Source organism: Lathamus discolor, chromosome 1 (genome assembly GCF_037157495.1).
Source record: "Lathamus discolor isolate bLatDis1 chromosome 1, bLatDis1.hap1, whole genome shotgun sequence".
Lineage (NCBI taxonomy): Eukaryota > Metazoa > Chordata > Aves > Psittaciformes > Psittacidae > Lathamus > Lathamus discolor.
The window spans coordinates 154,419,749-154,491,191 of NC_088884.1; the positions used below are offsets into that span (position 1 = coordinate 154,419,749).

The window sequence follows — 71,443 nt, forward strand, 5'->3', positions numbered from 1 at the left end:
AACTGCATATGATCATGACATCTTGTGGTAGTGGTTGAATTATTGCCCTATGATTTAGTAGATAATTGGATGCCAAATTTCATGACATCTTTCTTCCTCCATGCTGCAGCTCTGCAAGTTCACACAATTCCATCTGCTCTAAGCTGGATGGAGAAAACCTCTAGAACTTTGGCTTATTGTTGACTTCAGAGGCAGGGGATACTTTTCTTCTTTAATTACACAGGTCTGGCTTAACATACAGGTCAGAAATTCATAGTCATAACTGATTAAAGAACGGTTGTCCAGATATTCATACAGAAAATAGTAGAGTTTTGTGAATAGAGTACAGCATGGCTCTAGCCCATAGAATGAGCCAGGTTTTGCTGTGCTGTGGCTTTGTACTGGGTGTGAGAGTAAATGGAGATAGCCTTTGCTGGCAGCATATAAAGCCCAACAGCTGCTGAACACCTGCATTAGCTTGCAAACTGTCATGGTGAGGAGCCACCGGCACCCACAGCTGGGGTACAGAGACGTGTAGTTTTATACAGAGCAAATCCCCAAGGCCTCACACGCCTGCTTTGCTTTTACTTATTTCAGCTTTGGTGTGCAGCCTTCTAACTTTTGCCATTAACTGTGTGGATATCCAAGGACGCCATAAATCTTAAGCTTAGCACAAGCTGTGTGACAGCTCATATTAGTGTCTAGAATTGTGACATTTTACTGAGTTGCCCATTTTGCCTACCCATAATCATGTTCTTGCTGATGCACTGCTTGCCCTAGTTGAAGTCAGAAGCTCTTCAGGACAAACAGCACACTTCCATAATCGTTTGCACAGTCCTTATCAGCATGTAGGGCCTCAGCTTTTATCAGGGAATTTGGATATTGACTAGTCATAATAAATAAGATTAGCAGGAACAGCTCAGGGATGTATTTCCACAGGGTGTCTGTTTATCCTGTCATGTGTTTGGTGGGTATCCTTGGGGCTTCCTGGGTCTTCAGTTCTGTTTTACTGTGAAAGCGCTGATTTCTCAGGGTTTATTTTTGATAAAGGTGGCTTCAGCTACATGTCAAACACCTTTGTTTTTTCCTCTAGGCCACAAATGCCTCATAAATAAGACTTACAGTTTATATGCAAGACTTACATACAGTAAATCTGTTTCCCAGCCACAAGGAAAGAGGCAGGATAAGACCATATCACTTATGAAGAGGCCAGAGGTGATGGCAAAATCATACACATGTAAGACAGTAAAATAATGCTGCTGATTGATTTATAGCACAAAATGTGGAGTGAAAGATCAATGCTAGTGGTCTCTGTGTTTTATGTAGAGGGGCATCTCCTCCCCATTTGCCCTTCACACTGTCAGAGATACTGGTGTTCACACTGGGTATTGCGCATAATGTTCTCTGACTACTTCTTTCAAGTCTGCACAAATGCAAGCAGGAGACAGTTCCTGGATTGTCTGTTGATACAGAAAATAAATAAAGATAATCACGAGACTCCATGATTCCATGATACCTAATGATAGGTATTTAGCTGTATGGATCTATTTTTAACTTTTTCCCATGGGATGATGCCACCTATTGGTCATCATTAAAAGAGGCAAAACAGTTCAAATCGAAGGCTAAACTTTTGACTGTTTTCCACAGTTCAGTAAGTAGACATCCCGAATTATGGTACCTCATTAGAAAAGAAGAAAGAATAAAGGCAGGAGGAACACAGGCAACACTGGCTATCTCCGGCAAAGAAAAAAGTTCATTAAAAACAGAGAGGTAAGGTTTAACAAGATCATTTTTATTAATTTTTCCAACATAATCAACAGTTTCATCAGTTTGAGGCTTTTCTTTGCTTGTTATTTTTACTGCAGTGTTTTGAGGGTGCTCTTCTTTAACTGACCTTGAACTTCTGGCGGTAAAATTATCAACATTTAAGACCAAGATGTCTGGCTATGAAATTATCTTTATTGAAAGCCAGCAGTCTATGATAGCTTCCAACTTCCCACTTCTGAGCTAAGATAAAATGGGCTGTGTCACTAATACAGGCTCCACTAAGAGCCATCTCATCATATTGTCATGTTATTTAGTGTGTGATTCCCTGGAATTGTGGCAGTTAGCAAGCTACCTAAGGAGTACCCTCTAGGGATGGATATCTGGCTTTGTTAACATTGAAATGATTGCTCTTCCTCAACCTTTTCTTCCTTTTTTTCCTGAAATAGTATTTAGGTTGGGCCTCTGCAATCAGTTGGCTGACAACAGGGGAGCAGAGGGGGAGATATCTTTGTGTTCTCCCAGTATGATCATAATAAAGCTTCTGTACAGCCTGTCCTAAATTGTTTTTTGCTTTTGTTCAGCTTATTCATAATCCCTGGTGGGAAATGTTTTTTAATCACTCAACTTCTGCAATATGACAGTAAAGTCAAGAGACTGGTTGGAACATTTCTTTTATGGAAACCTTGCAAAGCAGTGATCATAATAAATCATCATATTTTTTGTATTTGATTTTGTATTTAATTAAGTGTGCAGATGCTTTGAGCAACCTGGTCTAGTGGAAGGTATCCCTGCCCATGGCAGGGGCTTGGAACCAGATGCTCTTTAAGGCCCCTTCCAACTCAAATCATTCTATGATTCATTCTGTGACTGTATGTTCTGCTCTTGCTCCTGTCATTATTATGTTAACAGTGCCTGAGACCAAGTTGGAATTGATTTCAAAGTTACTTTAAAACTTGGCATTTGTCTATGAAAATCTCCTTCATTTTCAGTGTTCGACATATGGTCTCATTTCCTCCTGATGTTTGAAATAAGTATCCATCTTGGGACCATCCAGCCTCTTGCAATCTGTTTGGTTTACAATTTTGACCTCAGCCTGCCTATAACAGGTTTATTAATACATAATTCTGCCCACCATGAAGGTCTGTTCAGAGTTTTGCTGCCTTGAAGGATCTCTGCCCACATACTTTTATATATCTGCAAAAGAATAATAAAAAAGGATTAATTCATATGGAAAATAAACCAAAGAAAAATTCTGTAAGAGAAATTATCTAACTTATTGGTTAAAAATGGCATTTTGATTGAATTTCTAGATAACAAATGTGAGCAATTATGTACAGGAAAGAATAAACACAAAATTTGTAAGTACAGTAATCAGGTATCTGTGAAAATCATTTAGACCATCCTTGGCATGAGAGCAGGAAAACAGTAACCTTTACAATTTCTTGTTTCCAACTCGACATAAGTTGTGTTATCAAAGGTAGGAATTTGGAAACCAGGTTCTATTAAGCTAATCTTTGTTCTGTCCAAACCCGAAGACTGTGTCTGAAAGTAGTCGTGCATGTCTGGTTTTACCTTTATTTCAACACATTTCTGGAAAGTAACATAACTTCTCTCCCAGATGTGACCTGTTCAATTTGAGCCTAAGAAATTCTTCTCTCATAAGCAGATTGTTAATTCATCATCTTCATCAATTTGCAATTTTATGTGGAACAGTTTAAAAAAAACACATGGGAAGTAAATTCTGCAAAAGTATAATTTTAGCAATATTTGGCAGTTCCTAATTAACTGAAGCTTAAAACTTTAAATAACATCATAGAAATATAAGGAAAGAAAGGCCTTATATTCAGCAGTAAGCTGCAGTACAGTATATCATATTAAGGTAGTACAAAAGCAGTTGGTGAAATGAAGTGAAAAGCCTTTCTTCAACAGCAAAAGATGCCTTGGCCCTGTATCACAGAATCATAGAATAGTAAGGGTTGGAAAGGACCTTAAGGTCATCTAGCTCCAACCTCCCCTTGCCAGGTGCAGGGAAGCCCTACTCTGTCCATCCCAGCCCTGAACACCATCAGGGATGGAGCATTCACAACTTCCTTGGGCATCCCATTCCAGTGCCTCACCACCCTTACAGTAAAGAATTTCTTCCTTATATCCAATCTAAACTTCCCTTGTTTAAGTTTTAACCCACTACCCCTTGTCCTGTCACTATAGTACCTAATGAAAAGTCCCTCCCCAGAATCCTTATAAGCCCCCTTCAGATACTGGAAGGTCTCCACGCAGCCTTCTCTTCTCCAGGCTGAACAGCCCCAACTTTCTCAGCCTGTCTTCATACAGGAGGTGCTCCAGTCCCTGATCATCCTCGTGGCCCTCCTCTGGACTTGTTCCAGCAGTTCCATGTCCTTTTTATGTTGAGGACACCAGAACTGCACACAGTACTCCAAATGAGGTCTCACAAGAGCAGAGGGGCAGGATCACCTCCTTCGACCTGCTGGTCACGCTCATTTTGATGCAGCCCATGTAATGAATATAAAATACATTTTTACCTTGACTACATGGACTAGTGTTAACTATTTATTCCATTCCAAGTTTGATTTAATATTATCTAACAATTTAGAATTAATCTTGAAATAAATATGGCAAGAACTTCACATACTTAAGCTGAAATTGTCAAAGCTTCTATGGGGAAACGCTGTCCACACCATCAAAGTTTCTTTAAAAGAGACTGAATTCTTATTTAGTGCTTAAATTTTCCCATAACAAATTTGCAAGCTTTTCTTCTTTTCTGATCTTGATCTGTGGCTTTTGGTGCAAGGCACTGCACTGCAGTACAACATAGGTTACCCTGAATTAAACTAATTTCCCTGTTATGCTTGGATAATCTATTCTTTATCATACCGTAATTTTAACTAAAACGTTTGCATTGGGGTTTAGAAGTTGCAAAGGTGGCAATGAATTAAATATAGACAGCCAGGAGACAAGGAGCTTCATTATTTTCTTTGAGTGAGGGATTGGCAGCCTTTTTCAAACTTCAGTTGGAAATATTTACACCAGTTGAAAACCACAGGCTTAAAGGCAGTTCAGAAAACCTTCCTGAATTCTGCAGAACATGCTTTGGATACCACTGCTTAAATTATTTTCTCAATATGATTCAATGAATTTAAAGAAACTTTACCAAATATTTGTACACAAGGAAGTCAGTATTTTTTAGAGTCCTATCTGCATGTGTCTCATATTATATTCCTAATAGTAATCTCTAAAATTAATCTCTAATATTAGTAAGCCTCCTGTGGCTTCCTTGTTTATGTGAGTTAAGAGCGAGCCAAAGAGTAGATAGCCAAATCCATTACATGACAGCTTTACCAGCTGATGATAAGAAATCTCCAGCTGACTGTTAGAAAGACAGTAGTATTCTAGGAACAGATCTCTGTGTACTTGCACCATATTTTATATTCCTGCTTATAGCATCTGCTCAGAGCTTCTGTTAAAGACAGAGCAATGGTAAAAATGGGCTTTTGGCCAATGCAGATAGCCTTAACATTCTTAGAGATGATGTCCCTTCTCTTAGAGCTTGCCTCTTGACCTCTTTCACTAAGTTAATCCTCAAAAATCTACAGAAACGGAAACAAAGTTTTCAGTGATGATCACTGTCCTCTTGTTGAGATGGCTGGGTACCTAGAGCTAGCCTTTCCTCCTTTATTTGTAGAGACTGTGTTACCAAAGTAATCATTCTGTTAGGTCAGCGTCTCATTAGAAACATCTGGGCTGCCTTTTGTATCGCTCGATCACCATGGGAACGATGGACAACTTTAGATGTGAAGACACAGAGAATATTGAAGAGCACTGAGTACACTTGACTCAGCAACCCCGTCAAACATCCTGGCAGTCTCCCCAGGCTCTAGTGATTCTCTACAGGGTCTATCCACACTAAACCAAACTACTGTACTATGACACTAGTCTCTGCATAACAGTAATCCCACGGCTTGGCCCTGCTGAGTAGGGTTGGCCAGCAAGCAAGAATTTTGGTTTGCTGAGACTTTGGAATGAAATACAAATCTTTGAGTATGTCAAGGAAAGAAAAGCAGAGAGGGACCATGACTGAGTATAGCCAAATCCATGGTGCAACCACATCCTGAATCCTGCTTGTAGGTCTGGTTATGACACCTCAGAAAGGATATGGCAGAACCAGGCAAGACAGAAGTAAAGTAAGGCCTGTCAGAGGAATTAAAAGGCCTCCACAGATAATAAACATATATGGCCTGGGACTAGGATGTATTTTTTCACAATGTTCATAGTTAAATTATGGAAATTATGGTGTCTTGGAAGCCAAAAGACAGCTGAATTTGGAAATGGATGGGAAAAACGAATGGAGGATAGACACATGTGTGGCTATTAAACAGAGTGATTCAAGTACAACCATGAGGTACAAGCATGAGGTATCTCTTAAACCACCAACTGCCAACAGCTGAGACACCAGGGAAAGAACACCTCAATATTTCATCTGTTTCATACAGTGTTCTCCTTGGCCATCCTTCTCTGTCAGTTACAGAGTATTCTGTGAACTGGATCCAGTATGGTCATTCTTATGCTCCTAATTCAACTCTTTTTTTGTGTAATTTAGACTATAAAAAAAAAAATTATCTCTCAGGCTTAGCAAGGACGGATTGTATCTTCATTAAAGCAAGGACAGGCGCTAACAAAACCACATCCTTCCAGTTTGTATTAAGATTACTGAGGTCCCTTGGATAATCTTGTCCCTGGTTAGTACAAGATACTCTCTATATCTTAGAATTCCCACTGGATAAACAGAATTCTCAAAGAATTGTGCAATTTCTGACATAATTTTTAGCTGGAACAAGTTTTAAGTTTTTTCTTTCTCTTATTAAAATACACATTTTATGAAGAATTAAAAGAAAGAAGTAATTTCTACACCATTTACATGCACATCACACAAACTGGGTGTAATGTGAATACCAATAAGGTCAACAAAAGTCCTAGGCAGAGAAGAAATACACCTTACTACATCTCCAAGTTATTAAGCTGTATACTAAAGACATGCTACTACTTAAGGAATCTTAGGAGGTGGTATAATTTTGTTGTTGTTCAGCAGCACAGATGCCCACAAGAGCAAATTAAAGAAATGCTGCATGAATTTCCCATCGAAGACTACCTCCAGCAAATGCAAAATGTTATTTTCTGATGACATCAATTTAACTCTAGTACTTTCCACTGAAAAAGTGTCTTTCTTATCTTTTGTAGCTGTTAAGTGTTATGGCTATTTAAAGGCAATACTCTTCTTAATGATTAAACTTACAATTTACAAAATGGATTTTCTTACCTCTCCACTAGCTTTAGCAATGGGAGAGTTGAGGATGAAGTCTGGAGGAGCAAAGACATCAACCAGGGCAACTGCATCATCTTTCAGCTGTTTAAAAAGAGAAAACATGCATTTGGCAACTTCTGTAGTTGTCTGAGGTTACCTGTGAACTAGAGAGTGGCATAAAGATTATTTTCATAAAGAATCCATGCAAGAAGTCTGGATTTATTTTGCTTTTTTATCTCCTTTTGACAGGGTAACTGCCAAGAGACCCATTTATAAATGTTTTCCTCCCTCCTAAAATATGGTTTAAAACCACATTTTAATCAAGATGGTACTCTTTACATACATAAAACCCCATATTTTTGAACTTTAAAAACAATGACCAGATTCTTTGAAATTTGGTTACCCGTGAAGAATACAAACCATTGTTAAGAAAAAGAATTCATGAGTTAACATAAAATAAATAGAAAAAAATTATAGAACTGGACTGCAGTATTTCACTGGCTTTCCAATTAAGATTGTAAGGCCACAAATGATTATGTTATATATAAAATAACACAAATGAGTGCTATTTTGTAAGCTATATATTCTTTTCAGTTTTGGATAAATAAACTAGGACTAGATTCAGGGCCAATGAGTTACTAAATTTTACAGGAAGTTATTCAGAAACTACTGATGTAATATATTGCTAATTTACCCTTGAAGTACAGAATAATCGATATATCCCTTTTTCATCATTCATATACTGTATCATTATTTAATCACAACAAACAATAATCAGGGCTTACCCTGTAGCAGAGCTCTAGAATGGCATTCTGAATAAATTTACCAGCTTGTTCACCTGAAGCATAGCCACCTGCAAATACATTCACAAAGCTTATGCCAGTTACAGTTACTCTGATACAGTCCTTTTACAAAGAAGTTTATTAGTTCAGTTTCCATGCAACTAAATAGATGCTGCTGTGTAACTGGAGTTGGCTGCAAAATCATTGATCTAAGACATTTGGAGCCTTTTCCACTAACAAGCTACACTACAGCATCTTGGTGCCTATCCCTTATACTGTCCCCCAAGCACTAAATCACAGCAAAACCTGTGAGCCCTCCATCATCTCTGAGGTAAGAGTCTTCTCGGTTATTTTGTGACTCCAGATTCCTGCTTCTGAAAATTTTACCCTGAATAATTGTTTCTTATTACACAGGCAAAAAGAAAATGCTCTAATCTAAATCCTAATTAGGATTCTTTCCCCTGCCAAAAGACTTTTATAAATTGACATACACAGTACATTCAGGGAGCTGATCTCACCTTGGTACAGCACAGCCAGATGTTTACTTAAAGACCAGAGTCCATAGAGAGCACTGAGTTTCTTAAGCACTGGCTGTAGAGTAGATGGTATGCTGGGATCATGAGTGTAGTCATGGTATCTTTGTAAGACTGCTTGCTCAATAAAAGCAATGGCTAATGATCGACAGTAGTACACCTTAGGAAACAGAAAAGATCACTGAGTGACAAAATACAAGAAACCAATCCTCAGCTGGTACAAAACTGCATTGCTCTTTTGAAGTTAGTGGAGATTTGTTGATTTAGATCTGGTGATCTATCTTGAGACTAAAGAAAGTCTAAGAAGAAACTCTAGGAGAAAACCATCTACAATGTCTTTGCAAAGGCTAGTCATGAAACTCATCATGAAATGCCTTCCAGAAATCAGATCCAAATTTTCTACTGTGTTCCAGTTTGAGTACTGACTTATACCAAAGGCAGCACAAATTGTACACGCATTACTAGTGCAATTTGGCAGCTACACCCAGACAGGGATCTCTTCATCAGAGAGAAGACCATGACAAATCAGGTTTGTTGAAGAAGACCAGTGTAAACCATTGCAGGTTTACATTCATTTAATATTATACACAGCTTTATGAAGAAGATAAAATCTGCAAAGTGGTTCAGTAACCTATTGAAAACATATTACAGTCCCTTCAAATAATAAACAATCTGATCATGTTAGCATGAGTGGATTCTGTTTATGGATCACAATAGATTGCAATATGTTTTGAAAGAACTATCCAACTAATCCTTGCCAACTCTCTGATCAGAAAGGCAAACCACCAGTTACTGTCAATATAGAATCATAGAATAGTTAGGGTTGGAAAGGACCTCAAGATCATCTAGTTCCAATGAAGTATAAAACCTTAAGGAACTGTACTCGCATGGGAATACGTGTCCACTTTTATATATTCCACCTTTGCAGGATCATGGCATATGTCCTATCACAAAAGACTGCTGACTGAAAACATTCTAGTCAGTGAACAGAAGGGAATAAGAAACTGCTACTGTTGTGGCCAATATGTTCCAATTCTGTAACCTGGTGTTTGGTTTTAGCCTATATGTTTAGGTGTGGGGTTGTTTGTTTGGGGTTTTTCACTTGTTTTGTTTTATTTAGAATTAGTTGATTAGTTTTCCTTTCTTTATTTTAAATATTGGTATCATCTTTGCACTTAAATCCACTGTGGCATTTAAAAAAGGCATATTTCAAAGATCACCATCTCTCTCGACAGATGTTCAGTGACATACTTATGTTCAAGCTCAGATACAAGCATGAACTTCAAAATGCACAGCTATCCCCTGCAGGTTTACGAAGGACTTCCCCCTTGCTAGATGGACTTTTTTAGATATGAATGTCAACTGCCTAGTCAGAATGAAATAAATCTTAACATCCCAAATGAAGCATTAAGTGCCTATTCTTCTGTGCTATAATTCTACTCCCTTCTTTACCTTTGTTTGCACTTCTGTATTGTTTCTATCAAGCCATCCCCAAACCAAAATAACCTTGGGATAAGCTATGAATCTCTTCCAGATCTCCCACAGCAGGAACAAATATTATATACTAGTCAGCCACTGGGCTGACAGAAAAGTGCTCCTTCATGCCCAGAAAGTTTTAAATCAAATATGCATACATATTTAAAGCAAAGTTTGCAAATCATTTTCAGATGTTTTTGAGGCATGCCATTTAAAACAAAAATTCCCACTGTCCTGAAGATGAATTGTAGGAAGAAAAGCTAATGACCTAAGGTAGATCAATGCCTATCACAAAAGCAATTGTGTGCCTAAGTAAATTTTAGCACATCTGAACATAAAAGAGAACCTTCATACTTCTGTGCAAAGCGTTCTCTAACACACTGGCCCTGGCACCAGCCTCCCAAGAGCTGGCCAACTGTCAGGCAATCAGACTTGAATTCCTGGCAATTCACATTCTGAATTTGACCCCGAGGAGTTTCTCTAATAATCTGCTTCTAGGGTAAAAACCAGGAAAGGTTTCTTCCACTCTAAGCAGTGGTTTCACACAGACCATCCCCTAGCTGAAGCTAAGCTGGCTCTTTCTAGGTGCAGAGTGGAATATTCCTTCCTGTTTTTAATGAGCTTTGCAGATAAGGCGAATGACACTGGCCATCTTCAGGGAACAGATCTCTCTCCTCGGTGACAAATGACAAGTGTTCTTTCCTTGGATGTGAGACAGATTTTCTCATGGAATTAATGGAAGAATTTGGGGAGCATGGCGATATACACTGAAATTTGGAGTTAAGCCATCCTAGCTGTTAAAACTCCCTGGTGAGAGAGTGGATCTGCTATATGTAGATTGTCAATGTTTCCTTTTCAGGTTCCAACACTGTCAGTTTGGTATCTTTCATGAGTACTTTGCACTATAGAAATTAGAGATGGAAAAGACCTATTAGGTCATCTAGTTTACCTACCTGCCAGAGCAAGATTCTTTCCTACAGTATGTATTTGGCCACAAGAGCATATGGAGATGTAATAATCACATGCTGCAGTAGATTTAATAGTAGTAGATTTAGTCTTCAGAAGTTGCTACCAAAATTACAGACACAACACAGCACATGCCTGCAACTTTTCTGAATGGGAATATGTCCTGGAAGACTTCTGCTAATGGTTACCGTCCTCCTGCTATCATGTTCTATACAATGGATAGGTATTACATTTTACTAGTTAGTTAGTTGACTTTATGCTTGAAGAAATGACACTTGACACAAGAATGTAAAATTAAGAGGATCTGACAAGCTTGGATGAAAACAAGTAAATAAAATAAGAAAGCTGAACAAGTATTACCTGACAGTTGTTTTTTGCCTCAAAATCACTTCGCCCAGACTGCTTCTCCTTCCTGAGCTTTAGGTCACTTTCTTTGAGCAGGTAGCAAACCAGCCATTTATATGCTGCTAAAGGAACTGTGAAAAAGAGATAACCAAAATCCTTAACCTTCACATTTATAATGCAAGAACTCACATGAGGATTCTACTGCAGTCTCAGTTTTTGTTATCCAAGATGAAAGTGTACATTAACCAACATGACACATTGCGCATTACTGTATATGCAATAAATAACACCTGGGTAAACTAATCAGATTGTAACTGCGGAGTGAAGACATACCATGCCTGACCATACACTAGCTCAAACTGACTCCAAGCTAAAAGACAAGGTAAATCCACAGCCCAATTTAGATTTCAGGCTCGATCAAATATTTTCAGGTTATTATTTTCTTCCCATATTAAGAGTTAGGTCTGCAAGGCACTAAGTTGCTTTGGAGAATACAAGAACAGAAAGTAGTCCACATTTAGTGGAAGCCCAGGACTGCTAGCCTTGCAAAAGTGGCTAAATGTAATCACATTTAAATGACCTGCTTTGTAACACATAAATGTGTTACATTTTTAGATTAGCCTGGAACTCTTAAGCAAAACAACTACTACAGCATAAAGTCCTTTCATGAATTCTGCTTGTTTGTGTCTTACCTTAAGATTTAATGTAGTATATTATTTAGGCAAATGTGAGTGTTCACATGCTGCCTAAATTTAGGCACCGAAATTAACAGTCCAGTTTCTAACAGAATGGAAAAATAAACAGATTTAGATAATTTTAAAACTATAGTCTTGTACAGTAAGTATTACAAGACAAGAGAGAACATGTGCTTAGGTATCAGCTTGTGCTCTCCTGGATTTCACAAGTTGGAGACATACAACAACAAAGAAAACAAGCATTTGTTTTGAGCTAGTCTTTGTCTTATAAGCTTTTGTAATTTGAAGTTATTTAGATTTTACCCCATAGCTATTATGATACTCTCACTTGGTACTATGCATCATTATCCAAGGTTCAGCTTTTATTTGCAATTACTTGAGCACTGAAGTGGTTACTGAATTCTAGAAATCAGCTAGATTGCCCCTTATACATTATGACTGGAGTTTCTTCCCCTAGTATGTTCTCAGCTTCACAGACTCACTTTTGCCCAATGCCCTGTCACTATCTCATTATCTGCTCACTACTTTGTTAATTTTTGCCTCCAAGGGCCAATCTGGGCTCACAGTGATATAAAAGTGGGAACAGTATCTAATGTCATACTTGATTTGATTATAGCAGAGTAAGCCAGGAAAACTGCAGGGAATTTTCTTTCACCATTACTCATTTCTCTCTATGCAACCAAAAGCAACTGTCAAAAGCAGGTATGCTTAAAGCCCTTTCAACATATTTCTAAATTGCATGTATGGTATTTTAATGATACAAGGTAGGGGCAATCAATGCTCCTTACAACAGTTTCACTTGACAACAACAATAGAGTGGCAAACAAACCTAGATCACAAATGCTATTTTAGAGGAACAAAAATGGAAGAAAAATATCTGATACTATCCCCCATTTTAGAATTGAGGCTGGGGGCAATAGGACATACTTTGAAATGCAAATTATCTTCTTAGTAAACTGAAATGTATGCAACACAAAGATATACAGCAAACAGTAACAGGACAAATATCTAACATATAGCAGAGGCTGAATCTCAAATCTATGGATCCTTTACTCTGGAAAGGAATTTAAGATTATAGAATCAGTTTAACAACAGCAGAAGGCTACCTGAGGAGTCCATGCAATCTTCAACACTATTGGCTGTGAATTTCCAGCCAAGGATATGATGGTAGTCTTGCAAAATATTTATTGTTCCCAAAGGGGATTCGAAAGGAGCTTCATCTGAAATACCAAAGAAAATTATCTATGAGAAAAGAAATCAGAGCCTTTGGAACTAAAAGCCTATTACAAAGCCATGCATACATTTGATAGGCCAGATGCAATTTGATCCTAATATTTATTTTATTCTGGCCTAGTCCAGCCAAATGAGGACTGGTGGACAAGTGCTGGAAGACCTGACATCACTACCTACCGGTAGTGATGGGTAGCCCCATAAGATTCAACTCCTATTGCTGAGTTTTCCGGTTCTGTAAGATGCTCGTAAAATGCACTACTAGAAAGTGAAAACAAGATCTAGAGAACTACAAAATGGATATTGCTACCAAGTTGGGCAATACAAACAGTTTTAAGTACAATAAGGAGAGGGTACCCAGACTTACAATAACTGAACTAGGTTCATTGAACTAAACCACACTTTTCAAGGAGTAAGATACTACTTAGCCTAACTAGGGATAGCAAAACTAGAGATAGCTAGCTTCTGCAAGACTTAGGAGAAAGAATATTTCTTGCAGCAAATATCTTTGTATTGTGAATGTATCATATGATGGAGTCTGTAGCACATTATTTATGCTCTAAAAAATGATTAAATTACTGCCAATTGCTTTCAGTATGAAATTGCCTCCTAATTCCATTAGGTACACACTGTTGGGTCCAGCACAGGATTCAACAACGAAAACTTACCTCTTATGCAATTCATCCAGCCCATTAAGTAGTTGCTGGTTTGCTGAAGTAGGACGTTGTTATCTCCTTCATATGTGCAGTTTGGGTCATTGTCATTTCGGATATCACCCAGACGGTTCACTTAATAAGAACAAGTGCACAATTCTATATATTGCAGTGTATTAATGGAAGCTAAAGAGCTGTTAAATAATTATTCTGTGACAAAATGCAAGACAGTTGTCTATTCCTATATGTATAGTTATTGATACCAATAGATGAGCTTGAAAGCTCACTGTTCAGCTTGCGAAAATGGATATATTGGAAAGATTTTAGTAAAGTGTGCCATTCATCTTACAAGAGGAGTTTTCATTTATTAAGTCTGTATCATTACTTTTGGAAGACTGAATCACACATACAGTCTGTCCAAATGCTGGTGCAGATGCTGCACGGGTTTAGTGGTTTTTTTTTTGTGGTATCAGGTATGAAAACAGCTTTAAAAACATGGACATGAGGAAAAAAACCTTTCTAAACATATTCCCAACACTCAGACACCATGACACAACAACATTCAAAGAACATATGAACATAACCATTCTCCTTCTGATCAGTGTATGCAGTAGTCTGCAACTTACTGGCAAGGTAACCATGTCCTCCACAAGCTTCTCGGCATTCCTGGACTGCATGCTGAGCAGTCCAAGAAGCCAGTGGTTTGCTGGCTGAACATAAGGCATGAATCTCACGTCCCAAATCAACCTGTGTGAAAAATAAGTTACAAATCAGTAATAACTTTTACACAAATTAAGTTTATGCCCAATTAAGGCCATAGGTATGTGTACTGCTTTATAATGAAGAGTTACTGGCAATACATACATAAAGTTTTTTGAGATCTATGTGAGAGTAGAGTATAGATATATATTGCTGCCACCAAAAAAACCTTGCCACAATTGAAAAATCTTTAGCAATAACTTTCTTATATAGGACAGCAATAATTTGTGCCACACGGGTGTATCTTAGCTCAAATGTGCCAGCTGACGTGCACTGCATGGGATAGTTCACTGCTTGCCAACCTTTTTCTCCCAAAGATGGGAAGTGGTTGAAGGTGGCATGTCCAGAGAAAGCTTCCATCCCCTCTTTGACATAAGCAATCCCTCTCTCCCCAGTCAGCAAGGGGATATTTATAATATTTACTGCTTTAGATAGTTTTCTATAGCAATTTTTGCAGCAATTATACAGCAATTTTTGCAGGGTAGGAAAACTTACATGCACCCCCCAAAGTTCCAAAGAATCACAGTAGCCTCCATTTACACTAACTCTGTTAGCCCTCCTACGAAAATGTGTTTGGAACTCCAGTTTCTGGAGATATTGGTTTGATACTGCCAATGCTTGTTTTTAGTTTTGTTTGTTTGAGGTCTCCTGTACAACAAAGGAATTCATAAGGATTACATTCTTAACATTGTGAACAACCGGATTTTTTTCCATTATGATTTCTTTTGTGATAGCCACAGTTTTGCCTAAGATTAGTGACTGCAATGGAGACCTCCAGAGGTAAAATATCAAATTAAAAACATCAAACAGATTCTTCTGAGGTTTGTGCAAAAAGAAGAAATCAGAATACCCAGGCATTAGTAGACAAATCTTTCATTAGCTGTATTTTAGCTCAAAAAAAGCCTGAGTGTTTAAGTGAGATCTTAGCAATACAGAGGCAGTACCAAGGCCCTAAGGATTAATACTGTTGAACATTTAAGAAATAAATCAAATTTATATTCCATAAAAAAGCACACTGTGGTTATTTTGGTTGAGAATCAGTCCTTGCAGAGACAGATAGATCAAACTATTTCCTCTGTAAAGGGGTGACATTTACTTCGAATGGTATGATTGTGGATGAAAAATTCAGCATTGAGACTCAACAGTCTTAACCTTTTTCTCCAAAAATATTTATCCTAATACAGGAATATGAATTGTGAACTCGAGTAAGACTCCTAGTCTGTGCAGAAATTAAGAACAGTATCATTTCAGAGAGTCTCTGATATATGCCCTCTGAGGTATCATTTATAAGTTATATAGTTGAATTTGCATTACCATCACACATTTACGATAAACACAACCTTGAATGTCACAGAAATTAATAAAACTTTAACCATTCCATCAAAACTGATCTGGATGCTTTCCTGAATGCAACTTTAACTACTACTTTGTATTTCCCACATTTCTGAGATACCGTGAAATCTTGATTTTAAGATGGCCTAGGATGTCTAAGTAGGTCCTTCATTTAACAATTTCAAGTTTATTTTAGCAAGAACTCAGCGAAGAAGAAGTATGTAAATATCTCACCTGTCTCTGACTCCTCTGCTTTGCCAATAAGCCTGCGTAAAATTCTATGAAGTTCTCAAACAAGGACTTGCAGAAATAATCTAAGGCATATGCAGCAGCCAGATAAGGAAGAAGACGCCATTGCTAGAATAGAAATTAAACAGATTTGATTGCAAATCAATATACATTTTTTAGTTATATATAGGTAAGTATCTTGTAATATTGAACTGACCTATTTGTTTTTACTTTGTTCAAATTGGAAATCTGTTTTATGGAGATAAGATAAATATAACCATCTATAAACATAATGAAGTGTAACCATACACAAGTCACAGTTACGTTACTGTAATTTATGCATTTTATGGATTTGTGATAACCATCCCGTTAAACCAGTGAAAAAGTTCACTGAAGGTTTGGGGACCTACAATGTATTTTGCCCTGTGTTTATACAATGTCTGGCATGCTGGGGCCAGTCATGATTTATGTGTTTCTTCAGTACTAGCATGACAGAGGTTGTAACTGCTTCATTTGCCTGTTCAGTGCTGAATGTGTATTAGTTGGTTGCATTCTGTGGAAAAAAAACCCAAGTCTGGGAAGCAGAGAAAAAAGCATCTTTGCTGCTCCATGCAACTCAAAGCCCTTCATGGGAAAAGACAAACTGCTTGAGGAAGCTTTTGTGGTAGAGCAATAAGGGAATTAGGTATTCAGCAAGTAGAGCTCATGGAACAAGCCAAAACAGAAAAACAGAGACTCGGAGAACAGTAGGAAGCAGACCCTGACTTACACAGAAGAGGCGAAAAGAAGGCAGCTTTCACCAGTTTTTAGAAACCCATGAAATCTTTCAAAGCTGCAAGACTAAGTGCAAACCTGGGAAAAAACACCCACTTTGCAAAGACAAGCTGGGCAGGTTTGTTCTCAGCACTTCTTATACATTAACCTTTCTCATTCAGCAGAGCTGAGTTTTCTCTATTTCCCAATTACCCTACATACTGTTGTTCTGTTTTTTCAGAGCAAAATGTGTTTTTCATCTGCAAAATCTGCAAACGTTGGTCCTATTCCTCTCAAAATAAGTGCTTAGATTTTACCACACTGAATGTCATTGAGTTCTATACTTTCAAAGCATAAAGGCTAAGAAAGAGAAAATTAGTATAGCAGCAAAAGAGGCACCAACATTTTTACACAAATAGTAGTTTTTACATCTGCAGTACTTTCATGTGTGCGTAGAAGAGTCTTCCTCTGAAAAGGTTACTATTATAGAATGTTCTGGGAGCTTGCTATTCCAAGAACTTATGTCAAAAGCCTGATCTTGCCAGGAGAATGTCTTGAGTTGGACATTGGTTCTAGACATTGAAGAATGTCTAGAAGCCCCCTAGCTGCACTAGGAATGACACTTCAGATGACACAGACAACTTCGATTTCGCCAACTTCAGCGTCGTTATTTTGATCTGCAGTAGCTCTGAATCTGAGTTTAATTATACGAAAGTCTGCAGATGCGAATTCCAAAGTACTTACCTGCATTTGATATTCAAGAACAGGTATTTCTTCATCATCAGTTGGTCCAAACTGACGGCGAGCTGCTGAGAAGCGAATGGCTATTGATAGGGCAAGCTTTAGATTGGTAACGGACATTGCCGTGATGAAAATTCTGCCAGTGGACAAGGATCCCAGAGCTGCACTAAAACGCTCTTTAACATCCTGAATGAATAAAAGGCACAGACTGAATGTGAAACTAATGTTTCGTTTACATCCTCCATGAAGCTACAACTCTGGCAGTAGGATTAGAAACCCACTGGATTGGCCAATGTTGGTCTTTGGCACATTCAGATATGATGTTCAGGTAAGATTCAAAGCAGTTTCTCTAAACTACTCAATGAAAAGTGCATGAAGTCAGTAAAATCAGTGAGTTGAGACATCCCTGAAAGGCAGTTAAAAACCCAGCATTCCGACTATCTCGTGAAATTGACAACAGCCCTAAGTTCAGGTATCTAGGACTTCCCAACATGAGAGGCCTATGCTCCTCTCTTAACCTACTTCTACCTTTGTATATTTAATGAACTGTATTAATGAAACAAAACCTTGATAACCTCGATTCATACCTTGACTGAACTTGAGTACTTCCCCTCAGGTGTGACATCTCCAGCCGTATTCAGTATGTTTTCTTTAGGTATCCTGACATTGTGGAACATGGCAAACCTGTTGAAACAAACACACAAGTAATGTAAAATCTACCCTGACATGGTCTGAGGTGTCTACATTACAGACAAAAAAGGTCACAATGAAGACACGCTCGCACAATGACCTCAGGCGTATCACTGAACTGAAAACAGTGCTCATCAAGCCAGGCGGTAGTTTAAGGAGAGTATGCCTGGGAGATCAAAGTCTTTCAGAATAGGCAGAATGTCCTGATTATTTGTACTCTTCAGGAGGAAAGTGTATGAACTGTTTCACCCAAACGGGCAATACAACTTGGCACAGTAGCGGTAATATCAGCTCCATGCACGTATACCTCAGTATCTAATGGCACTTGAAAAGCTGTATTTGTAATCAAAGCAAATTCCTTTTTCCTGCCAATACAGGCTGATCTATTTAACAAGGCTCACGAGAGCCAGGTCTTTCACATTAATAAATTACATAAGGCCTGTATGGCTGCATGTGCTTTAAAATTACAAGTTGTTTCCAAGGAAACATATCTGCATACCAAATTTATTCAGCCTTAGAGATACACTGTATTTTCGGACTTAGCCATAGAGAAAAGTGTGCTATCCTAACCAAGAACCAGCTGCTCAGTGGCCCTGATGATGCTAAAAAGAGATTTATGAAGTGCCAGTTTCAGTGAGACTCTGCTTTGTAAAACAGAAGCAAATTCAGAATTCTAAAAAAATCTGATTTTCATCTTTGTTAATATTTTTTCATATCAGTGAAAATACAAAATGTCATTCAAAAAAGATTTTTTGCGTAAATTCAATTTCTCTGTTCCCTATATCACAAGTAAAATCCATCACAACTAAAACTGTGTTGCAACCCCGATATTTTTAAGCAATAGCATGCATGTTAGAACTTGAGCTTTTTAATTATTATTACTCATTACTTTACTTACAGAAGAGTGTGGCGAGATTTAGGTCCCTAGTTTAGCACTCTCTTTTCCTAGTGACATCCATAGAACTACAAGCAGGTGCTTCCTCCTAGAAGCTTACAATCCAAGCATAATGCAAGAAGCTACAAATGTGTTCAAAGTTCTGGTGAGCAGACACTAACTACTGAAGGATAATTTCTTTGTACGATACCTGCCAGTCACAGCACATTGGCAGCTAAGCATTGTCATTGTTTTATAAGCCATTAGAGCAAATGAGAATTTTAAGAGGAAACCTAAGTGGTGAAAGTAAAGGAGCTTCATGGATGTTTAGAAACGATCCCAAGTAGGAAAAGATGAACAGAAGAAAGCCATGAAATATTACTTCTAAAGCTACTGAACAGGTGATAAAACTGGAATCATAATCCAGACTGAAGGAAGAGTTGACCTAACAGAGAGATGACACAACCTTTGGGACACAGATTAGGAAGTTTCAAAGGCCTCCAGCTCTTGGGCCTTTTCTTTGGAAATACATATTGGGAGCATGTTTAGTCCTATGTGTAACGAACAGTAAGATTCATGGTAGTAATAACAATGAACAGAGTGGCACAATGTCCTTTTGTGGTTTACACTGCAGTGATTAGTGCAATTCATTCAGCAAAACCCTGCAGTTGCAGAAAATAACTTATATTGATATGTGCTTGAAACACTAGAGGTCTTAAAAAGCAAATTCCAATCTACTAATATATAAATCTATATATTAATAACCTATTTTTAGGAAATTCAAGCCTACTAATACTGAACATGTGGCAGATGTGTGCTGAACAGAATAGCTCCCAGAATGACCTAGGCTGTACCCACTTTCACCTGTTGTGATACAATCCCAAACAGTTAATCCAGAAGAAATCCTTTGTTGGAAAGAACACAAATTCTTGTGGAAAGTTTCATTATAATCTGTCTGACATAAATATAACGTAGCTCATTCTATACCACATAAAAGCTTATTTAGAATTATTTTGATTAAAACCCACATGTATACCCTTTTTATAACATTTTTCACAGCTAGTGAACCAGAATACATTTCCATCATGATATAACAATCTAGTTTCTTAAAATCAAAATAGGTCAAGTAAGAGCTTTTGAAAGTTTAGATTTTTCCCTTAATATTGTCCATTACAGAGATATTCCTTCTTTTTTCTGTAAGCTATCAAAATAAATGCATACAAGATGGCAAAAACTTTAAGAAGCAAAAGAGAGAGACAGAACTAGCCATTAAAAATCACACAGAAAATTCCTATGTGTAAAGGAGTAAGATATATTGCCTATAAGCACCAGTGTTGAAAATAATAGCAGAATCTTACAGGACCTGGGAGTTAGGTGACCTCATGAGATCACTGCCAACTGCTGTTACGCTCCTTCTCCAGGAACTTTGCTGTGTGAAACTGCTAGACATACTGGCCAATTTGAACTTGATATTGGAACATATTAAAAATAAATAGCAGGATTTAATGAAGTCAGCGATCACATTTCTAATGGTTATTAGCCTAGAATGCACAGTGAATAGACATGGTCCACATCTGTCAATGCATTCAGGGGATAAATCTCCTTAAAGCACTGAAGCAGTTATCTTACAATAATGGAACTGTATACACAGTTCTGGGGATATCATGTACCAGCAAGTTTGGGAAACGGCTACATTTCACATGGTGATGACAAGACCATAGGTTTGAAAGCTACCCTACTTAGGGCCTCTTCTGCATAGCAAGTAGCGTATCTGAGATTAAGACCTCTCACCAAGAAAGACAGATAGCTGCCACTCTAAATATGTATCACAGGGCTCTACAGCAAAGTGTAAGTTTGCATCATGCAGTCCACAGGTAAAAAACCCTGTATCACATAGATTTCTACCTAGACTAGCTGAGCAGAATGAAGCATTATTCCAATTCTTGTCTGGGTCCTTCGGCCAGTGGTTTAGGGAATATTTCAAGCAAAGTTAATCTTAATGACTTTAAATCATGCAAGAGTAGTTCATCTGGTGTACAGTAACACTGATAAAAAAGAGGCAGCTGGAACAGCTATGAGCTCCTTCTGCCAGTACTAAATTAATAAGCTGTTACCTATAGTACAAATAGCTCAAACATGCTGTGGTGAATTTCAGACTCACTAAAATGCCTTTCCTGCCAGCTTTTGTTATTGACTACATTAGAGATGGTGCAGTGACAGTTCCTTCAGCCCTTCCAGCCAGAAACAGCAAGCAGGTGAACAGTATTGGAAGGCTGAGCGTGAAATGATCTCATGGCTGTTTATGGGATACAGTAAACCTTGAGAAGAATAACACTTGAGAGGTTTGGTGAAAAACTTGCAGAAGGAAAGAGAACAGCCACATATTCCAGACTGAAACTCACAGAAAGGTTAGAGCTGAGAAGAGTTACAGAGAAGCTGGAGAAAACGGAAAAGCAAAATTTTAGCTCTAGTTTCTACAGTCAAGGCTCTAATCTAAGAATGTAACTCTGTAATAGTAATGCTCAGTAGCACTGCATTTTATATGCCTGCTAATCCTATCTTAATGTGCTTCATGGACACACAAAGACCTGCTCATGCCAAAATTCTTGTAGTCTAAGTGCAAGTTGTGCAAGGAGTTTTGGATGTGCAGATTCCTGCAATTGTCAAGAGCTGACAGTGCTCTGATAAGGAAGAAAAAAAAGCTTGTTTGAAGTTCACTGAAGATGTGAGGCTGTATTTCTGTGGTTGATAAAGCAAATGTGTGACCAGATCTGAACCTACCTTTCCCCATTAGCAACACCAAGTACCTGTCATTGTGAACTGCCTTTGGCTACACAGTTTTAAGGCACGTGCGAGTGACAAAACTGAGGAGGTAAAGCAGCACTCTTCAGCAACGTGACTACATCTCAGCCGTGTGCATAATACTGTGTATACCCATACAGTGTTTAGCCTTGACTGTCAAAACTAAGTGGATAGGTCAAAACAGGGAAGCATCAATGCTTCTACTGCAAAAATAATTTGACCTAAATTGCAAATCTGCAAGATTTATCTTGCAAATTTTTAACTGTGAAAGTGACATTAGCGTTCACTAGGAGTGAAATATTGACAATACTGTATTCAGATAATGTAAGTACAGGAACAGGCATTTTTAAGATTTAGTTTTATAGCTGCTTCATTACTGTTGTAATTGTTTGTGACTCTGATCAGAGGCCGCGAGACAATAAAAACAAGACAACAGACAAGCATAAGCTTGTTTATTTGAGAAGCAGGACTGATTTCTACATTTGCTTATTCACATGTCTGTACTGTTTCTTTCCCTGTACTGGAACAGCCTCTTCTGTGGCCTTGCAGTGAACCAGACCTGACAAATGATCCGGTTGAAGAGAGCCAAGTTATGCTGGGGTTTTTTTGTCAGATTAGTTTCCAGGCATTTCTAGTTCCCTAGTTGAGTCCCCTATACTGCTACATAAATGTTTGTCCCAGCACAAATTAAAAGGCAGTGTGGGAGTAGAAGCAAACAACCAAAGAAGCTGAGTATGGAGATTATCTTCACTAAACTACTGCTTCAGATTGTAAGATGAAGTTCCAAAGACTATTTAGGCTTCAACCATGTATTACAGCTCCTATCTTCCCAGTGAAACAACTGCAACCATTGCAAAATCTAAAAGTCAGGAGGATAAATACCAGGAGACAAAAAAAACCTTGAAGGACAAGACTGTCATTTGTTCTGCCCTTAAACTAGCAGTAGCAGAATCTTAATGTATCATTGGCACTAATACTGAAATAGCAACAAAGAAAATAAATAGGAATTAACCATTTAAAAGTCGGAATTAACCATTTAAAAGTCATCTGCAAAGGCCTGGAGGTTGTGTGATGTATGCCATCTTCACCAGTACCCAAGGAGTTGTTGTGTGGACTTTCAGATCCTGCTATCTCTTTCCAGGATGGATTCTTTCACAATCTTTGTTGCTATTCTGCCCAATAAATCCCCTCTGCCCATTTTTTCTTGGGGGCAATATTTTGCTTTCAGTATCCATAAAACTGAATCTGGCCTCAGTGACTGCTAGTGAATGTGCTGACTGTCTTAGCATGTTGTATGTGTGGAGAGATTGATCACATTTTAATTGTACATGAAAGGCTGTTAAACGGGTCATTAAAAACTTTGGTTTTCCAAAGTCCATCATTATAATTAGACACAGTTAACAATTCTTTTTCCTCCAGAAAGACTCATTTCTCTCCTACAAAGAATTCAGTTAAAATAAATAGTATTCTATCTGGCAGTGATTTGTTTTACCTTTGATAGCTTCATTTCACTAGTTCTTCCCTAATCATAGATAGGTTCAGCTGCTCAACAAACTGTACGCGTTATTGATGGATACTGCTGAACGAGCTCAGAACAGGTTTTACATGGGCAGGCATATTAAACACCATTTCAGAAACACAATTATAACTGATTCTCAGATGCTTTGCCATGTGGATTCAGTTGAGCATCATTTCAATTTCTGGAGTGAGGAAAGCAGTGATTTCCCAAAACTGGACATGAAGCCGGTTCAACACCCTCTCGGTGGCAATCATTTACTGATGTATGGTAATTTTGGTGAGGTTACACCAGCCAGGGTAGACAACAAAACAAAAGAAACATCAATAGGAAGAAACAAAAATGCACTCCAGCACTTACTCAAGCTTTTCCTTTATGTCCCTTTTCTTGCACCTGCCATGCATTTTACTAAAAAGCCCTTGGATCCCAAATACCCAGAGGTTTTCCAGTGGTTGTTTTTGCTACTTCCATTTTGGGACCTCAGACAACAGCATATTTCAAAGACTGCCAGAGCACTAGCAACAGGTGGACATTTTTGTATTATAAAACTAAAGAGCAAAGCAGGTGCATCCCCTGGTGGCAGTCTGATTTAATTTCGGGTAACAAAAAGATCAATCTAAAATCTCCATGAGAAAAATTGGGAGTCCTGTTTTCAATCATTTATGTATTGATTACACAAACTTTTTTTGCAAGCAACAAAGAAAAATATTTTAAAGTGATTTTGTCATTTTTGTCAGGGTATCTGAAATTACAAAGACTTGCAAAACCCATGGGATTTTTGGACGTTCCAATTACGAAACTATGAGAATTATTCGGAAAGACAAACTTGGAAGCAGTAGGCTGGTCAATTGGATTTACACTGCAAAAATTCCCATATTACTTCTGAAATTCTTTTGTTACTGAACACATTACATTCTGCATTAGCAGGAAAAGAGCCTTCAGCCAAACAACCCAAGAGATTAATTGTTTTCCAAAGCCGGAAGGGACAACTGCAATCTTCTTCTGAGTTCTCTTACATAGCATAAAACAATGGCATCTTCCAAGGAAGTTCTGGAATTTTTTCCCCATGTCCTTCATAAGTGCTCAGAAGCTTAACTCCCTGTGCTCATACTGAAAATCAGTAGCTGTAAAGTACAGGAACAAAATTTGATGTCTCTGCTAGAGATGTCGGGCTCTGATTTTCACTCTGACCATTTATCCTCAGTGTAACTACATGGAAATAGATCTGATTTACTAAGCGCTGATGGTAGCTATGATCTCTACAGTCCTCATCTAGGCCTTCACGTACCTCTGAAGAACAAGGTGTATAAGTCCTGACATTTTTGACAGCTCAGTGTGAGCAGAAATGTTGCAAAACAAAAACTAGTCCTCTGGTTCTTATGAACAATGTTGGCATCTAGCCTCAGACCTCCAGAGAAATCAGCTGAGGTTGATGAGGAACACAGGCTCCTAGAGTTTTCAGCTGAATGAAGGGTATTTGTTGGTAAACTTGGGCTCCCTTGCCCCTCTATCTTAATCCTCAGGTGCTGCCTTAAACTGAGGCATTGCTATTAGCAGAAAAATGATAATTATTTTTAAAGCAAAGGAAAGTAAACAGAATGGTTAGAATGACCTAAGACTGCTTTAAATGTCATGTGATGCCCCAACTAAGGTAAGGGACCCCATCTGACATTAAGATAGGAAGTCACTGGTATCTCTTATTTACATTATATATTAAGTGTATTACAGTTTCAGATTATTCAGTTGTTACTACTATTTTAAGATACCCAGAAGATCAAGGGATAAATGGATTTTACAATACCACGCAATTTGATGTTATGTGACAAGCATACTCTTCCTTGTGTTGCCCATAAAACTGCTGCAAATTAAGAATGAACAACAGAATTTGGACATTTCTACAGAAATATGAAGCTGAACTACATTTCGATTGCTCAGGCCTATGTTGCTGTGCCATCTGGTGGGCAGTAGTTTGCAACGCAGATGCAGGCAAAAATACCAACAAAGTCCATTCTCCCTTCCTTCTTTTCCAGACCTTTTCATGTTTTTCCTTTATAAAACTTGATTTTCTGTATTTTTTTATTTCACGTGTCTTCAGGCAAAAAACCAGCTCATTTTCATTGATATCTAGACATAAAAGTCAATGCTATTTTTGAGACTACAGGCTATTTGGGACATCAGGAGGACGCTGGTATAAACAACTACAGAGCTACAACCTCCTGGAAAGCCAAAGCATTTGAAAGCAGGATAAATTTCAGGATGTCTATACTTTGTTTACTGAAACAGCATATTATGAAGGACAATACATGTATCTGTAATGAACCAAATCAATACAAAAAGGTAAATCTGAGGCATAAAGAAGTGCCAGCCCACCCTCGCCTTACAATTTTAAGTCTCTGACTTTACACACAGCTATGTAACTCATATAGGGGTTTAAAATCACAATTTTTACATAACGGCTGTTTTAATACAGAAATCTAACACAATTTCCTCACTGTCTCTCCTCCCTGTCGGACACCTTTGGTTAGTAAAGCAGACACACGGTAAAGCCGCTGAAGTCCATGACTCAGAAAGGAGCCCGGGTACTTTTTTATTTCAACTTTACTCAGAGAATGCAGAAAAACATAACTGACCTTCTCCTTCTCTTCTGCAGTGAGCAGGATTAGTCAAGAAATCACGTGGTTTAAACAAGACACCTAGTTTCTTTACTGGGTCTCATTAATCTTACATCTTAACTAAGAATAATCCTTGTCTGTGGACCTCTGTTAGATGTACAGTAGGCTGGAAATCGACAGACAAAATAATTAAAGCTTACACCCAGATGGGTGGAAAGGCTGACTCAGTTCTTTACTCAGAACTTAGTGGATTTCTGTTGGGGTTTTCAGTTTGTTTTCATTATTACTGTTGCACAGTCTATGACTGAAAGAACATTTAGGGATATTCACAGAGCATCAGAGGCAGTTCACATTCTAAAATGTCAGAGAAGCTGATGGTTATTCAGATAGAAAGTACTGAAATTTAGGAGTATTCAATCTGATGTTCGGGTTTTTTTAGAAATGCCAACAATTTAAAACCACTAGTGAATATCTCAGAAGATAGAACTGACACAGGAGGATATTTGCACCACCAGAGTGTGATATAATCTAGAATGTTTCCTCCTTCAAACGGATTGACTTACCCATTATCCAACCCATTCTGCCCAAGTTTCATGCCTATGTCACCTACCATCACACCTGGCACTGGTAGGAGAGATTTTGTATCTCGAATCTGCATAGAAGTGGAACAAAACATTATTTCAGCTGTGAAGTGATGAAAAGTTACTGGCTGAACTTTTCAAACAGTGACAATATTCCCAACTTGTATTCTGCTATTATGCTGAAGAAAACACTCTGTTTTTTTCTCAAGCACATAACCGTGGATATAACTTATACTTGTTCAGGATACAGACACCTTGATGTAAATTACTTTGGCAATATGACACTAATTACATCTGTGTGTTAAATATGCCTTAACACTGATGACTGCTTTCATCAGACTACCATTGAAACATTCTTCAGGTGTATACAAACATAGCAGGAATCAATGGAACTCTTATATAACAACCAGCTTTGATATATTCCCTAATTTTGCAATAAATTCTACTCAGTCTACGACTACTTTATTTTACTCTGTACAACTTCCCTGTTGCACTGCTGTATTTTTTGATGCCTTTAATCTTAGAAGCTGATTAGCTGCGGCAGAAACTTGCAGATTTCATGCAGATCAGCCTGCAGCGCTGGCAGACATAAATCACCTTACGCCTCACTCAGGCTTTCAGGATATATTCATTTCATATAGCACAGGTTAGTTCTAACTGCATGAATAGTGTGATAATCTCAAGACTTCTCTGGAGCTCTTTTGTATTTTTCAGGTTTTTTTGCCAAAAACTGTGAGTATAAAATTGGCTGTAACACCACCAGAAAATCAACGAACACTGAAAACCAGAATCCTCATTACAACTGCGATAAATGATAAAGGCATTAATTAAAGAATTGTTCGGTCAGACATAAATAACAGCATAACAGAAAGTTATCAAGTTGAACCCACTCCTCCCAAAAGGAAAACAGAAAAAAAAGATTGGCAATATTTGTACATTACCTGTACAATAAAGGAATGTAGTCCATGGCACTGTCCATCAGGAGTATAAAGCTGAGCATACACAACTGCATGAGTGGCATGTTTTCCCATATTACCAACCCAGAACTTTGCAGCTTCAAAGTCTGGAGTATGAATGATAAATTCCTGTATTCAAAAAAAGAAAGTAGCAAATTATATAAATCCTAAAAATCAACACACAGCTATTCCTTTTTTTTTTTTCATGACCATGGTAATGTTTTAGAAACATCCATTAGCTGCCAGGATTTCATTCTGTGCTCCACAACCACAGCTAAGATCTCTTACTGTGTTCAACTTTGGAGAGAAGCTAGGAAGAATTTGGAGCTGAAAAAGTTCATGACACAGGGGAGGACCAAGAAAAAGCTAGGAGGATTGGCCAGGTCAATAGATGGTTAAAAGGGTGGTGTCATAGTCAGGGGTTTGGGTGTCTTGAACATAGGACTGAAGTTAGTAGGCCAGATCTACTGGGGGCTGGTGGAGCTGCTCTGGTAAAGAAGGGGAAGAACAGTTTTGGTAGGAGGCTTGCCAGACTGGTCAAGGAGGCTTTAAACTAGATGTGTTGGGGGAGGGGGGCATCATTCCATCCCAACACACCCAGTCAGTTGCCAGCACCTATAATAAATGCTCAGAACAATGTAGATATATTCCGGCTGCTCCAGCCAACGAGCTGGCTTCAATTGGAGCTCGTCTCAGATGCCTCTATACAAACGCCCGTAGCATGGGGAACAAACAAGAGGAATTAGAGATGTGTGCACATCTACGGGGGTATGATATAATAGGCATCACAGAAACATGGTGGGTTGGCTCCTATGACTGGAGTGTTGGAATGGAAGGTTACAGGCTCTTTAGAAAGGACAGGCCTGGCAGGCGGGGAGGGGGAGTTGCCCTTTATGTTAGGGATAGGCTGGAGAGTATGGAACTCTGTCTGGGGACAGGTGAGCAGTTTGCAGAGAGTTTGTGGGTCAGGGTTAAAGGGAAAACAGCCGTCGGGGACATTACTGTGGGGATCTGTTACAGGCCGCCTGATCAAGGAGAACCTGTGGATGAAGCACTCTACAGACAGATAGGAAAAGCCTCACGCTCGCAGGCCCTTGTTCTCATGGGGGATTTCAACCACCCTGACATCTGTTGGAACGATGGCACCACACGGCACAAGCAATCCAGGAGGTTCCTCGATTGTGTGGAAGACAACTTCCTTCTGCAAGTAATAGAGGAGCCGCCAAGGAGAGGTGCCATGCTTGACCTTGTGCTCACCAACAGGGAAGGGCTTGTTGAGAATGTGGTACTCCAGGGCAGCCTTGGATGCAGCAATCACGAGATGGTCGAATTTGAGATCCCCAGGACAGTGAGAAGAGCGTGTAGCAAGCTCACTGCCCTGGACTTCAAAAGAGCAGACTTTGGCCTCTTCAGGAGCCTGCTTAGTAAGGTTCCATGAGATATAGCCCTGGAGGGCAGGGGGGCCCAAGACTCTTGGTTGATATTCAAGGATCACCTGCTACAGGCTCAGGAGTGCTGCATCCCAACTAGAAGGAAGTGCAGCACGAGGGCCAGGAGACCTCCTTGGATGGATAAGGAGCTGCTGAGGAAAATTCAAAGGAAAAAAGAGACTTATAAAAAATGGAAGCAAGGACAGGCGGCCTGGGTAGAGTACAGGGATGTTGTCCGGGAAGCTAGGGACCAGGTTAGGAAGGCTAAGGCCCAGTTAGAATTAAACCTAGCCAGGGATGTTAAGGATAACAGGAAGGGATTCTACAGGTACGTAGCAAACAAAAAACAGACTAGGGACAAAATAGGCCCCCTGAGGAACCTTTCTGGAGAACTGGCTACACAAGATTTGGAGAAGGCTGAGGTTCTGAATGACTTCTTTGCCTCAGTCTTCACTGGCAAAGGATCAGACTGCACCACCCAGGTCTTAGAAGGTAGATGCAGGGACTGTGAGAATGAAGACCTTGGGCCCACTGTAGGAGAGGATCTGGTTCGAGACCATCTTCAAAATCTGAACGCACACAAGTCCGTGGGACCTGATGGAATCCATCCGTGGGTCCTGAAGGAGCTCGCAAATGAAGTTGCTAAGCCACTGGCCATCATATTTGAAAAATCATGGCAGTCAGGTGAAGTTCCCGACGACTGCAAAAAGGGAAATATAACCCCCATTTTCAAGAAGGGGAAAATGGAAGACCCGGGGAATTACAGAGCAGTCAGTCTCACCTCTGTGCCTGGTAAAATCTTGGAGCACACTCTCCTGGACAACATACTAAGGCACATGAAAAACAACAAGGTGCTTGGTGACAGCCAGCATGGCTTCACTAAGGGGAAATCCTGCCTGACCAATTTGGTGGCCGTCTATGATGGGGCTACAGAATTGATGGATAAGGGTAAAGCAGTTGATGTCATCTACCTGGACTTTGCAAAGCATTTGACACTGTCCCACACGACATCCTTCTCTCTAAATTGGAGAGATATCAATTTGATGGATGGACCACTCGGTGGATAAAGAACTGGCTGGATGGCCACACACAAAGAGTTGTGGTCAATGGCTCGATGTCTGGCTGGAGACCGGTAACGAGTGGTGTCCCTCAGGGATCGGTGTTGGGACTGGTCTTGTTTAACATATTCGTCGCTGACATGGACAGTGGGATTGAGTGCGCCCTCAGCAAGTTTGCCGATGACACCAAGCTGTGTGGTCCAGTTGATACTCTAAACAGAAGGGATGCCATCCAGAGGGACCTTGACACGCTTGTGAGGTGGGCTGATGCCAGCCTTATGAAGTTCAACCACGACAAGTGCAAGGTCCAACACCTGGGTCGGAGCAATCCCAGGCACAGCTACAGGTTGGGCAGAGAAGAGATTCAGAGCGGCCCTGCAGAAAAGGACTTGGGGGTGCTGGTCGATGAGGAAATGAACGTGAGCCGGCAGTGTGCGCTCACAGCCCAGAAAGCCAACCGTATCCTGGGCTGCATCAAAAGGAGTGTGACCAGCAGGTCGAAGGAGGTGATCCCGCCCCTCTACTCTGCTCTTGTGAGACCTCACCTGGAGTACTGTGTGCAGTTCTGGTGTCCTCAACATAAAAAGGACATGGAACTGCTGGAACAAGTCCAGAGGAGGGCCACGAGGATGATCAGGGGACTGGAGCACCTCCCGTATGAAGACAGGCTGAGAAAGCTGGGGCTGTTCAGCCTGGAGAAGAGAAGGCTGCGTGGAGACCTCATAGCAGCCTTCCAGTATCTGAAGGGGGCCTTATAGGGATGTTGGGGAGGGACTCTTCGTCAGGGACTGTAGTGACAGGACAAGGGGTAACGGGTTAAAACTTAAACAGGGGAAGTTTAAATTGGATATAAGGAGGAAATTCTTTCCTGTTAGGGTGGTGAGACACTGGAATGGGTTGCCCAGGGAGGTTGTGAGTGCTCCATCCCTGGCAGTGTTCAAGGCCAGGTTGGATGAAGCCTTGTGTGGGATGGTTTAGTGTGAGGTGTCCCTGTCCATGGCAGGGGGGTTGGAACTAGATGATCTTGAGGTCCTTTCCAACCCTAACTATTCTATGATTCTATGATTCTGAATAACACATTTTGAATTCAATTTTGCATAAAAGCTGCATGCAGATGATAAAAATAAACAGAAAGTTCTATTGGTCTCCCCTCTTAACTTCTATTCTCTTCTCCCTTAATATAAAACTACAGTAATTTCTGAATAAATGTTAGGACAATTAATTTATTTCTGCAGTAATGTTACTTTCAGAAAACAAATTATTAGTGGTAAGCACTATCCTAATGGAAAAAGCAGTTTGTTTTCCTCTTTTGGTCTCTTTCATAGTCTTGTTATGCCTTTTTTTGTATTTCTTTTTCTCATCCTCAGGAAATAATGCTAATCTTGGTATATAAAGCCTTCGTATTTAAAGACAAAAGGCAATATAATCTGCATGTCCAACTATTTCTTTAGAGACACAACAAAGAAGGCTGCTATCCTTACTTTATGTCACAATCAGAAGTGAAAGCAAAAAACCAGAAATTGCTGGGTTTAATTATTTATAATAATGTAGATACATGAGTTTTGTTGGTTTTTTTTTTACATTTGGAATTGAACAGACTCTTTCTTGTTAAACAAAGAAAGCCCGGAATCCTTCTGCTTTGTTAGTAAATATCAGAACTTAATTGTCAGTCATTATTCCTGTGCATAAAGGACTAACCTGAGTGCTAGGATCAAATGTGGCAGTAGTCCGTATGCCTTTGGTATTAGTTCCATGGCTGAGTTCAGTCAGAGCAAAACATCCAAAAACCTAAATATGGATTAAAAAAGCACAGTTCAAGACCACTTTGTCACAGCAATTAAAATGGCAACACTATTAAATGACTGCAAATTAAGCTGTTGAAAGTAACTTGCAATTGCAAGAAACCAGTCAAATGTAACCCTAAGCCTACGACATCATGCCTATGGTAGAGTTAAAGGTGTTTTTTTTTCATTTGCTGATGGCTGACTCATTCAGGCAAGCACAGATTATTACATTCATTGACCAATTCTCATCTGTCTGTGTTGAAACAACTGCTGCATGTTGAAAATCTGCAAGTCTCCTTGCATTACAAGCAGTTCTGAGAACAAGTTAGAGGAAAACCAGAATGGGGCTGTTTATTTTTAAAACTGCAAATAGCTTTAATTACTGAATGGGATAAATTTATACCAGACCAATGTATGGCTACGCTTGGTTCTCAGCAGCATTTGGGAACACTGTCTGACCAAAGCCAAACTGAGATTTACATTCTGCAACTCCTTACCCTAGACTGGTTTGGACGGTAGTATACTCTTCTGTAACAAACCTTTGAAAAACAAGTGAGAATAAAACAACAAAACAAAAAATCTGAAGCTTGAGGCAAAATTATTCTGACATATACATATCCTAATGCTTTTGTTTTCACTGAGAGTCATTAAAAGAATTCATCCTGATCTTCAGCATGGGGTATCCAATCAGAACTACGCAGCAGTATATTGTTGCCTATGAGCAGACAGATAAAACACATGATTTCAGAAACTTTAAGAAGCTACAAAAGTGCATGGCAGCAAAAAATAAAAAAAAAAAAAAAGAAGTGATAAAGAATAACAAAGGAAGCATGAAGCTAAGTTGGAGTGTACTTATCACATAGATAGTGCAAAATCGAAAAGGGTCAGTCTGGACAGTGAATGCTGCCCACATGGCCAAATGGCATAGACAGGAGAAACTGTTTAGGACTGGCTCCTTCTATATCGGATAAGCTGCACTTACTCTGCAAGGCACTTGGTCCTGAGTCTCTACTGGACTCCACGTGGTGTTTCTGTAGCATTAAGACATTATTCAGAAAGTAATTTTTATAGCATCACAGCAAGGGTATGTTTTGCACAGCATATGACGTAGATGTGGGAGGAGGGAGTGTTTGAGCATGCAAAACTTGCTAGCATACTCTTAAATGAATGTGGATGGAGAACAAATTGGTGTCATCTATACTGCCTTTTGGGTGAAGTCCCTAAACTTTGTCTGCATGTTAACTTGGACAGTCTAAAACAGACCCAGGGAGTGGCAGAATAGCTAGCAGTGAAGGTAGTCAGGGCTCAGTGTTTGAATCTGCTCCTCAGTCTTTTCTTTTGCTGTTTAGAAGTACCTAGGTACATAAAGAGATCAGAAATAAAACAAAGGTGCAGGAAGTGCCACGGTTCTGGTTGTGCCCATTTCTCGCAAGTTATAAAAACAATATATATATATATATATCAATATATATCTATAACAATATATATACCTCCATTTTATAAATTTGCTTCACAAAGTCTGCAAACCTCTTAGAAGCACTCAAAATTGGACCTGCAAACACCTGCAAAAACAGAGAATTACAAATGAATTCTGTGACCTTGTGACAGAAAGCACAAATTGCTCATGCATAATAATTTGTAATAGTGATGTCCATTAAAGACACCAGGGAAAGTAGGCTGCACAGTAAAGTACTATTTAGACTATAGCTGGAGGAGGTAAGTCAGGATTTGGTTGTGTCAAGGCCCCTTTGCAGAAGACTGAACTTTCCACAGCTCTAACCTGATCAAGACTTCATTGCAAGCTCTTAAAAATGCTTTATGACCTCACTTTCCACTGGTCCTGATGTCTCCTTGAGTAAAGTAAAACTTTAAGACTATTCTAATTCATTTTACTGCAACTGAAGGTAGCTGCTTCAAGATCAGACACTGTTTTTAAAGCTTCCTTTGTTTTTTCTAGATAGGTATTCACATAAAATTACAACTTCTCTGCCATATGAACAGTAATAATTAATTCAACTAGTATTATTTGACCAGCTATGTCAAGTATTCTTGAGAGACTCAGCAGCAACTGATGAACAGAATCTCAGCCACTGATGTCAGTAAGAAACTTTACATTCCTTCTGGTTTCTGCCCTGAATCAAGCCACTGGGGGTTAGGCAAAGAAGTTTCAAAGGCAAAAGACATAGCCACCAAACAGGGCCCAACAACCAAGTTCTTTGGCTCCTACTATGCTAGAGAGGAGGCAGAGGAGTGGACAAAAGAAAGTGGAGCTGCAGGCATCAAATATATCCTTCTGTAGTCCTGTCTATACTGCTCCACTTTACTTTCCCAGTGAGAGTCCAGTGGAGACAGCTTAATGACAAAGATGTGCTAACTTCATCCCACAGCTCTCCGATTCTTCTAAACAGTTGAACTGAATTCCATTTTTGAAAACAAAGGACTGGGGAAAAGGTATAGTTTAAATAAAACTGGCAGAAAAATATGGCATTCTGTTATTCAGACACTTAAATTCAAATTTACACCCCTATACTCTTTGAACTGTACTTACACCACAATGTAACAAGTACTGGAGAGATGGAGACCAATCATACATTCCTACACAGCTCACCAGACAAAGTAGCTTTAATGGGTTCTCTATGGTCTTTTGCAGAGTAAGAAAATCATACTCAAAGAGCCTTTTACAGCGCAGGAATGTCAGCTCCTGATACTTTTCACGGCACAAATCTTCTCCAGGATGATGCGCAAATAGAGGATCACTTTCCAGAGCAGAGAAGATTCTGTTCTTGAGGCGGAAAAAATGACATGATACTGTTAACCCAAAATTATTAGCAAAAAAAGTTAATGTTCTTCTAGGATAATACTAGGCCTCAAACTACAACTGTCTGATAGAAAACTTAAATTTATAAAGCCAAAATTTCAGAAAGATAAAAAATGTATTTCAATGGTCTGTCACTTGTGCTGCAATTAATTTCTCTTTATGATACGGTTAGCATTCAGAGAGGCAGGCATGCTAACCTGTCCACCTGCAATGCCACATAAGCATTAAGGCAAGCACAGGAGATTGTAAGAAACTAAGTCAGGTCAAAGGAAGACAGAAGTACTAAGTTTGACAGCTCATCATGTGCATTGTAAAAGCATAGGATATATGATTTAAAGCAAACGGTAAAGAAATATGGGAGAATATAGTTCTTTCTCAGTTTGAAATTAATTTCTGCAATATAGCACCTCCTGGTCTCGCCTGTACTGGTGTTCAGTAATGAGACAGTTTAAGTAGGTTGCTTAAAAGTTCTGTTCTGGGAACTGGATGTGCAAAACCAATTTCTTCATGCTCCGTATCTATAGAGTATAAATGCTCCATATCTACAGAGTATAAATACCCTCCCTATGAAAATCACACATTCCTCAAATTAAAACATGCTTACAATTCTTGCAAAGTTTACCTTCAGCTGGATGATATCTTCACCATCTAGGAACACTGCCATCTCCTTCCAGTTGAAGGAGGCTTTCCTACGATATTTGCAAAGTGGTCCTTTAGGTAAATCTGGTAGCAAAGTATCCCATGAGCTTTGGTTGCCAGTGGCTTCTTTCAGTGTGGGTGCCATTTTTAGCTAAACTGCACCAAACAAGACAAGATTCATCACAAACTGAAGCACCATAGATGCCTAATTTTTTAATAATAAAAAGAAATCAAAAGAGTTGTTAATTAAATCCACAGACTTTTTCAAATTAATGAGTACAACAGTGCAGAGCCAGCTAAAAGACTGCCCTTTCTTTAGTTTTCTAATTCACTTGGCTTGGTACAACCTAAGGAAAAAAAAGCCTTTGACCAAATATAAATGAACTATATAGTCTTCCTTATTAAAATAAAAGTTAAACCTTGTCAAATAAGAAAAATATGGAACAGGGACACCACTGGTTATATTGCATAATAAGAAAGGGAGGATGAGATAAAAATCCATGCCATGCCGTACCATAGTAGTGACTTCTACAGAACATAAAAAGCTATAAGGCTTTTCTTCTACATGGTTGATGGAGTTCTGGAAAATTGTAAGCACATAGGTATGCATTTCTCTTACGTGTCATATTGCCATACTCAAGAACAAATTTAAAATAATATAAGGTATAATCTTTGCAACAACACTTAAAACTTGACCTTTCTTTCTTTCTTCCCTAAAGGTCAAATTTTCATTCCTATTTGTCCTGGCTTTTTGTTGGGATAATTTCTTTTTTTTGGTAGCTGGTACAGTGCTGTTTTGGATTTAGTGTGAGAGTAATGTTGTTAAAACACAGATCTTTTAGTTGTTGCTAAGCAGTGCTTATCCTGATTAAGGACTTTTCAGTCTCGTGCTCTGCCAGTGAGGAGGGGCACAAGAAGCCAGAAGGGAGAAAAGACAGGACACCTGACCCAAACTAGCCAAAGGGGTATTCCATACCATAGCACATCATGCCCAGTACAGAAACTGGGGGGAGCCACCCATCCTGGGACAATCACTGCCCAGGGTCAGGCTGGGCATTGGTCAGGAGGTGGTGAGCAATTGTGTTTTGCATCACTTGTCTCTCCTGGGTTCTCTCTCTTTTTCCTACTATTATTATTCTTATTATTATATTTTACCTTATTTCAATTATTAAATTGTTAATCTCTCAACCAGTGGGTTTTGCTTTTTTTTGATCCCCCCCACCATCCCACTGGGGGATGGAATGAGCAAACAGCCACATGGTAACCCCAGTACTTGCCAGCTGAGGTTAAACCACAACACTGTTATATGATGGCTTGTCATATTTTTAGTCTGTCTTCCTACCATATATTTTTTTCCAAATAACACTTTTTTCTGTGCTGAGTTGATCTCATGTGTACATGATCAAAAGCAGCGAGGCCCTATTAAGCCTGCTGGCATTTTGTTGTGTGTATCTTTGGGTCCTGCAAGTGCATTGCAAAGCTTCACAGAACCAGCAGGATTTCATTATCAGTAGGTACAACCGCGCTGGTTTTGGAGAGAAGGGGAATCTCACTTTGTTTTAGAACCTGGCCCAATTACTCCTCTGCTACACCTCTTCGGTAGTAGAGTCGGAGTGCCCTCTGCTGCTACCTGCTTGTATCACACCCAGCAATTTCCGTCACTTCATGCAGGCGGCCAAGACGTGCGTTGTATTTGTAAAATGCAAAAATCGTTGTTGCGCAGGGAAACAGAAGCTGGCCACGTTATAAAAAGGGGACTGGCTGGAAACAGCAATTCTCAAGGGTACTAGAAGGGTATCCAGGCCCAGGGCTGGCTAAGGGCTCAAGATGGACTTTGAACAATAAAGCACAGAAACTACTAGTTTGACATACTACTTTCTCTTTTTTTCTTTCCCTCATTATCTTGCTATATCTCCTTGCTATATCTTTTTTTCTTTCAACCTAATACCCTTGTGAAGGTAATTTTCTGCTTCTGGACAGTACAGACATAGTAGAAGAGGACTGCAAGGTAGCATATCTGCAGGACTTCCACATCGTTTCTAGGAAGGTGCGGTTCCAGTACTGAGCAACAGGTTTGGAAAGAGAGCAGGTGGTGGAGGAGGGAGGCATCGAGAAACAGCATTTCAACCTGAAGCTAAATAAACAGACATTAGTCTTCTAATGTGAAACCAGGTAAACCAGGCAGGAGGTCAAAGCTTCCGGCTCAGAACATACAAAAATTTTCATTGCAGGTTTTGCATCTAACTTTATTTACACTGTAACTCACTGAGATTGCTCAAATAAGAAAACAGAACTGCTTGTAAGAAAGGATCCTGTACTTCCAGAAAAAGAATTAAATTTGTCTGTCCTCACACAAACATAATTTGGCTCTAAGCAAACAGTTTCAAAACTAATTAGGAAACCAAAGCAGGCAGTTACAATAGGAAAGTAGTGAAAGACTGCCCTAAGGAATGACATCAGTGTTAACTGCAGCCTTGCACTGATATTCCAAACTCTGCCTGGCCATGTGCCAGTACTAACTCATGTTATTTTCAACTTGCTGAGACCTGCTACAGCTTCACTAGAAATGCCGAGCTGAAAACCTCTATACGTGGAAGATGCTCCTGCTAGGAACTCAGATTCACGACTGGACACCACCAACGTGCAAATCACGAGCGAGTACTTTCGTCTGCAGTGTATCACCGTTACTTACCCTCAATAACGATACTGTGCCATCATGCTGCCAGAAACATTCGCAAATGCAGAGCCGCTAGAAAATGAATTTAAAAGCCACCGATGGCGGTTGCCCAGAGTAAGACAACACCGGAGAAGTTAAAGGCAGGGCTTAAGAGTCCTTGAGGTTTCGCTGCACAACCGCTATCGAAACTGCCCCACTTCGGAGCCCAGCCTCGCTCCTCCTCAGAAAGAAAACTAAGTAACACCTAATGTACCGGTTTTACTACGAAAAACGCACCGAGATTTGTTTCCTTAAGCACCGGGCAGAAATGTGCCTCCCAGGTTTGAGTCCGCTTTCAAGAAGGTGTTTTTATGCTCATGTACCGTAGCCACCAGCACCACGAAACCGCCCTCCCCAGACACACGCTGTACACACAGCAAGTGCCCTAGCCCACGTTCGTTCTGCACACGGACGGAGCCCCGTGTCTCCCCGCTGCAGTACCCGCAGCAGTTCCCTGCCTCGCCGCACATGGCAGCCGCTGCGGCTCCCGGGGAGGGTAAATGTGAGGCACTGCCCTCCCGCCGCCGCTGCGCTCTGAGGCGGACACCCCGCGGCCGCGCCGCTTGGGCTTCCAAGCCGCGACCTAAGCTGCCAGGACGCGCCCCTACCTGGGCTACCGCCGTCTCCGTCCCCGCGTCCGGAACTGACGGAAGCAGCCTGCGACGCGCTCCGCCTCCTACCCCTCCGCGGCGGCGGGGGGGCGATGGGGTCTGTGCGGACCGCGGGTGTGCGGGATGGCGGGGCCGCGCTGCCCCGCGGCTTCTGGGCGGCCGTGCGCGTCTGGCTGGAGAAGCCGCAAGTGGCCAACAGGCGGCTGTGCGGCGCCGCCATTGAGGTGGAGGGCACGGTGGTGCTTGGGGAGGGCGGGGAAGGGCGTCCTTCTTTCGCTGCCGTACGGGGAAGCGAGGGGGAGCGAGTGGCGGCTGCCGGGGCTGCGGAGCTGGGCCGGCTCTGGAGGGAGGTCTGCGCCCAGCTGTCACCGGGGCACGGGCAGCTGCCGCCGCCTCTCACGCCGTGGGCCGGGCCGGGCCCCCGCGCCGAGCTCCGCGCCGTGCTGAGGACGCTGCTGCCCCGGGCGCGCCCCGCCGGCCCCCCGGCCCCGCCGGTGAAGGAGCTGGCGGTCCAAGGTGAGCGGGAGCTCGGCGGCGAGGGAGGGCGGAGGGCAGCGGGAGCACCGCCATGCCGGGGCGCGGTGTCTGCTGCGGGCCCGGCCGAGGCTGTCTCGCAAGTCAGAGGAAAACCACTTTGTGCCTACTTGTGAGAGTGCAGATTTGTTGTCGTGTGCTTAGATCTTCTTTTTACCTCTTTTTTCTGTAGTGCTGGGAAGTGTCAGCAGTTGAAATACAAATTACAGAGACCAAGCACCTGTAGGACTCCTGTTTAAACAACCCCATCTACAGCCTTGGGGAGGCAGAGTAAGGGAGGAGCTCATGTGTTACGTGTAAGGTGCTGCTGAGATGAGGAAAGCACTTAGGGAAGCTAAGTACCCTGCTCCTGAAGAGGTGTAAAAGACTGCTCATCTTTTTGTCTTTGAAGAAGCAAGAAGGGCTGTCATCCTGCATGGTTCTGTCCTGAGTAATCTGCCCATACAAAAAATGCTGCTTGTGGTGCACACCTAATGATGGTAGCCTTTAGAAATGCACTTAATGAAAAAAGCAGGCAGCTGTGGCACCTGTCCGAGCAAGCTGAGCTGTGTTGATTTATTGCTTAGTATTGCTTAAAGATTAAGCTAATTTTTTTTTTTTTTTTTGGGGGGGGGGGGGGTTGGTTGGGTTTGTTTGCTTTGGTTTTTTACCTTGTAGGATGGTAATATGCTGCAGTAAATCCTGCTCATTAAGAAACATATAAGGTAGAAGTTGACACCTTTTTAAGATAAATTTGGGGAGAAGTATGGATGGGGTTAAATTCTAATAGTAAAGCTTTGAAAAGAATCAGAATTCTGGAAGCAATTAAACTTACAATTCACAAAGACCTGTAGCCATTTATGGGGGGCTCTTGGGGCCTATAATTCTTACTCTGATACCTTCAAATCAAAAGGAAGTGTATGTTTTTTCTTTTGATGTTAAGATGTTCCTGAGCTACATCTAGAGAACCTATCTGTAACAAAAAGCTTGGGAGAATAATTTAATTAGGAAAATAACATTTAAAAGTAAAGTTTAAAGGAAGAGAGGGAATTGGCTAAGGATAGGCCAAGGTAGACTTAATGTTTGCTCTATTGCTAATTTATCCTTTTCTGTCTCAGAAAATTGTCCGTTGAAATTTGATTACTCGGCCTCTGCAGCATTCTTGGTTTGAAGGTTTGCATTTGTCAGAACGTTTTCAAAAATGAGAGCAAGTTATTCTGAAGAAGTCACCCTGGATAAGCATCTGAAAAGATTTTTGCAAGTGTTTTATAAAGCAATAATGCTTACATATTATGTGCCATAAAATATGTAAAAGTGAATGCTTTTGCAGTCACTTTATAGGAAGGATATAGAGAATAAGTTATTAAGATTAAAAATAAATCACTAGCATGTGAGTACTAGGCTTTATCATGCAATTCATACTCTGCTGCAATTGCCTTTTTATTTGTAAGTTATTTCAAAAGGACACAGTCTCTGTTTTTAATTGTGTAGGAGTTAGTTACGGTACGTGTATGATTGATATTAAAGAATGAAATGTGGCAAAGTTGCAGAATATCTTCTTGAAATATAATATAGGCGCTCAAGTGCATTGCCAGCTGTTTGTCAGCCTATTTCAACTCTTCCAGAATCTCTAGTGTTTAGAATCTGTCACTGGACGTAAATCGTTTTATTCTACAGGTGGTTAATACTGTTAAGATCAGTAGTGTTGTTGCTGAGCATAACATGTTAATATATGCACCTTCACCTAAAACCAGATCTTGTCAGATTATCTGCCTTCAGAGTTCTGAGATACTAATTTAGGGATAGATAATGTGTTTTTTACAGTGCCTAATCCAGGAACTCTATTTTGGAAAGCTTCATGACAGTGAGGAAGGTATCTCTGCTCAATTATAATCATGGAATAGTTCACACAATAAATAGATCCCATGCTTGAACATGGCAAAATTGATATTAATGATATTGATTATTAATACTGAACTGATATTTTTTTATTTTTTTAGTTTTTATTAATCTAATACCGGGGTTTCAGTTGATTTGGAATGTGCTTCCCAGGATTCTGGATTTACTGTGGGGCAGGGGAAGGCACCAGTTCTGTGGTAGAAAAATCTCGTTGTCTAGCTTTTACCTTACTGAAATAGGTTTAAAGAAAGTCTTGGCAGTCAGCCTTGGGTGTTCTGAAAACATCATGCAGTAGAATGCTAAATTTGGGAAATTCAAACAGGATAGTAGTTTTAAATGTCAGACACACCAAGAAATGGATTTATTCTTAGCACTGTGATTTTTCCTGTGTTGTCCTAGATATTGCTTCACTAATTTTAACTTAATATAGTAAAGAGATAAAAGTTTGGTTTGGTGCTAAAAAGGATGGTTTGAACCATGGGATAACCTATCACTATGTATCTTTTCAGATGTTTACAATGGAACTGTGACCTTTCTGCCCTTGGAGGAAAACAGTGAAGGAAAATACAAGATTAAAAAGTGCAATATTTATCAAATTCAACTTGTATACATAAAAGACGAGGAATGGTAAGTGCTGGAAGCAAGAGAGGAAGCAAACCCTGAGTTATGGCAAGGTTCACACCATGTTTTAATATAGGTATCTAGGTAATTTCCATCTTGATATGTAAGTGACAGTAGTGATTGTTAAACATCTACAATACCCAAAACAACACAAATCTGTTTCAACTTTGAATGTATACATTGAATGTACTCATGTGGGGTCTAGAAAAAAGTATGCATATTCTGATCATGAGGAACTAGCTATGCCTGGGAGAGCTCAGATTCTGAGAGTGTTGGTAAGGTTGAGGGTCATACTAGAACTGCTGTGAACTTACTGAGCTGCAGTCGTTGAAACATAGACCATTGCAGCTTTGTCCTGAGCATTTGCAGGCATAGCTCTAGTAAAATATCGGTAAAGCTGGAGATGATGAAATAATCAAGCATACCAACTGATATATTTTCCTTCTAAATTTTCTTGTTATTTTCATGAAAATTTCATTAATTCACTTTTACTAGTTAGTGTTTGGACATTTTGCTAAATCAGGTTTCTCATCGTATGCGAGACTTTGGTCTCTGTGTTAAATGCAGCAAGGACTCTTATGTGCAGTGTTTGGGCAGATATTAAGCTGTCTAACAAAATTCAGGGGAGACTGTTCCATTATTCAGTAACTTCACTGTTTTATTTTGGTTTTGTGTATTATGTATTTTCTCATTCTCCAGTCTACTTTTATATCTCTGATTTGCCTTTTTTTAATCCATTTAATCATTGTATTCTCTCTGAAGTAGCTGAAATTATGAAATACGCTGTATTTATACAAGGTTTTTATTTTATTTTAAAGGTCTGTTTCTATTGTAGCTCCATTTCCAGAAGACTGGTTTTCAGATGGAATTGCATACCCTAAACTAGCATGGGTTGGAAATGAACTTTTGTCCAAATTGGCTAAATGGTCTGTGGAGCAAAAGCCCAGTGAGTTTAAAAGTACACTCTCACTCATTTCTGTAGCAAAATACAGCAAGGTTTATCAAGACCTTAAAGAAAAATACAAGGAGATGGTAAAGGTAAATTTAGTAAATGCAGTAATAATATGTTTTCCTATGCTTTCCTATATTTTTTGTAGTTTGTTTTGTGAAGTTGCTTCTTTCATTAAATCCACAAGCAGTGGATTTAAATGCGAAGTCATCCACACTAGAAAGCGTAAATAAAGCCCTTCGTTCTCCAAAAGCTTAGTCTGGAAGCAGCTCTGGATAGCAAATAGGTTGAACTTACTATTACTCAAATTTGGATGCTATGTTAGTATGTGTTTCAGTTAGAGGGGCAATGTTGTATTACTGTTTTACCCTGGGGATGCTGAAAAATGACTGTGATCATCTTAATTTCTGTATGAATTAATGACTGTACACCAGACTGTAGCTGCAAGCAAGAAAAATTGGGAAATGATTTTGTAAAACATACTGTGAAAATGTTGAAAGGTTTTATTGTTGATATTTCTGCACTCATAGAAAGATATAATTAGAGGAAAATTGGACTTCTGGGTAAAGGTAATGGTTCAGTCTTTAGCTTTGCAATAGAATTAATGTAGTGTTGGAGCATTTTAATCTTTGTTTCGGTTCTCTCATTCACAAAATAGGGATAATACTTTCTGTCTTCCTACTTCAGATTTTGATTCTTCATGTTCTGTTGTGCCACGATAATTCTATGTCTATTATGTTTTGAAAATACATTTACAAATATTCATATTATCAGTGTTTCAGGAATAATACAAGTATTTTTCTTCTGAGTCAAGCAAAAGGATGCATGCTCTATTACAGAACAGCTGTAGCTGTTTACTTGATTGGATGACAGCAGACATTCTTTATGCCACAATTCTTTTGTGTGACTCACAAAATCAGGCAGTCTTTATTTATATTCTTTGCGTGTATTTTTAATGAGATTAAAGTACAGCATGCGTGAAGTGAAGAAACCTGTTGAAGTGGATGGGTATCCAGATTGCTCTGACCACTTTTTGAAGTAATTTCAGATGGTGCAGAAAATATTTTTTCTCTTCTCTTTTTGAAGGTGTGGCCTGAAGTGACAGATCCTGAGAAATTTGTTTATGAAGATGTTGCCATTGCCACCTACTTGCTGGTAGGGAACTGCCTTCCCTAAGATTATACTATAAGTTTCTATTGCCTAGTAATAGAATTTCCCTACAGAAAATCAGTATTTTCATTTTATACTTGTTGTATTTTTTTTTTAAATAGAATGACCTGAAGTTATTACAGGCATACAAGGCAAAAGGAAGATGTTGAGTGAAAGGGTGTGGGGTTTGTGGGTTTCAGTAGAATCCTAGAATTACAGAGTGGTTTGGATTGGAAAGGACCTTAAAGATCACCTAGTTCCAATCCCCCTGCCACAGACAGGGACACCTTCCACTAGACCAGGTTGCTCCAAGCCCCGGCCAGCCTGGCCTTGGACGCTGCCAGGGGTGGGGCAGCCACAGCTTCTCTGTGCAATTTGTGCCAGTGCCTCAGCGCCATCATAGTAAAGAATTTCTTCCTAATGTCTAATCTAAATCTTTTCTCTTTCAATTTAAAGCTATTCTCGCGTGTCCTGTCACATGTCTTTGTAAAGTGTCCCTCTCCATCTTTCTTGTAGGCGCCCTTTAGTTATTGGAAGAGTGTTACATGTGCCAATAGCCAGTTGATTACAAAGAACATTTTTGTTTTTATTTTCAACTCTGCCACCAGTTCTTTAATACAGTGGATGTAAATTTTTCTGTGGTGTTACTTGCAGAGACACTGAAGTTTACTTGCCGCTTCCTCTGTTTATCCAGGGCTGCCTTTGTTTTAGCAAGTTACTTTACATTTATACTCAGTCTAGCCCAGGGCTGTATAGCCTTGTTGAATTTCAACTTCCAGTGACTCAGAAGAAATTGGAGTGTGTGCTTAGCACTTAGAAAATGACTGATACTTTGTTGGTTGATGAGAAACTGAACATGAGCCATCAGTGTGTGCTCGCAGCCCAGAAAACCAACCGTGTGCTGGGCTGCATCAAAAGGAGTATAATAACAGGTCAAAGAAAGTGATCCTGCGCCTCTATACTCTGCTCTTGTGAGACCCCACTTGGAGTATTGTGTGCAGTTCTGGTGTCCTCAACATAAAAGGACATGGAACTGCTGGAACAAGTCTAGAGGAGGGCGCCAAGGATGATCAGGGGGCTGGAGCCTTTATGAAGATAGGCTGAGGAAGTTGGGGCTGTTCAGCCTGGAGAAGAGAAGGCTGCGTGGGGACGTCATAGCAGCCTTCCAGTGTCTGGAGGGGGCCTACAAGGGTGCTAGAGAGGAACTCTTCATCAGGGACTTTAGTGATAGGACAAGGGGTAATGGATTTAAACTTACATAGGGAAAGTGCAGGATAGATATAAAGAAAAAGTTCTTTACTTTGAGGGTGGTGAGGCACTGGAGCAAATTACTCAAAGAAGTGATAAATGCTCCATCCAGTGTTCAAGGCCAGGTTAGACGGAGTCTTTGGTGACATGGTCTAGTATCCATGGCAGGGGGGTGGAACTAGATGATCTTAAGCCCTAACTGTTCTATGATTTGATGATCACATAATTCCTGTCTCTCTCTGTAAACAGTTTGTGGTTTTGTTGTTTGGTGGTTTGTTTTTTTTTCCCACCTGTCAAGTTATTTTCTCTGTGACTACAGGGAAGGTCTTCTGTCACATCTGCATTCTCTTCAAGCTTTCTGCTTTAATTTCCAGTAACCTCTGCTGCTTTCTTACAGGAGAGATGAGAGCAGAAGTCTAAAATGTTTTCTTTTCTTGTCTTAGATTCTTTGGGAAGAAGAGAGAAAGGAAAAAGGGTTGACTAAGAAACAGTCATTTGTAGATCTTGGATGTGGAAATGGTCTCCTGGTTCATATTCTAAATAGTGAAGGGGTAAATAGAGTGCTTTTTAAATAATAATCAAAACCCAGAGATAATCAGTAGTCTTGTTATGTTTTCTTTTATCTGGCATGCAGATAGCCAAAATTGTTAATTCATGTTGCTAAAACAGGACTTTTGCCACTTGAGTTACCAGGATAAAATTCTAGCAGAGCTTCAGAAACCTTTCACTTAATGTATTAGTGTAATTGACTTCAATTCCAGGCTAGTTTTCAGAGGTAAGACACTAAGAGGGAAAATAAAAAGGGCTTACATAATTTAGTTGTGCTCTAGACAAAGCAAAAGGGAATGGGTAATCTTAATATAGAGATTCTGTCTTGCAAGATGCTTTCCATGAACCTAATTTTGTTGAAATTGAATTCTTCTTGTCGTGCCTGGAAAATGTTTTCTGTATCTTTAGAAACAATCCTGTCATCTGTGAATTGTGAAAATGCCTATCAATGTAATGAGCTTTTAGGAATGAATATATGGCAACAGCAGAATTCAGTTGCTTAAGGCATAGTTTCTGAAACAGCGAAGAAAGTGAGATTGAGCAAAACCCAGTGAAGTTGAGTCTGTTTCAGAAAACTATATTTTCCACTTTTGGGAGAACATGTTAGAGTGTGTAGAAGAGATTAGTACCTCCTATTTGATCAATAGATGCCATTGGGAGTAAGAAAAAGTCCCAAGTTCTCCTAGCACAAGTTTTCTATCCTTGTGTGGCGAGAAAAATTTGATCTGCTGTAAACCAGTATTTTCCCTGTAGAGGTTTCTTTTCGTATGTCATTAGGTCATCACTGCTGTAGTACTGGCAAACATTGTTGACTGGCAAGAAATCATGTGTGAGAGTTTCGTGAGACCTGGTACCTCATTTTGGTTAGTTCTGCACAGGATTATCGAAGTTCAGATACTGTAACTTATGCATTTTTATGTCTTGCTTTAGTTTCTAGTCTTATTTCCTCTTCTCATCAGTTCACACAGAGAAAAGTATGTTTGGACTCCAGCAGCTTAATTGACTTCAGTAGTTGAAGGGTGTGTTTCCAGCAAGAACTGCTTAGAGTAGCCCTCTGCCCTGAGCCCTGTGGGTGCTGCAGCAATACTCACCTTGGGATATGTTTTGATATTTTGAAAGCAAACAAAAAGCTTCTACCCAAAATGTGAGGCTGTGTTTCATTATGTGTCTAAATTGTAGTATGAATGAAATAATCAGTATTGCTGTGTACATTTAGTGAGGCTGTTTGTCAGTTTCTGCTAAAAGTGATACTTAAAAATTATACTTTTTCTTCTTCAAATATTTCAGCATTCAGGTAGAGGAATTGATGTGAGGAGAAGAAAAATATGGGACATGTATGGAGCAGGAACTCATTTAGAGGTATTATGCAAATGTATGTCAGTTTTACTGATTTGTAACTTTATTCATTTGTTCATTGCTTCAAGTTGTGTTGATGCAAATGTAATCAAATATACAAGGTTGCAAACAGTTCTCAAAAGTGATCTGTGGGTTTGGGATGATGACACACATATCTTGTGGGACTGTACATTGTTAAGGGAAGTAGGAGAGCAGTGCTTGTATATTTGCAACTTCCTTATTTTTCAGCTGAGAAGACTGTCTTGATTTCCTGCATATACAGACATGCACACCAGAAACAATCTTTGATTTTACTGGAAGATCAGTATTAAGCAGCTTTGTTTGCACCTCTGTACCTCATAAAACATATTAATATCCAGAGTTGTGCACAATTTATTCTTGAACGTGATTCTGACCTTCTAGTGCTATGTGCTGTTTGGGGGACAGAATTGTTGAACCTCAAAGGAGCCAATCTCTGCTGTACTGAGCTTATGGTAAATAATAGCAATAATAGCCTTCATTAAAAAATGAACAGGAAATGAATGAGTCTGAAAGAGGGATTACATTTTAAGTTCCACATTAGCATTTTTGTGAGCATAGGAACTTTCACTAACTCCATCTGTTCTTGGTCAGATGCTTGTCAAAGTGTGGTAAATAGTTGCACTTTGGAGGTGCGGTTCATGGCTTCTTGTTCTCTAGACTCCTGAAATTTCTCACTTTTCTCTCAAAAATTGGCAGCTTCAATAGAATTTTCCACCTGTGGTTGTTTTATGGTAGTTTTGTTTAAAAGTTAAATCAAGATATCTTTGAATGCTAACATCTTGTGTTAAATCAGTAAAAGAGCAGTAGTTTTCACAGATGGGAGGTGGAGCTTTCACAGCCTTGTGCAGCCTCCTCTTTGCCACCCTGCCATTTTGGGTGCAGATTGCCAAAACTGACAGATTCCTTTGCAGCACTCTGCAAGCATATTGTACTGCAAGGCTTCAAGAAACAATCTGAAATATCAAGCTGTGGTAAGCCTTCATTTGTGTTACCGAATCATAGAATCCTAGAGTGGTTTAGGTTGGAAGGGACCTTAAAGCTCATCCAGTTCCAACCCCCTGCCATGGGCAGAGACACCTTCCACTAGACCACATTGCTCCAAGTTCTGTCCAACCTGGCCTTCAGCACTTCCAGGGATGAGGTGTCTGCAACTTCTCTGGACAACCTGTGCCAGTGTCTCACTGTTACACTATATTATGTTAGTTCTGATCATAATAAACAGTATCTTCTCTTTTCCTTCCTGTTTTATATATTTGTTTTTCTGCCCACGTTTCAGTATTACGGAGATTGTTGAATTTTGGCCATTCATTTTGTATTAAGGTCTGGCTGTTTACAGTTTCTCAAATTTCTTGACTCATAAGGAAAGTTCTGAGCATCAGCTGTCCCTCTGCAGCATGAGGCAACAAAATACAAAAGGGCATGTGTTACTTATCTTCTTAAAAGAAAAAAAAAGACTTCAGAGAACACTTGAAAAATCCAGACACAAAACAATAAATATATCCAAACTATATATATAAAGAAAGTACTAATTTATGAGGGAAGGAGTTATATAATGAACAGGAAGGGTGAAATGATTTTGCAAGGCTCCAGTAGCTACAGGAGCCACAGAAGAGAAAGCATCTACTCACAGCTTTTTGTTAGCCTCAAAGCTAATTTAGTTGTGATCTTTACTTAAAGCATGAGTTGCAGGATGGATATTGCCATCTGTGACACTCGCTGCCAATACGAACAATATAAATGAATGTAACAGGTGGCGTTACACATTGCCAAACTGCTGTCAGACATGGTGAATACAAATTTGATTATGGGTCACTGTCAAAGTGTGGAGTGTGGCACTAATAATTCGTCTATGCCTAAATTGAACAATCAAAACTGAACAGTAATGTAGGAGTAACTTATTTAATCAACTGTAAGAAAATCTTACCAAACATTTAATTTAACATCTACTAACCTGCCAAAAAGAAATGTTACATATAATATCTAAAAGTATATGTATGTAAAAAAAAATGGTTAACACATGTTGTATTAAAGGCGAGCAGTAATACACCGTACTAATACTTAAAACACCTAACGTAGTGCTTTCCGAAGAGGGAAATTGGGATGTAATTAAGGGGTAATGTGTTAAAACTTAAACAGGGGAAGTTTAAATTGGATATAAGGAGGAAATTCTTTCCTGTTAGGGTGGTGAGACACTGGAATCGGTTGCCCAGGGAGGTTGTGAGTGCTCCATCCCTGGCGGTGTTCAAGGCCAGGTTGGATGAAGCCTTGTGTGGGATGGTTTAGTGTGAGGTGTCCCTGTCCATGGCAAGGGGGTTGGAACTAGATGATCTTGAGGTCCTTTCCAACCCTAACTATTCTATGATTCTATGATTCTATGATTCTATTCTTAAGATTTCTGAAATTCTCTAATAAGTGTTTTTTGGTCTTGTTTAGGTTTTTTGTTTGGTTGTTTTTTTATTTGATTCCTATGTAGATACTATTTTGTATATACATGTGAATTTTGAACTCGTAAAACATGCATTTTGTCTACAGATAGAGTATGGGCATCATTTTCACGGCTTTTCCTGAAGGTCTCTGGAGAGTTAATTTAAAACTTTTTCTCAAATCTGCACATGATTATTTTGAGATTTATACAAGGTTTTGCAGAAGAGTATGTGTACTTCCACAGCATCAAAATCTTTAAGTACTTTCTTTGCTGAACTTGGTTCAAGGTATGAAAACTATTGTGTGAGTCAGTACTGTGATGGGAAGACTTCTGTGCTGATGCCTCGTCAATCCATATATGTTGAAATTCCATGAGGCAAAATACTGTTCCAAAGCCCACCAAAGAAACCTTCTTTCTTTAACCTATTGTTTCCTATTTTTGCTCCTGATTTCACCATATATCATAAGGTGGATTTGGTGCAAATCACCAGGGGATGGAATGGCAACATAGATGGCGGAAAGTGTTAGGCTGGGTTAGGTTTCTTCTATGTGAATGATTAGGTGTGAAGGGTGATGTTCTGCCTATTAGGATTTGATTTGGGTAGAGTCTGTGAATAAGGAGAAAATAATAGTAAAGCTGTGTTCTGATTAGTTGCTATGCGAGTCCTAGGTCTGTAAAACATACCAAATAGTGGCTTTCTGCCAATTTAAGTCCTTACATACATGTGACAGAAGGAGAAGGGCAAGCAATCCTAATCCAATATATGATACTTAATAGAATCATAGAATAGTCCAGGTTGGAAAGGACCCTAAAATTATCTAGTTCCAACCCCCCTGCCATGGGCAGGGACACCTTGCACTAAACCATGTCACCCAAGACTCCGTCTTTAGGGTGCCAGATACCTTAACTGAAACTGTTATTCCACTCTTTGTCCAACCAGTGTCACTAACTTGCTTCTTTTATAGCTATAACAAATTACAACCTGGCAAAATTGCAGATTGAGGAAAAAAATAGCTGTCTGTGGTTCTCATTCACCTTATATTTGTAAGCTTATATAATTTGATATCGTTACTTAGTTCTTTTATTAACAAAATGGATTAAAAGAAACCTGTAATATAATTCACTAAATGTATTGTTTGGTTGGTTTGGATTTTTTTTAGGAATCTACAATCATGCCTGATGACACTCATCTCTTTCCAGACACTGACTGGCTCATAGGAAATCATTCAGATGAATTAACACCATGGATACCTGTAATTGCAGCTAGGTATCTGCAGATGGAGGGAAGTGGGAGGAAAGGAATTAAACAAACAAACCAAAGCATAATAGCATATGTGGGCTTGGTGTAAACTGTTACTTTGCTACCACATCTGCTATCCTTGCTGCTTCTGATGGCAGTTGATTATTTCTACATAATTTCATTTCCTGTGGAAAAGCACAGATGTAGTATTTACATTCTTACAGAATTTAGTACAGCATTTTGCTTTTCAAGTTCAAACACCAGAACTGATGTGAATCTGTTGTTTGGTTTTGTAGTGTGGGTTTTTTTTTGTTCTTTATTTGTTTGTTTTTAAAATTGCTGTTGGTTCTGCCTTACTTTGAACCATTGTGCCCTTTGCAACCAGCTGCAATAACTTAATATCTGCAGCTTTAGTACTGCAACCCAACTTGGTGCAGTAATTTGCTATAGCAAATACTTTGTGAAATAGTATTTTTGATTTTGATAATAGATCTGCTAAAAAGAGGGACATAAATACTATTTCGTGCAGCTTTCACTTAACGAAAATTCCCATTATTGTATCTAGTGGGTTATTTGTTAAATTTGTGCATTCACTGAAGTAACATTCTGTTCAGCAGTTTGTTATCCTTCTTGTAGGTCTTCCTATTCATGTCGCTACTTTGTGCTGCCCTGTTGCTTCTTTGATTTCTATGGAAAATACAGCCGAAGACAAAGCAAGAAAACCCAGTACAGAGAATATCTTGATTTCGTTGCCCAAGTGGGATTTGTATGCGGCTTTAATGTGGAGGAAGATTGCCTTAGAATTCCATCAACAAAGAGGGTAATTTTGGACTATGTAGGGCTTTTGTCTTTTTAATTATTATTACTTTAAGCTGCTAGCTGTCTGAAGCATGTGGATGTTTGTTCATTATTGTCCTAAGAGCAGTTGCATTACTTGAGACAGTATGCTCTGCAGAGATAGTATAAATACTCAGAAAGGGAAGGTTTTATGATTATTTCTTTTGCCAGGCTGCAGGATGGAAAACTCATGAGGCTTTTTTTTTTTTTTTTTTTTGCCTTAATTTTCCCAGCTGCCTGGGTTGCATATTTGAACTTAATTTTTCTCTTTTCCATGTCCATGAAATTCAAAGTGGAATGTTCTCAGAGTAGGAAGAGGTATCCAGCTTTAACTTTATAAATAATCTGAGGGCTGGAAGTCATCTTTGCTCGTGTGCTTTCATGGCATGATGGCTTATGGCCTGATTACTGGATTTCTTCTGTGGCACCAGTATTTGGAGACTAAAATCAAGAAGCCCTCAGATGTTAATGAGCATTGAGTTTGAATTAATATCTCCTGTAGGTAGATTTAGAAGCCTGTGTAAGACATGTGCACATTGGAAGGTGGTGTGTATGGGAGTCTGTTTAAATAGTTATTTATCTGTTTCTACTAAATAGGTAAGCCTTATTGGAAAAAGCAGGACCTATCCACCTGCAGAGCATGCTCTGATTGACAAGCAGATAACACAGTATATTAATAATCGTCAGACCTGTGCTGTGGTCATGTGTAACAGAAAAGTTGCATGTAATCATAAGGATCACTCTGATGATATGTGCAAAGAAGCCAGCTCTGAACTTCCTGAAAATGAGACTGAGGCTGCTGGTACAATTTGGATGCCTGGATTTCAACCCAGAGAAAAAGTAGAACAAATCAGAAACTGTGCTTCCCTCCCTCGGGATTTTGTAGATGACGTGGTTCTCAGTGTGGCAAACTTGCTGTTAAATGCAACCTCCCAAAAATCATGTTCTGATAGGCATGATGGAAATAGGAATACCTGGAATCAAGGAGGTGAGATTGTCTTTGCTTTCATTATCTTTTGCTGGTAGAGGATGTCTTTTTACAATGCATTGACATAGTTTTTAAACTTACTAAAATAGAATCATTGAATCATAGAATAGTTACGTTTGGAAAGGACCTTAAGATCATCCAGTTCCAATGCCCCCCTACCATGGACTGGGACACCTCGCACTAAACCATGTCACCCAAGGCTCTGTCCAACCTGCCATTGAACGCTGCCAGGGATGGGGCATTCACAACTTCCCTGGGCAACCTATTCCAGTGCCTCACCACTCTTACAGTAAGGAGTTTCTTCCTTATATCCAATCTAAACTTCCGCTGTTTAAATTTTAACCCATTACCCCTTGTCCTATCACTGCAGTCCCTAACGAAGAGTCCTTCCCTAGCATCCTTATAGGCCTCCTTCAGACACTGGAAGGCTGCTATGAGGTCTCCACGCAGCCTTCTCTTCTCCAGGCTGAACAGCCCCAGCTTTCTCAGCCTGTCTTCATACGGGAGGTGCTCCAGTCCCCTGATCATCCTCGTGGCCTTCCTCTGCACTTGTTCCAACATTTCCATGTCCTTTTTATGTTGAGGACACCAGAGCTATACACAATACTCCAAGTGAGGAATAGTTTTTAGGCAATACCAAGAGCAGTACAGTAGCAATTAAAAGCACTTTTTTTTTATTCTGCAATGTTTTATTGCACACTAGGATGCTAATAAAGCATAAGTTTATAAGTTATTATAAGAATTATATATTCTTATAAGAATATTTTGGAATTGGTGTGGGGTTTTTTTGCTCTACACTTAAATACTAGGCCTGCATCAATTTTTATTGCAAAAGCCAAACGAAATCCACAACTCCTCCCTCTGTACTAAAATGGAACATCTACATTTATCAGTGGAGAATAGTAAGTTTTCTAACATAACAGGCAGCTATCATTTTGTCAGAATTGTGTAAGAAGTGCTTTGAAGTGCCATTTGATTATGACATGATTAGGAATTTTTAGTTTAGTCTTAGGAAGAAAAAGAACAGATGTTAATTTTATAAGCATTCCCGCTACCAGCTTTCCATTTTTCTCTATCCATTTTTATTATTTACTTGTTATTTGTCGTATGTTACTGCTACAAGATATCCCTTGAATCATTCTCTTTTCTCTAAATACGTGCATGTAAACAGTGCTTATTGCAATGAGGGTTATTTGTTACTACAAAAAAAGGAGGAAAATAAAAAATGCCTTACTGTGGAAATTCTGACTTGAGTCCTGTAGAATGAAAGCTGCTATTTTATAGACAATATACGTATAAAATTGTATCACACATAATATCAGGAGTACAAAATTGATGCAGTACTAGTAAATAATTCATAGATTCTGCTCATAATCATTAACTTATAAAGTCCTAAGAAAATTTAACTTCTACATATATATACATTTTAATAGATACACCATTATTTATTGCAGAAAGCCTTTCCTTGAAAGAAGTAGCAGAACACTTACATAAAGAGACTTTAAAAAGGCTAAAGAGTGAATATGGAGGCCTGCAGACACTTCTCAAGAACAATCATCAAGTATTTGAAGGTAAAGAAGGGGGTTTTGGTTTTGGTTTGGTTTTCTTTAATAATTAATTTTGTCTCCTCTATATGCTGTTAAACACAACTGGAAAATTACTGTGGTGGTGGTTTTGTTTTTTTTAACCACTTTCAATATCTGTCTGGCCTTATCAAGATCCACAGTGTAAATGCTGACACAAAATAACAGATTCTCATGAAGACTGGTTTTAACTGTGAGCCTTGATGTGCTTACATAGACTGTAGTGGCATGGCAGAAAGAATTCAGTAGCAAGTTTCTGTGTTTGCCTGGGTTTGTCAATAATTGTTTTGTTGCTTGTATGTTTGTTTGGAGTATTTTTCCCCATTGTGGTGGTGTGTTCTGTGTGGGGTTTGGTGTGTGTTTTCATTTGTTTGGATTTTTTGAGGGTTTTGTTGTGGGGGTTTTGTTGTTTTCTTTGGAGTTTATTTTTTATTTGCTTTGAACTAGTCACACTGCATCATTATGTGTCTGAATTGGACTCCCTGTCGTTAGGGATAGGTGGAATGGATTTACAACCTGTTAAATGGAGCGAGCATTTTAATTTGGCATGGATGCTGTCTGCACATTACCTCTGAAGAAAGACTAGGATTAAGGCCCTATCTTTCTTAGCAATTTACATCACATGGAAGCTCCATGGGGCTTCAGTAGGGACCGTTTGATTCTTTCCTTCACCATGTCACCATAAGAAGTGACTTCTATCAGAAAGTGGTCTACAAGGACATTGCTCATGCCAAAGACAACAGAGAAGAACATGGCTGCAGCTTTTTTGTCATTTTTTCTAGAGTGTATTTCTTTTAAAGTTAAGGAAAACAGATGGATGCACACACAAACAAAAAGGGACTTAGAGTGGCTGATCTGTGGCAGTTTCTTTTGATCTGGCATCTTGTCCAATACTGGTCTGGTTTTCTAGTTAAAAATATGCTTGATCATAAATAGCACTAGATCTGCTCATTTTTCTTCATCGTTTGAGAGAGATATTAAAAGCTGAATGCACTCCTGGATTGCCTTTGTATGAGTTCAGATCTATTTGTATATCACAGGGAAACCTTGAGAGATGAATTCATCCAGGCATAAATGTGTGATGTTAAGCTTTCATTTGACTTGTTACCTTTGGAATAGCAGTTATGAGAATGCAGTAGTGTCAGTTAACTGATACAGGTGTGTCATACAGAAGGTATGATTGAAGCAGAATATGAAAGTAGAGCATGGCAACTTAGAAGTGGCAGATTTCCCCCTCCTCATTTTCACTGTTGTTTTTCATCTTCTTTTTTCTTTCTTTGTTAATAACTTTTATTCTGTTTTGTTCACACATTTAAGGATCTGGCAAAGGTTTCCAAATGTGTGTGTGCACTTTATGGTCCTAATGCAGCAGATGAATTAAGAGTGCCCAAAGTGACGAATTATAATTCCCTGTTGGTTCATATGAAAGGATTAGACTTCTCATTTCCTTGGTGCAGTGTATTTTTGGGGTCAGTAAGCCATTGACTTTGCAAAAGCATTTCTGTGTAGTGAAAAAGTAATAGAACTCTTACTAGATTTTTACTGTTAATCATATTTCAAATGTGGGGTAGTTTGAACACAGGAAGGATTACAGTTCTTGAAGTTGAAACTCCTTTGTCATGATTTGCAGTCTACATTCAGAGGATATTAGTCTAAATGATCCTAACTGCTGTATTTGAAATAAGCGTCTACAAAGTTGATACAAAGGTACCTCAAACTATTCAGCATCACAGTAAAGCATCTCACAGGGAAAACAATCAGTTCTGCTTTAGACCATGTCTATATCATGGTTTGTTGTGTAGTTCTTTCCATTCCTGTGCACATGGCACATTTGGTTTTGCCTGAGTGATCCATTTGTAGAACATATATTTTATTCACAGACTGTCACTGTGCATTTTTTCCAGTATAATTCCCATGGCTGTCTATTCACAGCTGCTTTTTGTTTGTTTCTGAATCTTAGTTCTAAATGGGAGAGTTCATATTCGTGACTGGAGAAAAGAGAAACTGTCAAGGAAAACTAAGCCTGAAGTGAAACGCCGCCTTTCAACTGAAGCATTTAAAACACGTCTCTGTTGGTTTTTCATTCATCATCCTGATGGTTGTTCTTTGCCTTCTGAATCCTGCCCGTATGCTCATGGGACTGGGGAACTAAGGCAGTCTCAGAAGATTAAAAAGAAGAAACACATACAGTAATAAAATGCTGCCACTTATGTTTAAGCTGATGCACATAACCAAATATATGATTGACTTTGGGACTGCCTAGTGCATGAAGATCTGTACAGTATGGAGGGGTTTCCCAATTCCTACACATCTTATTTTCCATTTAATTTACAAGTTCTGTATTTCTCATTGTTTTATTTTTTCATTAGCACGGGAAAGGTATATAGTAAAGTATGTATAGACTTTTGGATTTTGTTACGGCTTGTCTAGCATGCATTTGTATAAGTTGAAAAGTTTAAAATCGTTTCCTAGGGCACTCTTCATGATCCTCAATGAGATCAAATGTACATGATGCAGCATTTTCAAACCATGAAAATCATCTGGTTTGTTCTAAATTGTCCAAGAGTATTTGTGGTTTCTTATGACCAGTCAGAAACTGGTGAGATTTCACTTTCCTCACCTGACAGCTTCTTCTCCCTGTTACTGTGGTATAATACTACATATTATCCTTTGTTTCTTGGTCAGGCCCTAGTCCTCTTGTCCATGTTTTTCATACTGGTTCAAAATGAGTGTTAAATTGAAGAATAACTTCCTGGGAAATCATTGTGGAAGTTTTCACAGGTAAGTGTAGGTTTTTAGGGCTATGTAGGCCATACTGTCCTTTCCCTCTTGTTTTTAAAGTAAGGAGTAACAGTAGAAAATGTTTCATAATATTGGAATGGGAGTGCTTGGCTTATCAGATAACAGAGGAATGTCTTACCACGTTGCGCAGGTGATGATTTGCTGTGGTAGACTATTAGTTTCTTTAAAAGGCTTAACTTTAAATGCACATCCGAAGAAGAGCAATTGAAGCTGGTGAAGTGTCTGGAGCAGAAGTCTGACAACGACAAGAGGTAACGGCCTCAAGCTGCGCCAGGGGCGGGGTTAGATTGGATCAGAGGAAAAATTTCTTCCCTGGAAGGACTGTTAAACTGTTGGAACAGGATACCCGGGGAAGTGGTGGAGTCACCAGCACTGGAGCTATTTAAAAGACATGTAGATGGGGCACTTAGGGACATGGTTTAGTGATGACTTGGGTTAATGGTAGGACCTGAGACCTTAAGAGTCTCTTCCAACCTAAATGATTCTAGGAACTTAGCAGAAATCCTAATTATTTCTCAGTAACAGTCACTGAACCAGTGTCATAATTCATATCTGTCAACTGCAAAGTACTTGTAAAATTCAGTATCTGAAATGCGGAGGTGAGAGCAATGACATAGAAATGGATTGCAAGACAAAGAGGTCTAGGCATAAGAATGAGTAAGCTGTGTGAGAACTCTGTAAGAGCTCAGGCAATTGGAAGAACAAAGGAATGAAATAATTGAGGACAAAGCAGAGGAGAAATGAAAGATGACACTGGGAACACTTTTCAAAACCATTGCAAAGCCACTTTTCTAACACCCTGACTTTAATCCAATGTGTTCCAATCCAGTGCATGCAGAAGAAGCAGGGTCTAAATGTGTTTGACATGCCAGGAGCACGTCTGAAGTGTTGTATGTTCTCCCTTCTCTCTTTGCATTCCTGGAAGAAGCAGTAGCTCTTGATAGATAACAGTGACCCTGATAATTGCAGCAGCACCTAACTCCTGGATCACACCATGTTATCCAGTATGCCAGGTAGTACAGGAGCTGTGGTGGGCTCTGAATCTTTCCCCATGGCTCTGGTCTCTAGTGCTGGACTGTGTGTCAGCAACTGAGCCCCACACAACCACTTATTCACTGTTGTTGTTCCCCCCTGCCACATCCAGCCGGATGGGGGAGAAAAACAGATGTAAAAGTGAGAAAACTCATGGATTAAGATAAAGACAGCTCAATAAGCAAAACAAAAGCCACATGCACAAGTGAAGTAGAAAAAGGAATTCATTCGCTGCTTCCCATGTGCAGGCAGGTGTTCAGCCATCTCCAGGCAAGCAGAGCTCCAGCATGCGTAGCAGTTACTTGGGAAGACAAGTGGTGTAACTCTGAATGCCCTGCCCCCCCCCCTTCCTTCTCCCAGCTTTATATGCCAAGCATGACACCATATGGTATGGGATAGCTCCTGGGTCAGTTGAAGTCAGCTGTTCTGGCTGTGTCCCCTCCCTTCTGCACTCCTAGTCTACTTGGTGGGGCAGTATGAGAAACCCAGTCAGCCTTGATGATGTGTAATCACTGCTCAGCAATAACTAAACATCCAAATTATCAACACTGTTTCGGGCACAAATCCAAAACATAACCCCATACCAGCTACTATGAAGAAAATTACAAAAGCAACACACCATGTCCTGAATTTAGCACTAGGCATTTCGAAAAGAAGATAAACCCTTGGGTAAATTACATTCTAAGGGGCAAATTGGATGTAGTTCGGTTACGGTGATTGGAGTAAAGGGAAGAATAGTGTAAGCCAGATGAACTGCAACTTCTGTGAAGCAGGGCAGCACAGTAAGGGAACACAGCTGATGGTGTTCTTACTGGTATAGGAATCTCAGGAAAACAGGTTATCGAGGGGACAGATGTGAGAACAGCCATGGAATTATATAAACTTGCATGCAATCAAGTGTGAAGTCGTTTGTGTTAGCCTTTATTTGGCTACATGCAGGGTAAGAATTCCCCATGATGCTTACTTAACCGTGGTAAACATACTGATAATGTCTGATGAGAAGGAGGCTCCTATTAAACTAAGTTCATGTGATCTGCAGATGGAGATTGTTTCCAGATGGTGCAAAGAGCAAAAACAGACTTTCAATTGTTTTCCTGTCATTGGTCTTCCCTAATGATTCACATTGGGGTAGGATGTGTTTGACTTGAAACATTTCCTGAGTTAGATAGAGTTCACCTGTGGAGCATCTCAAATGGGCTTGCAGGAAGTCAGGGTTAAGAAGTTGGAAGAAGGTTGGTTGTATTTTGGTTGTGCCTTTATTTTCACTTCAGTCTTTCCGATAACTGGTGAATAAAATAACTTTTTGACTCATTGAAGTCACAAATGCACACAAGATAAGACCAGTGAATTAGCTTTAAAACTACCTTTTATTATTTTTGCAATGCTATCAGAACTAGTGTAGCATACTATACTGTAGTACCCTGCCTCCTTTGTATAGACTGTTTCTGAACTCACCAGTGCGCAGATTGTCACAGACACACAAAGGCTGTTCCCCTTCCTGTCTGGCATCCCTGCAGGTGGCAAGCCAGCCAGCAAATCTCCTGTAATTACACAAACTTCCCTGTTGTTTGGAGAAGTGGTAAGAGAATATTTTTGCATCTAAATGCCAGCCTTACATAATTCAGCATTTAAATATGAAGGTAACTGCTGAAGGTGTGAAATGGCTCTGCTTTCTCCAAATTCTTTATCTTGTTGCTTTCTCTGTGGTCCACAATCTTAAAATGGCATTAATCCAATATTCAGCTTTAGCGATGGATGAAGTACTATACAGAGTGAGTTTCTCTTCTGGTAACAAAGCTCTTGCTCCACAAGGGGTTCAAGCATAAAGTCTGAATTTTTCAGGTGATGCTCTCATTTTACTCCATGCTTTATTAGCATCACTTCTCATTAGTTAATTTGGCTTTATTTGACATGTAGGTTATAATGGGAAAATACGCGGTATTGTAGATACCTTATGAGAGTGAGACTATGAAAGGAAGTTTGATGTCTAGAACCAGAAATGCTGGGGTCTAGAGATTTTGTATTTCCATCTTCAGATGAACTACAATCCCATTAAGTCTACAGAAATATTCTGAATTGAATAAGAGCCATAAAGTATATGTTTATGTTCTCCCTTAAGCCTCAGTGAAGGACTGAATTGTATTTTTTTATCAGTTCCTTAAACCTAAAGAAAAAAAACATATGACAAAGTTTTTACTCATAGAATATCCACCTGTAGCTTCACAGCAGTCTCTTTTCTGGCACATTTCAAACCAGGAAAATTTTCTGTGTATGTGTCAGTTTGGGTTGTTCTGTTTACGATGTTACTGTCACCACTTCATGTTACAAATATTAGCTCAGATTTAGAGCAATTCCTAGAGGAAGTCTTCTAGCTTGCCTGGCAGCAAATATGGGCCTCTAGGTATGCTTTGTAATAACAGGCTGCTGCTTATGGGTTTGGGGGCTTGTTTGTACTGATTCAGAGTTTTAAATGAAAATTTGTAGCTACCCCACTCCTGGCAGTGTTTAAGGCCAGGCTGGATGAGGCTTTGAGCAACCTGGTCTAGTGGAAGGTGTCCCTGCCCATGGCAGAGAGGTGGAACTAGATGATCTTTAAGGTCCCTTCCAACCAAAACCATTGTACGATTCTATGAATTAACTCTTTACCTTCAGTGATCTTAGCATGTTTTAGTGAGCTGGAATCTACCTTTAGCTATATAAATAAGGCAAGGATGAGCAATCCATAGCTTTGCTTAGGGCATCATACTGGCAAATATTTCAGAATCAACAGATGAAACGTAAAATCTGTAACAGCCCTACCAAGTGACAGCTGAAACAAATATTGAGACAGGTGTCCACTGAAGTGTCTAAACATTTGGAATCAACTGAAGTCAGACACTCTGTTTTGTTATTGCTGGTAATTTCTGCTTATATATTTGGAAGAGTATTTTCATGCAAAACTTGCAGTTAATTGGGAATTCACCCAGAGCGTAATGCCCACGTTATCACGAGGATTATCTATCACAGTCACCTTGCTCTGCTGTTGTACCATGCTGGACCTGTGAGTAGCATCATAAGATTTTCCTCCAGGGCATTGGCACATTTCCTCTTGCTGAAGCCTGTGGCAGCAGCACTGCTGGGGGCTGACCTACTAGAGAGCAGTTCAGCTGAGAAGGACCTGGGAGTATTGGTGGCTGATGAGTTGTCTATGAACCGGCAGTGTGTCCTTGTGGCCAGGAGGGACAAGAATATCCTGGAGTGTGGCCCGCAGGTCAAGGGAGATGATCTTTGCCTTCTACTTGACCTAGTGAGGCCACATCTGGAGTACTGTGTCCAGTGCTGGGCTCCTCAGTACAAGAAAGATAAGGAGCTACCAGAAAGGGTCCAGGGTAGGGCCACAAGGATGATCAGAGGTCCGGAGCATCCCTCTTACTGGGAAAGATTGTGCGAGCTGGGTCTTCTCTAGAGAAGAGAAGACTGAGATGGGATCTCGTTAATGCATATCAATATCTCAAAGGTGAGTGCCAAGATGATGGTGCCAGACTTTTCAGTGGTACCCAGTGACAGGATGAGGAGCAATGGCCATAAACTAAAATACAGGAAGTGTCATCTCAACATGAGGAAAAACTTCTTTATGTTGGGGGTGGCAGAGCACTGGCACGGGCTGCCCAGGGAAGTTGTGGAATCTCCCTTTTTGAAGACCTTCAAAACCTACCTGGACATGTTTCTGTGCGAGCTGCTCTGGGTGGCCCTGCCTTGGCAAGGGGGTTGGACCAGATGATCTCCAGAGGTCTCTTCCAACCCTCATGAGTCTGTGAGTCTGTATATACGTGGCCATGGTTTTATGACTGGGCTCTGCATGTGGTGAGTGAACACTATTATTTGGGCTTGCTGAGTTTATGCGAGGTCTTTTTGTATTATAACTTAATATCCATATTTATCAGGTAGAAATACATAACTGCTTTTGTGTTCATTTACCATACTCTAATGGGCACTCCTTTAAGCTATTTCTAACTGGGCATTACTATGATTCTGCCAGACAAAATCTGCTTAGCAATTGTAACCAAGCTCCTCTCTTCCCTCTACAATTTTATTATAACAGGTTTCAACAGCTCTAAATGGGTGATTGTAGCTTTGGATTCCTACATGGCAGCAGCATCATGGCAAATTTTTGTTCAGAGATCAGTGGATCCATCTGCATTAGTTTCCAGGGCTGTGTATCCAGCCCTTCCCCGGTACGTGGTGCTGCGGATGCTCAAGGGGCAGGCGCTGACTGCTGAAGCTGAGCTCACCTGCCATGCTGTGAAAACACCCTCCTTCCAGCTGCCAGTCAGTCTTGTTGCTGACAGCTAGTCAGACACTGTACACAAAATCAAAACAGTCTTCTCCTAGAAAGCCTGCCCTGAATGTTGAATACTTGGGTAATTGCTTCGCTGTAGTAGCAATGAGGAAACTGTCCTCAGTCTTCAGTGCTAATTAATATTGTGAGTGGGGTGCACACAGAGATACAACAGCTGTGAAATGTCTTTTTGCTTTGAACTGTAAGCTTTGCGTTAGCAGGTTTTAATCCAACGAATAAACGTGAAACTGGGAGAGGAAGGGAAAATTGTTTGCCCTTTTCTCAGGTGCAACACAGTGAGAGAACAGTTTTCAAGTTGCCTGTCTTTTTGCCAGTACATCATGCTTTTGTTTTCTTTGAATGTGTAGCCTTCCCAGGGGTAATGCTTTCACTCTGCTGCACCTTAGTGTCTTCACTGGCCTTTGGTGCATCATGAGGAAATACATCCAGTACAGCCTTTGTTATCCTTACCTGTTATACTGCAGAACAGTGCAGTCATAAGCATTTTGGTCTTTTTTTTTTTTTTTTTTAAATTTTCCTTCTATATTATTTAATGTTTGTTTTGTCAGATTGTTTCAGAGACTTGAAATCCCATAGTGAACACATTACCTGTTAGCAATGATCTGATAACGTTGTGAACATAAATATTGAGTTTAGCCAAGCAGTCATATTCTTGTATTTGGAATCTAAGCAGATAGAAAATGCTTTTAAGTGAGTTTACTGTTTTTTGAAAAGCTTTAATGATCAGATGGTTTTCCCCTTTCTTGCATTGTTTCTTACTGGTAGGTCTCATTATAGATGAGATCTCGATTTTAACGGTAAAAAAGTGCGGAGAGATTTCATTCCCGGCCTGTGGAATTTCCTCGGTGTGAGGGCAGCCTCGCCTGGATCGGATTCTTTTCCTGTCACCGAACATATTGATGCTGTGCTGCTTTCCATGTGGCCAGCAGGTGGGGAAAGTGAGAAAGCTGCAGAAAAGCAAACCCAGCTGCGGGTGCATCTCCCCGCGTTCAGCGGGTCCTGGGGCTGCTCCTCCAGCTCTAGGGCTGGTGGCTGCGTTGTACTTCATTAGACGCTGTAAGCAGCTGGTTCTTGCATCATTCTTCCAGGGTATTCTTGTATTTCGTCCTCGAAAATACAACCTGCACTTACTTCTCTCTAGGATCTTCCTTCTGTATAAATGTAACTGCCTAAGTGAAGTAACTGAAGTATATTACAAGTAAGTGGTGTTATTTTGATAATTGCCCTGATGAGAGAGACTAAATTATCTCAAGTAATTTCTTGGCAAGCTGAAAAGCAAATTATTAATAAGAAGCTGGGCATTTCACAAATGTTGCAACTTTTTTTTTTTCCTCTGAAACATTTTCTTTTCTAAAAATGCCTGTGGTGTTCTAGGTCTTGCACTGAATGGAAAGGAAGGCTGGGTTTTGCCAACTCTCCTGTTCTGGTAAGTTAGTCCTGAATTGTCCCAATACCTCCTGATAAATAAGAGAGAGATCTCACAAACTTGTTTTCCAGGCTTCTTGGAAGCTCTGTACCTGTAATGGCCAAAAAACAAACGAGGAAAGGCTGCAAAATGATACAAATTAGTGTCTCCTGGGAGTTCTTATATGCAGAAGTGTCTTTATGGTACCATCAGCTGCTTTGTGAACTCTTTTCTTGCTCTAACTGAGCAAAAATGCACATAAGTTAGAAGTAAAATGACCATTGCAATAGGAAAAAACAACAGGAAACTGCCCATCCCGGTAATATCAACACTGTTTACAACCCAAATCTAAAATATAGTTCCATGCAAGCTACTATGAAGAAAATTAACTACCCCAGACAAAACCAAGACAGATATTTGTTTACTTCATGTCCTTAAGAGAATACTATAAAACTACATGAGTAGCTAAGTACTAAACTCCAAGCGTCTCAGTAAAAATAATAGATGTGCTGGTTTGCTTACAGATGCTCAGCAAGAAAGCATGTTCATCAAGATGCTGGCTGAGCACAGCCAAAGTTATCTCCTTAAACTATGTCTCAGGCATGTAATTGCCAGTAGCTCAACTTACTGTATAAGAGTGCTTGTCATCTTTCTTCCTCCTTTACCACCAGATTTTTAACATCTATTTGCATGTGACACAGAGCTTGCAAAGCTGATTTGCGTGGTGTCTCAGTCACTGAAACACTCCCTCTGTTTAAATATTGATGCTTTCCTCAGAAAATATTCTTGGGATTGATATCTGGAGTTCTTTCAGTTTGTGCTGCCACAGTTTGTTTGTTTCTTTGATGATACTGCTTCATATTGTATTGCTGCTAAGGCTTTGGAATGTATCATAAAGAGATTAGGAAGCATTAATGTGATGATGAGAGTAAAAGAAAATGGGTGATGTTGATGGTGGCTGCCATAAGTGAACAGCCAGCCAAGCAATAGCAGTCCTCCTTGGCAACTGGCGAAGGAACTTCCATGGACAGTAATTTAACAAAAGAGTGACTTCTGGACAGAAATATTCTAAATTTGATAGTAACAAGAAATACTTTAAGCCAGTACAAATGTCAGTTGATGGCCATGAAAGTAAGTTCCAGTGCTGACCTGTCACATCACTGTCAACTTGGAGACAGGTCCATGGAGCTATACTTAAGTGCATCATGGTTGAAATCTGCCCCTTGGTCATCACTTTGACCACAAGGCAAAGGTACCTCTGCAGCTGGACAGGAAAGCACATTGCTCCCTGCCTCATTTATTTGCAGCCAGATTTGGGCGTTATAGAAAACAGGGCAAATCGCCTCTTTTCTCCTCTGGGTCCAGAAGAGGACCCTTTATTAAGGCTCTGCAAAGGCCATGAGCTATTTTCTAGTAACTTCTTTGAGATACAGGATCAAGCCTTGATGCAGGTTCAGGTTCCTTTGAACACCTTTGCTGCCATTACTCATCCATCACAGCACTCCATCTCTGCACTTCAGTAGATTATGGGCTTAATTTTGTAAAATCCGGACGTACTTTGTAATTTTGTCAACAGGCAATCAGCTTTGGCTGTAAATACTATACTTAAATGTGTGCACATAATAGGAAATGGCTTTTTATGTGTGTTTCTTCCATAAATGATGATTGTCAATGTTTAATCAGCGATGGAACAGAATTTGGCAGCCTCACAGCATTTTGATGAATAGGGGACTGATGTTTCTGATGAAAGAAATGGGTTATGCCCCAGCTACTTCTTTGAACTGCTTTCCTCTGTGGATTATTGTTAGACTTTTTGTAGGGTCAGGATAAGTTTGCTGGTCTTTGCACAGGAACTAGTTTCTGCCAAGCACTATGACATTTTACAGATAACAATGTCTACATCTGTGGATAGTAAAACAGGGAATCAGCTGTATGTTCTTGGCAGAGAAACCTATAGGCTGCATTTTGTCCTCTGAGTGGGTGTTGAAGAGAAAGGAAGGTAAGATAGGTTCCCAGTAGGTGAGCACAGCCAAAGGTCTGTAAAGAGGGTGAAAAGCAGGATTGCGCTTGTATTGCTTGGATCTTCTGGAAAGAAATAATTACTGCCTACACTGCACAGTGCACGTCCACAGGAGTAGTTCTGGCTGCTGGCTGGCTGACACTGAAAATAGACTGCACTTTTTGTTACTGCGTATGTCAACCATTTCAACATTTTCCCCTAACAAATGGAAGGTGTGCAGGCAGAGATGAGATCTGTGTGTGCTCAGTGCTTTTCAAGACTTTTTTTAGCATAAGTCAAGCAGCTTTGAACAATTCTCCTTCGACTCATTAACTGTCAAAAGCAAATGTAGATGGAAGGCATAAAGCTATTTCTTTCGGAAGAGTATAGCTGCAGTATAGTCTTCCTCCATACAGAATCATGCTTCACATGCAGCCAGGCTTATACATAAGTGAGCACTGACATATTACATGACATATTTATAAGACAGGGAAATAGTTAAAGAACAATTCGATTGTATAAACATGAACAAAACATTTGAGATACTGTTGTCCCATTTCCTGGTATCTCACCAGGTCTCCAGCTTCTGGCCCAGGGGAATATTGGTACTTTATCATATCTTGTGTGTGTGTGTGTGTGTGTGTGTGTGTGTGTGTGTATTGCCTGTCCTAGGATCAGGCAAATGACACAAGATACTTATGTTTAGATTCATAAATTAAGACCATGTAGATGAAAATAGTATGAAGTTTGTTCCTATCTGGTGGAAATGCAACCTCTACAGACACATTAAGCCTGAAGGATGTGTTAAGAGTCTTAATGCACAAGGTGCTAGTTTTAGAATCCTAATCTGTAATTTTTTGTAAGATGTGTACGATGGAATAAAGGTTATACTTGTTACATTTTCAGACTATGCCACATGGAAGATACCGTTAGCATTTTGGAGTGAATGGTGGTAAATGAGTGCTTCAAATGGAGAAGGTAAGGGCTTTTCCTGGGAATTTTGACAACTGTATTAGTAACAAGAATGAATGAGTAAAGGTAGGACCCAATAAAACTGGATGAATGACTTCAGTTAAATGTGTGCTTTCCGAAGAGATGGTGTGTGTGAATACTTCAGGTCAGAAGCAGGATTAATACATGTTCAGTGCTAAAACATATTCTATAATTAGGTTTATAATACACAATCCAGTAGTATGAAAGGGGAAATTAAACCTTAAAAACTTTGATTTTGAGCTTTGGTATATAGTGAGTCGCAGGGTAGCTGTTATAGTCAGCAGTATGGCAATGCTGTGCTACCTGTTAGATTAGTTTGATGCAGAACTGAGTTTGTAGCTAAAAAGGACAGTCCCTGGCTGGCAGGAGGCAGTTCCTGGAGGAAGAATGAAAGGGAGAAACACAATTATAATTCGAAAGTATCTTGACTAATTGCATAAGTGATTTGAAATCAGTGAGATGAAATCCAGTAATTTCAAGTGCTAAATACATGGGGAGAGATGTGTGTTTGTAGGCAGGGAGGGGGCATTATTAATACAACATGGGGAGTGATTGTAATACCATCACCATGACTGGGTGATGGTATTATAATGGATCACAAACTGAACAGGGATCAATGGTGTCTTCTGTAAAAGAGGGATAAATCTAATTCTGGGATTTTTGAATGGGAAGGTGATGCATAGGGAGCAGGAGGTGAGACCACAGGTGAAGCAGAAGGTTCAGTTCTATACACCATGACTTAAGAAAGATGTACGTATGTTAGAAGATGGCTGCAGAAGATCCATAAAAATTATTAGATATTTAAAGATCAAAAGGCATGATCTGCAGGTGGTATAAATCACTTCAGACTCAGTTCCCAAAGAACTAAACTGATTCACACCAGCTGAGCAGCTGATTAAAAGAGTTATTTTTTGAATTTTCTTTCTAATCCAGCCTTAACAGTGGCAATTTACATTAACTTCTCAGTGCCATCAAGTTTTCCCCAAGGCTTACAGGAAAGAATTATTTGAGTGTTATAACTTAACTCTCTCTCTTTCCATTTTTATTTTAAACTGAGCTATAGATTTTTTTTCCAGTTTCTATTTTAGCATTATTTAAAAATGAACACAGTTAAAATGGAAAAAAGGAAGTACTTTTAAGTACAAGGTGCAATTAACCTCTGAACCCTACTGTTTCTTGATATAATTGCTGCCAGAAGCCTAATAGGATCAAAAAAGAGTAATAGATAATGGGAAAATCTCCTGACATATTAGAGGAGATCAGAATAAAAAAGACTTTAGGAAAAAGAAGGGCAAAAAGCTACACACTTCAGGACATGACAGCCTTTTTACAGCTGACTGGAGGAAACTGCTTTCTCAAAGAGCATGTTGTCTGTCTTTGATCTCCTGTAAGCCCTTGTCAGATGCAAGATACTGCAGCAGTGGACACAGCTCTCAACAAGTCTGGCATACATAGTTTTTCCTAATTTGAATTCTGTGCTATATTCTGTGCTCCTGCAGCCAGCCTCTTAGGTAATGTGTAAAGGTGACTTGAAAGGGCTATTTAAAAGAAAAGCAAAGGCAAGCTTCTTTTTTGCTGCATATTCATGTCTGTCTGCGAATTCCTGTGATATTCATCCACATCACCATGTTGTTTCAACATTCTTTAGGTTCTTATGTGTTTAATTTTCATCAGAGGCTGAATCAGTGGAGCGAAGAAAGGTTTCTCCAAGGGTTAATCTAGGAAAAGGTAGACAGCAATAAAGAAAAGCTTCAAAGGAAGAATGTGAAAGCATTGCTTGGATACTTAGGGACAAAATTGCAAATGACGAAGTCCAGCTGCAACTAGAACTAGCAGAGAACATGAAAGATGGTAAGAATGGGCTCCAAAACTGTGCTAGCTACCAAAGGGAGTTCATGAAAAGATGGGAGGCTAGTGATAGACAATGAGGAGAAAACAAATTCTCATGAACTTTTCTCCTCACTGTTCATAGGCAAGCTTGCTCCCAGGATTCTGCATGTGCTGCTGCAGCTTGGGAAGGCGATGGGAACCAACAGCAACAGGTTAGTGACGACTCAGGAAGGCTGGTTTTCTTAAAATCTGTGGAAGTGGTTGGGATTCACTTGGGGGTGCTGGTGCAGTGACTATGAGGCTGTGGTCAGTCATTTATCAAACTCATGACAGTCAGGGAAGTGAGGCTGGGTACTGTTGCCCTGCATTCGTAATGGATGGCTTTCTCAGCAAGGTTTTGGCACTAGTCTGCTTGTGGGGCTCCTCAACCGAGCTGATTTAATACCATGATTAATTTTTCATGGTTCTTTTCTTCCCCCAAGCCTACGTATTGCTCTTTGGATTTGTCAGTGACTCATTTCTAACAGCCTAACATTGTTGGAGCTATATTCTAGTGACAAGATGTGTGAGCTTTGGTTGATTTCTCCTAAGAGTGGGTACATCTAGGAAACGTTATGTTTTGAAGGGGGAGACTGGAATTTCAGCCTTACTGTCTCTTTACAGCGGTCCTCCTTAGATCCTTCCTTAGAATTAACAGATTAACAAATGAATAGCCAAAAATGGTATGCTGAGAAGAAATTTTACTCCTGTGCTTTTTAATGTGCAAGCTAAACAGCAGATGTGGGGTGTTTCTGATGTAATGTGTGCCTTACGGAAGTAAGAAGCAGTTAACTGAGTTGGATTATTTGGTTAAATTAATACATCCTGTGCATGTTTAAAAAACTCATGGCTTCTCTTAACACTTACCTGGAAATCTTTTTGCAAGCCACTTGAACAACATCACAAAATCTTTTTGCATGAACTTGCAACTATTTGAGGACTATGTTCGTGCTTCTTCTAGGCTGTGTGAAAATCGTGTTTGACAAAACCCTAATTTTGAGAATTGCCTCTTTTACTGTGAGATTCAGCCAAAATAATGTGCCTGAAATGTTTTAGATTGATGGAGGATCTGGCCTAATATGTCTGTTTCTGGCATCCGTGGTAGAGGCTGTGTGCTGGTCTGACTGTCATCTTTGCTTAGTGCTCTTTGCACATAAATGCCCCAAACCAGACAAAAGAATAGGCTAAGCTGAAGAAAGTGAACCTTTTGTTTCAATTTCAAGTGTTACTTTAAAGGTTTAAAAACATTGTAAATGTCACAGTTTTTCTTTTTGTGGCCCTTAACTCAATGGGAAAAATCTTTAGATGGCAATGAGCTTCAAGCTGGATCCCTATTACCTTTGACTGCTTGTTCATTAAACTACAATAAGTTGATAGAACTAAGGGCTGTAAAAGGTCTGTGACTTTCTTCTGAAGATGTACTCTGTCTTGGTTTGAAGGTCTCGGTGCTTAATCACTCTTGCAGTTGAAACTTAGTCTTGTTTCCAGTTTGAATTTGTTCAACTTGACCTATCTACTGCTGCTTCTTGGTTCACCTCTGCTTGATTATAAACCCTGCTCTGACTCATCATCCATATAGGTCTCTTCTTGAGCAGGTAAGCAGTATAAGCTTGTAATTCTTTCGTTTCTGTCTCTTTTTTGGGCCATGATTTTCCAAACGTGGATGCCAAAACTGGAAGAAGCTTTTCTGTTTTAGTGCGATCAATAAATGCGCTGTTGTCTAATCTTACTTTTCCCAAGTTATTGATGGAAAAGAGAAGCGTTCCTTATGCCAGCCTTATGAAGTTTAACCATGGTCAAGGTTCAAGGTCCTACCCCTGGGTCAGAGCAATCCCAGGCACAGCTACAGGTTTGGCAGAGAAGAGATTCAGAGCAACCCTGCAGAGAAGGATTTGGGGGTGCTGGTCGATGAGAAAATGAACATGAGCCAGCTTCAGTGTGCGCTCGCAGCCCAGAAAGCCAACCGTATCCTGGGCTGCATCAAAAGGGGCGTGACCAGCAGGTCGAAGGAGGTGATCCTGCCCCTCTACTGTGCTCTTGTGAGACCTCACCTGGAGTATTGTGTGCGGTTCTGGTGTCCTCAACATAAAAAGGACATGGAACTGTTGGAACAAGTCCAGAGGAGGGCCATGAGGATGCTCAGGGGACTGGAGCACCTCCCATATGAAGACAGGCTGAGGAAGTTGGGGCTTTTCAGACTGGAGAAGAGAAGGCTGCGTGGAGACCTCATAGCAGCCTTCCAGTATCTGAAGTGGGGCTATAGGGGTGCTGGGGAGGGACTCTTCATTAGGGACTGTAGTGACAGGACAAGGAGTAATGGGTTAAAACTTAAACAGGGGAAGTTTAGATTGGATATAAGGAGTAAGTTCTTTCCTGTTAGGGTGGTGAGGCACTGGAATGGGTTGCCCAGGGAGGTTGTGAGTGCTCCATCCCTGGTGGTGTTCAAGGCCAGGTTGGACAGAGCCTTGGGTGACATGGTTTAGTGTGAAGTGTCCCTGCCCATGGCTGGAACTTGATGATCTTAAGGTCCTTTCCAACCCTAACTATTCTATGATTCTATGAAATAATTGTTTATCATTTGCGCATTCTAACTCTAGATTCATTTTACGTCACTGCCTCTTTTCTGTAGGTGTGATTTGCACTTTTCTTTCCAGATGTGTAATGTGAATGTGATTTTTATTAAAATATTTTGTGGGCTTAATTCTTTCACATGCTGATTTACTCAGATCATCCTGTGCAACTTCTCTGTCTTTGCTCTTTATCATTCTGCCTGGTTTTGTCAGCTGTAATTGTTTTAAGATTACATTAGGCTTATTTCAAAATCATTTATGGAAATGTTACATATTCCGATGTCCAGTGCCACCCCTGAGGAATCATATTAAAATTACTTGTGTTCCACGGTGTTTCTCCTTTTGTGACTATTTCTAGAGATTCATGGGCCATTTTTTAATTCACTTAATGTGTGCTTTATTAATAATGTACA

General features: G+C 39.7%; 2 protein-coding genes and 1 long non-coding RNA gene across 10 annotated transcripts; 2 read left to right on the top strand and 1 right to left on the bottom strand.

The window, feature by feature from the left end:
- Positions 1 to 1,750: 1,750 nt before the first annotated feature.
- On the bottom strand, positions 1,751 to 38,714 carry ACOX3 (acyl-CoA oxidase 3, pristanoyl). Of its 5 annotated transcripts, none has more exons than XM_065660064.1 (18): positions 38,641 to 38,714; positions 35,300 to 35,472; positions 34,468 to 34,641; positions 33,350 to 33,421; positions 31,774 to 31,863; positions 27,573 to 27,716; positions 26,614 to 26,702; positions 18,144 to 18,240; positions 17,560 to 17,742; positions 16,069 to 16,191; positions 14,370 to 14,490; positions 13,759 to 13,878; positions 12,967 to 13,080; positions 11,181 to 11,296; positions 8,364 to 8,538; positions 7,849 to 7,916; positions 7,079 to 7,165; positions 1,751 to 2,940 (listed from the first exon to the last, which is right to left on the bottom strand). In XM_065660064.1, the coding sequence occupies exons 2-18, from the start codon at positions 35,459 to 35,461 to the stop codon at positions 2,821 to 2,823; spliced, it is 2,055 nt and encodes a 684-aa protein (XP_065516136.1). In that variant the 5' UTR covers positions 35,462 to 35,472; positions 38,641 to 38,714; the 3' UTR covers positions 1,751 to 2,820. The 5 variants fall into 5 exon arrangements, with proteins under 5 accessions (XP_065516136.1, XP_065516119.1, XP_065516128.1 ...); XM_065660047.1 differs by having other exon boundaries at positions 34,408 to 34,641; XM_065660056.1 differs by lacking the exon at positions 38,641 to 38,714 and adding an exon at positions 38,009 to 38,399 and having other exon boundaries at positions 34,408 to 34,641.
- TRMT44 (tRNA methyltransferase 44 homolog) lies at positions 38,697 to 56,576 on the top strand. Of its 3 annotated transcripts, none has more exons than XM_065660092.1 (11): positions 38,697 to 39,159; positions 41,565 to 41,682; positions 42,495 to 42,714; positions 43,712 to 43,780; positions 45,466 to 45,573; positions 46,859 to 46,930; positions 50,534 to 50,640; positions 51,250 to 51,433; positions 52,048 to 52,438; positions 53,893 to 54,009; positions 55,982 to 56,576. In XM_065660092.1, exons 1-11 carry the CDS (start codon positions 38,736 to 38,738, stop codon positions 56,212 to 56,214), a joined length of 2,043 nt encoding a protein of 680 aa, XP_065516164.1. In that variant the 5' UTR covers positions 38,697 to 38,735; the 3' UTR covers positions 56,215 to 56,576. The 3 variants fall into 3 exon arrangements, with proteins under 3 accessions (XP_065516164.1, XP_065516180.1, XP_065516173.1); XM_065660108.1 differs by lacking the exon at positions 38,697 to 39,159 and adding an exon at positions 39,795 to 41,029 and having other exon boundaries at positions 46,859 to 46,943; positions 50,574 to 50,640; XM_065660101.1 differs by lacking the exon at positions 38,697 to 39,159 and adding an exon at positions 39,796 to 41,029.
- Positions 56,577 to 63,264: 6,688 nt separating this feature from the next.
- On the top strand, positions 63,265 to 68,707 carry LOC136007421 (uncharacterized). 2 transcript variants are annotated; one of them, XR_010609691.1, is made up of 5 exons: positions 63,265 to 63,392; positions 63,569 to 63,620; positions 66,505 to 66,576; positions 68,240 to 68,442; positions 68,564 to 68,707. It is a non-coding gene; the product is annotated as an uncharacterized LOC136007421 (long non-coding RNA). The 2 variants fall into 2 exon arrangements; XR_010609692.1 differs by having other exon boundaries at positions 68,266 to 68,442.
- The last annotated feature ends 2,736 nt before the right edge of the window (positions 68,708 to 71,443 follow it).

Coding starts and splice junctions, on each gene's coding strand:
- ACOX3 (XM_065660047.1), bottom strand. CDS start 35,461: ATGGCACCCACACTGAAAGAAGCCACTGGCAACCAAAGCTCATGGGAT. Junction 13,879..14,369: donor AGGACATGGTTACCTTGCCA/GTAAGTTGCAGA, acceptor GTTCTTATTAAG/TGAACCGTCTGGGTGATATC. Junction 13,081..13,758: donor CTGGATGAATTGCATAAGAG/GTAAGTTTTCGT, acceptor TTGGTATTTCAG/ATGAAGCTCCTTTCGAATCC.
- TRMT44 (XM_065660092.1), top strand. CDS start 38,736: ATGGGGTCTGTGCGGACCGCGGGTGTGCGGGATGGCGGGGCCGCGCTG. Junction 45,574..46,858: donor ATATTCTAAATAGTGAAGGG/GTAAATAGAGTG, acceptor CAAATATTTCAG/CATTCAGGTAGAGGAATTGA. Junction 51,434..52,047: donor GAATTCCATCAACAAAGAGG/GTAATTTTGGAC, acceptor TCTACTAAATAG/GTAAGCCTTATTGGAAAAAG.